This window comes from Pogoniulus pusillus, chromosome 44 (assembly GCF_015220805.1).
Source record: "Pogoniulus pusillus isolate bPogPus1 chromosome 44, bPogPus1.pri, whole genome shotgun sequence".
Lineage (NCBI taxonomy): Eukaryota > Metazoa > Chordata > Aves > Piciformes > Lybiidae > Pogoniulus > Pogoniulus pusillus.
This window is the reverse complement of record NC_087307.1, coordinates 989,699-1,050,646: the sequence shown is the minus strand read 5'-3', so window position 1 is coordinate 1,050,646 and position 60,948 is coordinate 989,699. Positions and strand designations below refer to the sequence as shown.

The window sequence follows — 60,948 nt, the reverse complement described above, 5'->3', positions numbered from 1 at the left end:
GTTATAACTATTGGGGGACTTCCCGCCTTTGGGGTCCCTGCTTTGGAGTTTGCCTGTGCCTGGACGTATGTGTCTGCCTGAGCTCACACACTCCCCTGTGCCTGGACTGCAGAGAGACCTTCAAGGATTTGCTTTCCTATTGACACCTTTGTGTGCCTAACGACCCTTAACAACCTCTTAACGATTCACCTGCAGCTGCTGGTAAAGAAGAGGAAGACAGACCGCACGAGTCAGCCTGAGTGAGTTATTTGGCTTGGCTTAATTTAGTAAGAAACTGCTATTAATTAATAGCTGAGGCCTTTTCCAACTTCTGACTTCCAAAACAGTCAGATTATTGACGGTGTCCTTGTAGTTTAATTCTCAAGCGACTGAATCTGCTTATTAAACTAAATTAATCTTTGTATATATAGTTGTGGGGGTGGGTTTTTGGGAAAATAAAAAATAACTATTTTTGATAAATTCCTGACTCGGCCATGAATTAATTCCTGCTCTCCACAACACCAGGTGTGGAGTCGAGCGACTTGACTCTTAAAGTGACAGACTTGCATTTTCGTATCTTGCTACCTATGAGTATTGACATCAACTAATTGCATCAGAATTTCTAGGAGGGTCTTATTTTCCCTTCTGTGCTGATTCTGACTGTGCTGTGGTACCACACTGCTTGACTTTTCTTTGCTTTCTCTCCTATTTCCTTCATGTCCTAGACCTTTAAGCTGCTAAGATAATGTAGTTAAGGCTAAGAGTTTATAATATGACAATTATGGGATTTTTTTTGATATGGGGATATCATGGGATGTTCTGGTTTTGGGTTTTTTCTGTATATCTGGATAGCATTGGGATTAAAAAAAAAAGAGGGGGAAAAAGGGGGTAGAAAGACAAGGAAGCAGGTATAAAGAAATTCTGCAGACAAGATCAATGGGTTTGTTAGCCTAGGCACTCAATATGTTTGTGCTTGTTTCTGTATTTGTTTGTGCTTGATCACTTATATTCACAAGCATTAAGATGGAGACCAGCTTGAGTATGATTAGCCTGTCCTTTTCTTAACAGTGAGCAGAAATCCAGCTCAGATGGCAGAGTTATGGCAAGATCTTGAAAGGAGTACTGAAATGATGGCTATGTGTATGGATTATAAGGTTTGGATCATGGTTAACCAATTTGGGTATTTTCATGAGTTTCAGTGATTGTGGTTTGATGGAATAGATTCAGTTTAGCTTCTTTTTGTAAAGGCCAAAGCCCACTCAAATTGGCATGAGATGGCAATGTGACTTTTGTCTCTTGCAAGGGCCCTGCAAGGGATAAAAAACACTGCCCTAAATTCTTAAAGCAAATGAAGAACTGCGGGAAAAGGCCTAATAGGATAACCTGAATGCAACATCTAGGGCATATCTTTGTACTGTATTTAGAGGTTTGTAGTTCTTAAAGCACAATGGACCGAGGTAACTCATAGCTAAGGAGTGTGATGAGAACATCAAGATCTCTGAGAATTGTGAAGTCAATCCAGAACAATGAGAGTCTGAGGGGAAATATTGGACAGCTGATACATCTGCGACACTAAACGCTCCTTTCACTGCCTTAAGAATGACTGTAAAGATGATGTAGAACTATGGTCCTCTGCAGCACAAGTATTTGCCTCATCTATTGCACCAGGAGTAGCAGCTGCACAGGCTGTAAAGCAGCTAGAGAAACTAGCCTGTTGGTCAACCATACAAGCTAATGTTACCACCGATATCCTGAATCAGTTATTATATGATCAGAGTAGTCTTAAGCACAATTTGCTTCAAAATAGAGCTGCTATTGAGTTTCTTTTGCTTGCTCAGGGGCATGGCTGTGAGGACTTGGAAGGAATGTGTTGCTTCAACTTGTCAGATCATAGCGAGTCAATTCACAGGAAGTTGGCATGGTTAAAGGAACATACTCCAGAAAGTGTAAGGGATGATAATCCATTTGGTGGATGGTTAAGATCTCTGTTTGGAAATTTATCACCTTGGTTGATAGGCTTAATGGAGGAGGCCCTGAGGATTTTTGGGTATGTTGGTTTTGGTGTCAGTGGTATTGGGAAGAGTTTTGCTTGTATTATGAAAGGAGTTCATGAAGTGACATCCAAGGTCTTGATTGCACAAAAAGGAAAAGGGGGAATTTGTTGGGCACTGGCTGGAAAATGGGGGGCACAAGCCCCTAGAAGCGTGTACCATCAAGCCTTGGATGTGAGCTCTGAGTATTGAAGCACAGCAAAACCACAGTGCTGTGTGTGAAGAATTTGTCCTTGAGCCATCTGATAAACAGCATCTGTGGGGCTGTGAGCAAAGCAGGAGGGAATTGGGAGGAATATGGAAATTCCAATGCTTAGGTGCACTAAAAATGCTTTTGCAGTAACTGCAGTTAGGGAAGATTCTGCATATTCAAATGGTTAGATGCACCTAAATGCTAAGGAAAAGCATCACTTGGATGCTGTGTGTGGTTCACACTTCTCACCCTAACTGAAAGTATCTGCTTTGTCACTTGGAGCCTGATGCTCTCAATAAGGAATGGGAGCTTGGATAGCTTAGCTCATATTGGGCTGTCTCCAGTTCCCATCCCCTCCTGCGCTGGGACCTATGACTGGCAGGATGGAAATGTCTCTGCCAGCAGGAACAGTGCCTGGGGACCAGGGGCTCTCGTGGCCCTGCAGCTTGACCCTGAGCCTGCTGTCCCCACATGTGTCCCTTTCCCACCACCAGGTCTTTGTGCTCTGCTGCTCCCAGGCAGCTCAGGCAGGCACCCAGCTCCACCGCCCACCCCCCAGGCAGACAGCAGCAGCTCTGGGCCAATCTTTCAAAGCCTTTTAATCAGAACCAGTGTGGAGGCATCAGAGAGGGGAAGGAAAAGCAGAAGCATTGTCCTGCTGCTTCTGCTGCTCCTGGCAGTAGCAAACGGTTCCTGGTGCCTGTGTCTCACCCAGGTGCACAGAGCTCTCCTCCTTCAGATCTCTCTTAGCCTCATGGTAGGGATGGGCTCTGCTGGCTGAGGGCTCAGGGAGCTGTGCTGTCGCCCCCATGTGTCCTCAGGGGGATGTGCAGCAGGCAGCTCTTCAGCATCATCATAGCCTGTGCTCTCCAGGGACAGGGCCCACACATCTGTTCCAGGCCCCTCAGCACTGCTCTGTGAGCACAGGTTTGCCCCTGCAAGCAGCAAGACAGCAACTGGACATTAGCCAAAGTGGTGTCCCTCTTTTGGGCATCAAACTTCTCCCTTTTTCCTTTCAGTTCTAAGGCTTTCAGCTCCCTCTCCCACATCCAGATCTCAATGAGGAACCTGGAGCCTCTTTCCCCATGGGCTCTCAGCCTGGCAATGATTACCCCTGGAACCAGGGGTGGCTCCCCAGGAACCAGCAGCAATCTCTTCCCCTCTCACCTCCAGCCACATCTCTGGGTCCTGCTCCTTCCTCTGGCTCCCTGGGAATTTCCCTGTCTCCCTGTCTAAACACAGGATCCTGTGCAGGGGCAGACATCTCCCTGGCATCATCGTAGCCATCCACTGGGTCACCTCCAGCCAGGACTGAGCCATCTGAAAGGAGAGAGCAGCTGGTGACAGCGAGGGGACACATCCTGCTGAGCAGTGGACAGGGGAACCACTGTGGAGGCATCAAAGTGGGGCAGGAAAAGCAGAGACACTGCCTGGCTGCTGCTGCTGCTGCTGCTGCTGCTAGGAATGGGAGCCAGTTCCTGGTGCCTGTGTCTCTCCCAGCTGCACAGAGCTCTCCTCCCTCACAGCTGCAGCCAGCCCCATGGCAGGGATGGGCTCTGCTGGCTGAGGGTTCAGGGGGGGCCTGTGCCCTGAGCTGTGCTCTCACCCCCATGTGTCCTCAGGGGCACGTGCAGCAGAAAGCTCTTCAGCATCCTCACAGCCTGTGCTATGCATGGACAGGGCCCAGGCACTTGCCCCAGCTGCAGGGCCCTCAGCACTGCTCTGTCAGCACAGGTTTGCCCCTGCAAGCAGCAAGGCAGCCACTGCACATTGCCCACAAGGATGCCCCTCATGTTCTGGGCATAAACTTTGTTCCAGGTTAAGCCCCTCTGGGGTGAGAGGTGGAGTTAGGAAACCTGAACCCAGGTGTTCCTGGCCCCTCCCGTGGGGAGGACTACCCAGGCCATCCTTGATCCCACTCCCACTTCCTTTCCAAAACCCTACTTGAGAGGCAGATGAGCTTCCTCTTCTCTCTCTGCTTCCTGCCTTCACCTTTGCAACATCTCCCTTGCTGCAGCTGCCTCTGCTAACCGGGAGGCCAGCTAAGCACGTGGCCAGCCCAGCTACCTCCTGAATCCAAGGGGCAATCCAGCTCCACCTGCAGAATCCACTGCCACCCAGCCTGGGCTTGTGCACACCTTTGTGCCTGCTGCCTTCCCCTCTCCTAGGTCACCCTTTTAGTCATTGCTGAAGTTTTCTCTTCAACTTCCAGATCAATTTTGAGGCTGTTTCTTTGGGTGCTTCATCCCTTTGACTCTTCTACCTCATTTTCCATATGGGGAGAGGGAGGCATCCTAAATTTTGTTCTCTTGGGCTTTTGGACTCCAGGAAGCTTAAACAATAACAAACTTCGTCCCTTCCTCTGTGCAGTTCTGAGACTTTCAGCTCCTTCTCCCACCCCAAATCCCAAGGAGAAATCCTGGGACATCTTACCCCTTGGACTCTCAGCCTGGTGGTGATTCACCTGGCACCAGGAATGGCACTCCAGGAACCAGCAGCAATCTCTTGCCCTCTCACCTCCAGGTTCATCTCTGGGTCCTGATCCTTCCTCTGGCTCCCTGGGCATTTCCCTGGCTCCCTGTCTAAACACAGGCTCCTGCCCAGGGTTAGCAATGTCCCTGGCATCATCATAGCCATCCAGTGGGTCACCTCCAGCCAGCACAGAGACATCTGGAAGGAGAGAGGTGCTGGTATCAGATGGAAGACAGATCCTGCTGAGCAGGGGACAGGAGGAAGTGCAGAGATTTGGGGCTCAGGCATTGGTGTTGGCAGCACCAGAAGGCAGCCCTGCCCATGTCCTGCCCAGCACCTGTGATGACACTCAGGGACACCACTGCTCTTCACCTGCCTGCAGGGAGCAGACACCAACCCCTCCCTGCCCCCCGTTACCTGCTGTTGACTCCAGGCCATCCTCCTCCTCCTCTCTGTCACCAGGCTTGGGCTGCAGCTTGGCCAAAGACCCCTCTGAATAGGAGCCTGTAGAGAGATACAGGAGGTGTCATGGGAGTGCTCTCTGCTGGCCTGGCTTGTGCTCAGTGCTGCTGGGGATGTGGAAGCCTTTGAGCCAGGGCTGAGTGAGGAGAAAGGCTCAGGGCTGATGCCCTGATGCCCCAAGACAAATCCAGTCTCAGAGAGGTCCCACAGCTACCCTGAGACAGCCTCTTGCCTCAGCCCTCAGGTGTCACCCAGGCTGCAGGGACAGGCAGAGAGAGGTTGTCCCTGGTTAGGACAGGCAGAAGTGGTGAGGAGGAACCTTCTTTTCCAGGCACAGCTTCTGCCTCCTCTTCCCACTGACCTCACAGTCCTTGCACTGCAGGCACCATGGGCCAGGGGCATAGAGGAGTCATCTGTAAGTGGAGGGGTGAGGGCAAAGAGCCCTGGAGATGTGTCCCCCAGGATGGACACAGACCCACCTGAGTCACTGAACCTCTCCTGCTTCTCCCATGCAGTGCTGTAGCCAATCTCCTCATACACAGCCTGAGGGAAGGGCTCCCAAGGGGCCTGGGCAGCTGGGGACAGAGCCAGGGTTAGCAGAGGAACAGGCAGACAGGCCCAGGCCCCCACTCTGCTCCTCCAGCTCTGTTGCCCTGGCACAGCCCAGGGCTGCCCTCACAGCAGAGCACTGCAGTAGAGTTTTGTCACCATTGGCACTTCCTCAGTGCTGGCAGTGTCCCCAAGGAGGTGACCTGAGGCAGCAACAGCCTTGCACATTCCCCCCAGGCACAGCCCTTGTGCCCCTCTGGCTCCTGGGTTAGATTCCTGGTGCTGGGGCAAGCTCCCACCTGTTCTCTGCCCCTGCTGCTGCCCCCTCTCTGCTCCAGGGATCGGCACAAGCACCTGGGCAGGCAGCAGCACACACTCTGGTCACTGTTCTGCCCTTGCCACTCAGTGCCACACCACAGCACCCTTGGCCTTTCAGGAGGCATCTTGCCCTGGCACCACGGGGGAAGCACCAACCTCTGCGCCCAGCCCTGGCACTTTGCACTTGTCCAGCCAGGAGGGCCAGGAGCAGGCAGAGAAGGGCTCCCAGGACGATGCAGATGATGACAGGCACTGAGACACTGCTGCTGCTGGTCCGACGGCCCCCAGGGGCACCTGCATGGGCAGCAGCAGAGCAAGGGCAGCAGCAGGCCAAGGACAATGTGTGGCCAGCACACCCCGGTGCTGAACCCACTACACTGTGTGCAGACAACTGCAGGGGTGAGCAAAGGGAAAGCTCTCACCCTAGAGGGGAAGAGAGAGCCCTGCCCAGCCCCACACCACTGCCCCAATGCCATCTTTGGAGATTTCACCCCCCAGAAAGGAGCCAATTCCCTCCAGCTGTGGGTCAGAGCCTGGCCCTGGGCAGATGCAGCCCTGGCAGGGAGGAGAGGTTACCTGCTCGGGGGGTTGGTGCTTCTGTGCTGGGTGCATCTGCAGGGGAGGAGAAGGAGAGCTGGGCTGAGAGGGTGCTTGTGCAGGGAGCAGGGAGCCTCCTCTCTGACACACTGTGTGCAGGTGGGAACAGCCCTGCCACATGCCAACAGAACTGCCTCTCCTGTGGGGCTGCTCAGGATGCCCAGCACACAGCCCAAGGCCCTGCTTAAAGTTGTGCTTATGAAGGCACAGGCAATGTAGGGACTGCTCCTGGGGGCAGCAGGGCTCTGCTCACAGAGGCTGGAGAACATCCAGCCAGACAGCAGCTGCTGCCCACTTGGCACCAGGCTGCCATGGCCTTGCTCTCTCTGGGGCCATGAAGGCACCCAATGGGGAAAATGCTTTCCCAGCTCCTTGCCCCTAGCCCAGAGAGGGCTCCCTGCCCCTCACTCACCTGAGCAGCTCACAGCAGCATCCTCCTTGTGCCGGCAGACACCGCTGTCCCCAGGCCGGGCCCAGCACTCCTGCAGAGATGGCTCTGTGCCCTGGCACTCCACCTGCTCCAGCCAGATGGGGCCTGTCCCCTCCCCAAAGGCAGCCTCCCCCGGGGCAGACAGCACAGGGCCACAGCCCAGCTGCCTGCATGCCACCTGGGCATCCTGCCTGTCCCAGGAGTCGTCGCACACCGTGCCCCAGGAGCCGTGCAGCCAGACCTCCACTCTGCCTGAGCACCTGTGCTGCCCTCCCACGGCACGAATCTTCTCCCTGGCTGGAGAAGGCAGAGCCCTGCCAGGGCAGCAGGAGAGCAGGCAGAGCCCTGCCGGCTGAGAGGGGTGTGCAGAGGAGCAGCTACCTGTGCAGTTCCTGGGGTTTGGGCATGGGGCTGAGAGATCTGCAGACACTTCTGGTCGTTTCCCTGCAGAAGGAAATGCTGCAGTGGAAGGGCTGCTGGACAGGGGTGGTGCATCAGAGAGTGAGGCTGAGGTCGGCTCCTGACTTCCCCTGCATCCTCAGTCATGACAGGAACTAAATGTGTCACTTAGTGGGGACACACAGCAGTGTGGGACCCCTGATTCCCAGAGCAGTGAAAGTGTGCTCATGAGTTTTCCTTAAATCCATGTCTGGTCTTTCCTGAGACCTTCCCTGGACACAAATTTGCCTCGCCCAAATTGGGGAGGGGGTGCAGGACCCCAGATGGAACCTGCTGGGGAAGGTGTGGGGCTCTTGGAGCTACAGACCCACCTTTACTGCCAGTAGGAGAAGGGTAGGGCACATCAAGGGTCCCTTTTGGCTCTGCCTTTGTGCTTGTCTGTACACAGTTGAGAGTAGGATGCAGGGGGATGGTGGTGCCCATCTAGCTCAGAATTACCATGGCAGATGATGTGGGTCTCATCTCTCAGGTCTTCACAAGAGTGCAGGTGCCAGGGAGCAGAGGGACACTGCCAGAAGGAGCTGTTTCTTTCCCCACACTGCACTCGATCCAGCCAGGCAGCAGCAGACACCCTAGCAGAGGGCAGGTTTGCATCCAGGTATCCTCTGTCCCCACAGCCCAGCTCCTTGCATGCCAGGGACACAGTTCTGGGAGTCATTGAGTTGGAGCAGACATTGCCCCAGGTGCCATTGTAGAACACCTGCAGGCGCCCGGAGCAGTTGCTGCTGTTCTCCAGCCTCAGGGCCACGAACTCTGGGAGGAAAGGGCTCAGATAGGATCAGGTTGGACTGGGGCTCTGGGAGCAGGGGCACTCCTGCACGTCCCAGGCCCTCAGCCAGACAAAGTCACTGCCGACATGACCCCCTTGAACTGACAGGCAGGGAAAGGGCCATGAAGAACAGGCAGCCCTGCACTCCTTGCTGGGCCTTGAGGACAGCTGATCTCATCAGGTTACCCAGTGGCACTGAGGGGACATCTGAGTGCAGTGGCATCCTCTGGCTTGGCTTGGGCAGGGGCACAGAGGCAGCAGGAGCAGCCTTGTCCATTGCTCTGCCCCTTCCCAGCCTGCCCAGGCACTGTGCTCCCAGCACAGCTCCCAGCACACACCTGAGCAGATGACTCCGGCGTCCTCTTTGTGCCCGCAGTCGTGCTGCCCCCAGGGCCCTGCCGGGCACTCCCAGAGAGCAGCTTCGGCCCCGGAGCAGTTGACCCCATCCAGCCAGATGTGCCCAGAGCCTGCCCCGAAGCCAGCGGAGCCAACCGCCTGCAGCGCCCCTCCGCAGCCCAGCTGCTGGCAAACGACGCTGGCATCGGCCAGGTCCCAGCTGTCATCGCAGACGCTGCCCCAGCTGCCCTGCGAGTAGATCTCCACTCTGCCCTCGCAGCGCCCGCGGCCCCCTGCCAGCCGCACCTGCCGGCTGCCTGCAGCAAGAAGAAGCCCCAGCTGCTGTCAGGGGCTGCTGCCCAGCCAGCACACAGCCTGGGGGCCCTGGCAGTGCCACTCACCGCTGCAAGAGACCCCCACATCCTCTGCAATGCCTGCTGCCAGCACGCTCTGGGGCAGGGAGGTGTTGCAGAGCTGCAGGCTGGCCTCGTGCCCTGCACACCGCACCCCTCGCAGCCCCACGGGGCCCTGCCCTCTCTCAGCCTTGGGCAGGGTGTAGGCTGCCTCTGCCTCTCCGCACCGCAGCTGCCGGCACACCACGCTGGCCTCCTGCAGGTGCCACTGCTCTGCCAGGACCCTGCCCCACGTCCCACGCCGCAAAATCTCCACTCGTCCATCGCAGCGGCTCCCTCCACCCACCAGCCGCAGGGAACCGGAGCCAGCTGGGCCTGGGGAGAGCAGTCCTGGAGCAGCCCTTGGGGGCACCCAGGAGCCCAGCAGCCTGTGCCACATCTCCACGCTCTGGCACCACTGCAGGCCCTTGCAGCTCTCCTGCTCTGCCTCAGGCAAGGGCAGACTGCAGCTCTGCCAGCATTTGGCCAGCGCTCACCTGAGCAAATGACAGCAGCGTCCTGCTCATGGGAGCACAGAGAGGCCCCCAGGCTGCTCACGGGGCACTGGCCCAGCTGGGCTTCAGTGCCAGCACAGTGGAAGGAGTCTCTCCAGACAGGGCCTGTGCCTCTCCCAAAGTGGCCTCCTCCAGGAACGGACTCAGCAAAGCCACAGTTGAGGTGACGACAGAGAACGTGGGCGTCCAGCAGGTCCCAGCGCCAGTCACAGAGGGTGCCCCACGTCCCATGCACTTGGACCTCCACCCTCCCCTCACAGCCTCTGCTGCCATTCACCAGCCTGTATTCTGTGAACTCTGGGACAGAGAAAGATGCAAAGAGTGCCTTGGTGCTCTTGCACCCTCCAGAGCTGCAGGCCAGGGCACAGGGGCAGCCTGCCATCCTCCTCCTGCTGCTGCCTGATCTTAGGGCTGCAGGCAACCACATCCCAGCTCCTGCCCTCACACCCAGCCCAGCACAGGTTCTGCTCCCTTTCCTCAGCACACTCTTGCTGTCCAACCCCAAAACCCTGAGTCCTTACGTGTGCAGGTGACTCCAACAGCATCTGCATGGCTGCAGGGCTGGGTCCTGGGGGATCCCCTGGGGCAGGAGACAAGAAGAGATTCATTCCCCACACACTGCAGCTCTCTGTCCCACATGGGACCAGCCCAATCTCCAAACTGAGCTGCCCCATGCACCGACAGGGCTGTGCCACACTGCAGCTCCCTGCAGACCACGTTGGCAGCTTTCAGATCAAAGTCTGAGGCACAGACAGGTTTCCACTCCTTGCCATCATGGATTTCCACACGTCCTGAGCAGGGACTGTCCCCTCCAACCAGTTGGACAAAGCCTGGGGAAACCAAAGCCCTTTGTGAATTCCCAGAGCTCTCAGGCACTGAGATGCTCACATCCCATCTCACGGCCAAGGAGACCACAAGCAGAGTCACACAGGCACCCCAGCAGCTCCCAGTGGGTCTTGATGGCAGTAGTAAACCTGGACCCCTCCTGACAATCTACAACCACACCTATGAGAGGTTCACAGGAATAGGATCCTCATCTGTGGACAAGGTGCACTGCCAGGCTGACACATTCCTATCACTAGGTGGTCATAGGGCAAGAAAGCAGGCAGAGGAGTCTCCAGTGCAAGGACAGGCAGCAAGGACAGGCAGCAAGTGCTGCTCAGTCCCTACTGGTGCAGGGCAGCCAGGGGCTGCACCAGAGAGCACAGCCTGAGCATCAGCTCAGCAGTGACTGTATAGGGTCATATCCCTGTGGGCTGGCTCCCAGGGAGTGCCCCAGGAAGAGGGATGATGTGGCCATGGACCACCCTACTCTTCTGCCTGAGTCCTGTGAGTGTCTCCTCTTAGTAGCCACTCTGCTTTGAGGACTCATTTGTATGAGGGGACAAGGCAAATGTCCCAGGAGGCCTTGTGCCCATCCCTGGGCTGTGGGTGTCCATAGGAGCTGCCCTTGGTGCCTCTGGCATAGACAGATCCAGTCCTTGGTACTGCGAGATAGCTGCTGTGTGAACAGGAGATAAAGCTGACTGCAGGACTAAGTGGGCATTCATCTCCCAGCCCCTGGCACTGACCAAGGCTGGGCTGAGCCACACTGGGGGTCAGGAAGTGCCACTTCCCACCAGGCATTCCTCAGGATGCAGGGAAAGCAGCAAGGACAGCCCCAGCTCAGCAGTGTCACCAGCCACACTGGGCCCTTCCCCACTGCCCCCTTGTTTCCCTGAGGGCACAGCCAGCTGCCTTCCCCCTTCCCAGTAACAGGGGAGAGGAACAGGCTCCTCCCATCCATGTACCTGAACAGGTCACTCCAACATCCTCATTATGACCACAGTTGTTCTCACCCCATCCATTGTGTGTGCAGTCAGACAGGGCAGACTCGGAGCCATCACACTGAACATCATCCATCCAAATGGGGCCAGATCCTGGCCCAAAGCTTCGACCGAAATGAACTTCCAGAGCAGATCCACATCCCAGCTGCCTACAAACCACTGCAGCATCCTTCATGTCCCAGTGGTCACCACACACAGTCCCCCACTGTCCCTCGTGTTTCACCTCCACTCTCCCAGCACAGCGCCTGCCGCCATCTGCCAGCCTCACCTCTGCAGCTCCTTCAAACACAGACATGGGAATGGTCAGGAGAGTTCAGAGCAGCAGACTGCAGGTCTGGAGGTTCATCCTGCATAGCATTTGTCAGTGTGCAGTGTAGGAGCCCTAAAGACTCTGCATTGCCCTTGAAGCATTGGATACTCCCTCTCCTCATCACAGGCTGCAAGGAACTGAGGTTGCCCAGCACAAGAACTTCTGCTTCTGCCTCTCCCTGATCTTTCCCTCATTCCAGTAACTAATTGTGTGTCTCTCAGTGGGGACACACAGCAGTGTGGAACTCCTGACTCCCAGAGCAGTGGGAGGCTGCTCATGGCTTTTATTCAACACTATATCTGGTCTCCGCTGAGGCCTTGACTGGAGACAATTTTGCCTCACCCAGGTGGGGGTTGGAGTGCAAGACCCCAGTGGGGACCTATTGGGGAAGGTGTGGAGTTCTGAGAGCTTCAGTCCCACCTTTGCTACCAGCAGAAGGATATGGCACATCAAAGATCCCTCTTAGCCTTGTCTTTGTGCTTGTCTGTACCCAGTTGAGAGTAGGATGCAGGGGGATGGTGGTGCCCATCTAGCTCAGAATTACCATGGCAGATAATGTGGGTCTCATCTCTCAGGTCTTCACAAGAGTGCAGGTGCCAGGGAGCAGAGGGACACTGCCAGAAGGAGCTGTTTCTCTCCCCACACTGCACTCGATCCAGCCAGGCAGCAGCAGACACCCTAGCAGAGGGCAGGTTTGCATCCAGGTATCCTCTGTCCCCACAGCCCAGCTCCTTGCATGCCAGGGACACAGTTCTGAGAGTCATTGAGTTGGAGCAGACATTGCCCCAGGTGCCATTGTAGAACACCTGCAGGCGCCCGGAGCAGTTGCTGCTGTTCTCCAGCCTCAGGGCCACGAAATCTGGGAGGAAAGGGCTCAGATGGGATCAGGTTGGTCTGGGGCTGTGGGAGCAGGGACACTCCTGCACCTCCCAGGCCCTCAGCCAGACAAAGTCACTGCCGACATGACCCCCTTGAACTGACAGGCAGAGAAAGGGCCCTGAAGAACAGGCAGCCCTGCACTCCCTGCTGGGCCTTGAGGACAGCTGATCTCATCAGGTTACCCAGTGGCACTGAGGGGACATCTGAGTGCAGTGGCATCCTCCGGCTTGGCTTGGGCAGGGGCACAGAGGCAGCAGGAACAGCCTTGTCCATTGCTCTGCCCCTTCCCAGCCTGCCCAGGCACTGTGCTCCCAGCACAGCTCCCAGCACACACCTGAGCAGATGACTCCGGCGTCCTCTTTGTGCCCGCAGTCGTGCTGCCCCCAGGGCCCTGCCGGGCACTCCCAGAGAGCAGCTTCGGCCCCGGAGCAGTTGACCCCATCCAGCCAGATGTGCCCAGAGCCTGCCCCGAAGCCAGCGGAGCCAACCGCCTGCAGCGCCCCTCCGCAGCCCAGCTGCTGGCAAACGACGCTGGCATCGGCCAGGTCCCAGCTGTCATCGCAGACGCTGCCCCAGCTGCCCTGCGAGTAGATCTCCACTCTGCCCTCGCAGCGCCCGCGGCCCTCTGCCAGCCGCACCTGCCGGCTGCCTGCAGCAGGAAGAAGCCCCAGCTGCTGTCAGGGGCTGCTGCCCAGCCAGCACACAGCCTGGGGGCCCTGGCAGTGCCACTCACCACTGCAAGAGACCCCCACATCCTCTGCAATGCCTGCTGACAGCATGCTCTGGGGCAGGGAGGTGTTGCAGAGCTGCAGGCTGGCCTCGTGCCCTGCACACCGCACCCCTCGCAGCCCCACGGGGCCCTGCCCTCTCTCAGCCTTTGGCAGGGTGTAGGCTGCCTCTGCTTCTCCACACCGCAGCTGCCGACACACCACGCTGGCCTCCTGCAGGTGCCACTGCTCTGCCAGGACCCTGCCCCACGTCCCACGCCGCAAGATCTCCACTCGTCCATCGCAGCGGCTCCCTCCACCCACCAGCCGCAGGGAACCGGAGCCAGCTGGGCCTGGGGAGAGCAGCCCTGCAGCAGCCCTTGGGGGCACCCAGGAGCCCAGCAGCCTGTGCCACATCTCCACACTCTGGCACCACTGCAGGCCCTTGCAGCTCTCCTGCTCTGCCTCAGGCAAGGGCAGACTGCAGCTCTGCCAGCATTTGGCCAGCGCTCACCTGAGCAAATGACAGCAGCGTCCTGCTCATGGGAGCACAGAGAGGCCCCCAGGCTGCTCACGGGGCACTGGCCCAGCTGGGCTTCAGTGCCAGCACAGTGGAAGGAGTCTCTCCAGACAGGGCCTGTGCCTCTCCCAAAATGGCCTCCTCCAGGAACGGACTCAGCAAAGCCACAATTGAGGTGACGACAGAGAACGTGGGCGTCCAGCAGGTCCCAGCGCCAGTCACAGAGGGTGCCCCACGTCCCCTCTACATCAACCTCCACCCTCCCCTCACAGCCTCTGCTGCCATTCACCAGCCTGAACCCTGTGAAATTATGGACAGAGAAAGATGCAAAGAGTGCCTTGGTGCTCTTGCACCCTCCAGAGCTGCAGGCCAAGGCACAGGGGCAGCCTGCCATCCTCCTCCTCCTCCTCCTGCCTGATCATAGGCCACATCTCCACTTCTGCCCTCATATCCAGCCCAGCACAGATCCTGTTGCCCCTCCCCAGCACACTCTTGCTGTCCAGCCCCAAAACCCTGAGTCCTTACGTGTGCAGGTGACTCCAACAGCATCTGCATGGCTGCAGGGCTGGGTCCTGGGGGATCCCCTGGGGCAGGATATAAGAAAAGATTCATTCCCCACACACTGCAGCTCTCTGTCCCACGTGGGACCATCCCAATCTCCAAACTGAACTGCCCCATGCACCGACAGGGCTGTGCCACACTGCAGCTCCCTGCAGACCACGTTGGCAGCTTTCAGATTGAAGGCTGAGTCACAGACAGCTTTCCACTCCTTCCCATCATGGATTTCCACACGTCCTGAGCAGGGACTATCCCCTCCAACCAGCTGGACAAAGCCTGAAGCAACCAAAGACCCCTGTGAGCTCCCAGAGCCCTTGGGGACTTAGATGCCCACATCTCATCTCACAGCCAAGGAGACCACAAGCAGAGAGCCACACAAACATCTTATCAGCTCCCGCTTGGTCTCAATGCCACAAACAAACCATGATGCCCCTGCTGCTCTCTAGCCCCTGCTGCTCTCCAGCCCCTGCTCTGATATGTGCACAGCAATGTGGTCCTCAGCCAGTGTCACAGGACAAGGCCAGACTCACAAACCTGCATCGGTAGAGAGCAAGAGAGCAGGCAGGGGAGTCTCCAGTGCAAGGACAGGCACCAAGGAGAGGCAGCAGGCACTGCTCAGACTCCACTGGTGCAGGGCAGCCAGAGGCTGGGCCAGGGAGCAGACCCTGGGCAGCAGCTCAGCACTTTCAGAACAGGGACATATCCCTGTGGACTGACTCCCAGGAAGTGACTCAGAAAGAGGGATGATGTCACCATGGACCACCCTGCTCTTCTGCTTGAGCCCAGTGACCCTCCCCTCTTAGCAGCCACTCTGCTTTCTATCAGGGGACAACCCAAAACTCCCAGGATAATTTGGGTCCTGAGTGCTGCCAGACAGCTGCTGTGTGAACAGGAGGAGATCCAAGAGAATGCAGGGCTGATGAGTATTCAACTCCCAGACACTGGCACTGACCAAGGCTGGGCTGAGCCACACTGGGGGTCAGGCAGTGCCAGTTCCCACCAGGCATTCCTCAGGATGCAGGGAAAGCAGCAAGGACAGCCCCAGCTCAGCAGTGCCACCAGCCACATTGAGCCCTTCTCCACTGCCCCCTTGTTCCCCTGAGGGCACAGCCAGCTGCCTTCTCCCATCCCAGTCACAAGGGGGTGGAACAGGCTCCTCCCTCCCATGTACCTGAACAGATCACTCCAGCATCTTCAAAATGGACACAGTTATGCTGACCCCATCCTCTGTGTGCGCAGTCAGACAGGGCAGGCTCAGAGCCATCACACTCAACATCATCCATCCAAATGGTGCCAGATCCTGGCCCAAAGTATGACTTTGGACGAACTTCCAGAGCAGATCCACATCCCAGCTGTCTACAAACCACTGCAGCATCCTTCATGTCCCAGTAGTCACCACACACAGTCCCCCACTGTCCCTCGTGTTTCACCTCCACTCTCCCAGCACAGCGCCTGCCGCCATCTGCCAGCCTCACCTCTGCAGCTCCTTCAAACACAGACATGGGAATGGTCAGGAGAGTTCTGAGCAGCAGACTGCAGGTCTGGAGGTTCCCCATGCCCAGAATTTGTCTAAGTCACCAGGGTAGGAGCCCTCCACAGCCTGGGTTGCCCTTGGGGCATTGGAGATTCCCTCTGCTCCTCATAGGCTGCAGAGAAGTGAGGGTGCCCAGCACAAGACCTGCTGCGCCATTTCCAACTCCACAGCCTGTGCCACCTCATCTTAAATCAGCATCCCTTGCCCAGGCTCAAACTCAAACTGTGTCTGGCCCTGCACAGTGAACCCTCTCCTCTCCTACCCAGCACACCCTGTGCAGCCCTGTGCCCCCAGACCCACAGCTCCCTCTCCCAGCCAGGCACAGGGCAAGGCACACACTTGGTTGATTGCAGCACCTTCTGCTTTTCTCCCCACTGGCACATGCAAAGAAACCTCATTCCCAGGCCTTCCCCAAAGGCCATGCTGGTGCCCACCTTCCTCAGGCCATGGCACAAGGGGAGCAGCACTTACCCCTGCACAGCTGCACCCAGAGCTTGAGCCACAGAAGCCAAGCGAGCAGGAGTCCTCCTGTGCCCATCCTGAGAGTCCTGCCCTGCTGGCACAGCTCCTGGCAACTCACACAAAGAAATATGCTGGGAGGGTGAACTCTCTCTGCGGGAGGCTGAACTATCTCTGGGGCAGATAAGCAGCTGCAGGAGGAGCCAATCGAAGCAGCAGCACTTTTCAGACGCTATCGGCAGCTCGCTCCCCTCCGACACAGCCCAGCCCTCCAATGAGCTTCTCCAGCGCCCTTCATGACCATATATGAGGGACAGATGTGTCCTGCTGTGGGTGTCAGGGAGGCTGTGGCAGGGGATTGTCCTGGGACAGTGTGGCTGTGCAGGGCAAATGGCTCTGTCACCCCTTGCACCCCACTGTGTGGACTGGGAGCACTCAGCAGCTCCTACACAGGCCTCATCCTAGAAGCCAAGGGGCAAGTGTCCAGCTGCTCCTGAGCTGTGGGAACCATGGAGGTGGGGCTGCTGTGCGGTCTGTGTCAGGATGGGAAGGCAACAGCCTCTGCCCTTGTTCCTGCCTCCACTGTGATGGTTGCAGCAGCTGGGAAGGATCCTTGTCCAGGGCAAGGTCTCCATGCCAGGAGTGCTGCTGGCACATCCCTTGCACAGAGCCCCACAGGGAGTCCCTGTCAGGAGCTGGGGCTGGGACATGTCCCTGCCCTGGCAGCAGCAGAGCTGCAGGCTGAGGCTCAGCCCTGTGCCTGACTCTCAGCATGTCACCAAGGGGCAGTTATTCCCCACAGGCACATCAGGAGCTGGAGCTGCAGGTGCACAAACCACAGCCCACGTCACCTCGCAGCGCTGCCTGCGCTCCCCCTGCGGTACCCAGGCAGGAAGTTGTGGTTTCCTCCTGGCACTCTGCCCAGGTACATCCCTGCTGTACCCCTGAGCCACCCCAACCCTGACTACTGCAGCCAGGGCTGTAGGGGATGCTCCTTTAGCCTCACAGACACAGGCAGCTCCTGACCACCAGGGTGAAACCATGGTGGCTCCTTTCTGCTCTGTACCCAGCCCCACAGCTACACACCACCACTAGGGACATGACCTCACAGCTCCTGCTGCCCCCCACTGCATGCTAAGCACTTGTCCTGACAGTGACCTCACACCCTCTGACTTCTGCTGCCATGTCCTCTGCACTCACTGTCTCACAGGGCCATGCACAGGCTGAGCTGCTGCCATTTGTGGTTCTCCCCAGGGGACACTTTGAGAGATCTCTGAATGTTCTGTTGGTGACAGCAGCCCCCACAGCAGCCCTGTGCCTGCTCCTGCCTGAACATTTACTCCAGCACTGGTGACATCACCAGCTGGGCATTTACAAGCCAGGGGCCTGCTCCTGGCCTATGCAACACTCAGACACAGCTGATGTCAGAACACCTAAACCTGCCCTGAGCCTGCTCCTGGCCCCTCAGCTATTCAGGCACCAGTGACCTCACAAATACCTGCAGTAGCTCTTGTTCTGCTCTTAACCCAGCAGCTATTCAGGCACCAGTGACCTCACAAATACCTGCAGTAGCTCTTGTTCTGCTCCTAGCCCAGCAACTACTCAGGCACCAGTGACCCCACAAGACACCACACACCCCATGGTCCTGATCTTGTCTGGTCAGATACTAGGCCAGCAGGCACTGTCTGCTGACTTGTCACAGGTGACCTTGCAAACACCTACACAGCAGAGCTGCTTCCTCCTGGCCTACCACGTTCCAGGCACCTGTGACCTCAAATGCACCAACACAAGATGTGTCTCTCCTGGTCTGCTCAGGCACCTCTGACATCACAGGGACATTCCCAATTGTTGTGGAAGGGCAATATAGGCCTAAGAGATGTCCTGGCTTGTCCAAACATGACCCCATGATCCACTTCCCTCTCTGCTGAAGTGGGCAGCAACACAGCAAAGAAGACAAAAGGCCTGGAGACACCCAGAGTGCTTTGGGGAGAAACAAGGTGCACAGACTTGTTGGTGCATGGCCTGTGTTTGCCCAAATAAGGATCAACCATTCTCCTGCTGTCACCTAACATGAAATTGGCAAAGTGCCATTCTGATTGGCTAACCTCTGTGGCCAGATGGAGCCATCACACTTGGGTGGTTGATTATAGATATGGGTGAGGTACAACAACCTGCTCTGCCTCAGAGTGCTTTGCTCTGCCTCGTCAAGCTCTGCCTTGCCATGCTCCAGATCTGCTTTGCTGCATAACTAGAGGACCTATGCAAACACAACTCTTATCCCAGCATTCCTTTCAAGTTCTTAAGAGTATCTGCCCTCTGAGCTGGTATCCATCAGAAGCCTGTGAACATGCATGAACAATCACAAACACACTGATTCCCTAGGCCCTATCAGCCTTCTCTAGTGTTGAATCTCTCTGTATGATGTGACCAGAGAATGTTCCAATTTTTCCTTCTCTCTCTTTTCTCAGAAGAATCCTTGGCATTAAACCCTCTGATGATCAGGAGCTGTTATCCATAAGAGAGCAGTTATAAAAATTTCAAAATATATGAGGTTTTCTTTTTGCACTCCCCCTTTCAGGGTGGTGTTGTGGAGGACCTAGAGGCCCAAATGCAGGCTTATCTATTCCTTGCCCTGCCTGGACATGTCTCTCTGTCTGCACCAGGGGTGAACGAGCACAGAGGGGCAGAAACAGAGCAGGGCCATGAAGTCTGTTGTCCAGGACACCTGATTGTGTAAGCCCTCACACACCCAGCTTGCGCCTGCCTAGTGCTAGACCCACATGATTCCTATATTTGGAGTCCAGGCCTGCAGCTTTTGCCTAGTATGGTAAGGTTTGGCTGACTGCCAACCTGATTGGTCATTCCAGTGGCCAATGAGACCATTAACTCTCGGCCCAAAGTTAATCAATAGGGGTAGACAGTCTCATGTGCAGCCTGCCCCACATTGCCTGATTGCCTGCCTGCATACTTCCTTGCAGCACTCACCTATGCCTGCCTTCATATGATTGCCTGGTGTGTGCCATTGCCACAGGCTGCCAGGAGCAGACCCTTGTCTGCATTCGATCGGCCTGAGGAGCCAGCGTTAGACCTGTGCTCAGGCTGCACTGAATCCTGCCTCTGCACCTGGAGATCCTGCCTACGAATTCCTTGGACAGAGCATCCAGAAGGATCCAGCAGCATAAGGTCAGAGACTGCCAGTCCAGCCTCGAAGTCCACAGGCAGAGACCCTGGAGAATTGGACATTCGTATAGGCTGTGGCGTGGCCCTGGAGGGTGGTTGTTGATTAATCAGAATTCTGAGTAAATACTTGAATGCCTCTGTAGAATCATAGAATCATAGAATCGTAGAATCAACCAGGTTGGAAGAGACCTATGTGGTGGAGGGTTGCACAGGCCTCAAAACGACTGTGTTTACTGGCCTGTTGCCAAGCCCTCATTGGACAGAATTGTGGCCCAAGGACCATCAATCGTGGAGTCAAAAGCCCATGGCACCAGCCACCTTCCCAGCCACCGTTCCCAGCTGTGGGAGAATTTCTCCTGCAGCAGGGCATGAACTGTAAACATGAGACCTTGTTATGGGAAAAGGTCCTTGAGCTGGAAGGCACTGTGAGAAATCCCCGCACATCTGCTGGGGGCTGACCCTGCCAGCCCCCTGGGGTGGAACCACAGGTTGTTTTGATAAGGAATAACCTATCTGTGCCTTACACATCACTTTGAGCCAATCTGTATTGTCCACTTGTGCCAGCCCCACTCTGGCTGGGTACACCTCCTCTGAGTACTATATAAGACACTGCATTACCCCAATAAATTCACACACACACACACACTGATCGCACTGCACCGATGCACAGAAGCTATGGAGTCGACTCGTCAGTGCCCCGATCCACCAGCCTCCGGACGCCAGCACCCAGCTTGGCCCATACCCGTGGAAGCTCAGACAGCGCGCCCCAACAACCCCTGAATTGTTCCAATCCACGATATTTGGGACCTTCAAAACTGACTCCGACCAGTGAGTAACTGAGAAACTCGATCTAAGCCAGAATAATCTCTCAATAGCCTACCAGTGGCACTTTCATGCCACAGACTCTCTTCCTAAATCCTTTCAAACCTTTCCTAATTTCCCAATTTGTTGTGCATAGACATTCTGTAATATAATCTCACAACCGCATACAGAGAACTTGTGTGGGGTAGTTGTAAATAAGTTTGGGGAAGGGGAATTCCTGGTGTATATAATATTAAATTGTTTAAACCCTTTAAAAATTCAGCCTCATGTTTCATCCCCCCAAAACCCAGACAAAGTCCTCCGCAACAACCTCCGAGATCATCCAGTCCAACCTAGCACCCAGCCCTATCCAGTCAACCAGACCATGGCACTAAGTGCCTCAGCCAGGCTTTGCTTGAACACCTCCAGGGACGGTGCCTCCACCACCTCCATGGGCAGCCCATTCCAATGCCAATCACTCTCTCTGTGAAGAACTTCCTCCTAACATCCAGCCTAGACCTCCCTTGGCACAGCTTGAGACTGTGTCCCCTTGTTCTATTGGTGGTTGCCTGGGAGAAGAGGCCACCTCCCACCTGGCTACAATGTCCCTCCAGGTAGTTGTAGACAGCAATGAGGTCACCCCTGAGCCTCCTGCCATAAAGCAGAAAACAGCTTTCAGCTCACCCTTGCTGGGCAAATAGTAAATAGACCCCAAGTGGCATTAAGCCGTGGGGAAAGCTATCTCTGTTCACAGTTTGAATGTTTGCTGGTTGTTATAATAGTTAATGTTTGATGTATTCCCATAATGTCTTCATAACCATGCAGAACAAATATTAATATTAAAGTTCAGTGGTTGGGAGTGGGGAGAGATGAAATATTGATAGCTATAGACATCTATCAATAGATATATTGTTATAAATATCCTCTCTCATTCATTAATTTCTCCTCTCCGCCACCATCAGCGTAGGCGGCAGAATGCCCCTCTGTGACACTCTTCCACATGCAAGGAGGAATAGGGCAGGGAAAGGCAGGTGAACCCAAGCTCCACCATTGAGATAGGCACGGAGCATGCCTCAGTTTCCCTACATACACCGTGGAGGCAATGCTATTGCCACACAGGCTGTTGGCAAAAAGCCTCTGGAGGCCAACACCCAGAGGGATTCATGAGCAGGGAGCAGGAGCTGTGGGACGCCTGCTTTGCTGATCATTCTCATCCTGAGGTAGGTGTCTACAGTAGCTCCTGTGACTCACAGTGCCAAGAAGGGCCAAAGGGTTCCAGACAACACCTCAGGGGCCACGGAGTTTGCCTTGGGATGGGATGTGGGGCAGATGCCACCTCCAAGGCTGCAGCTCTTCACGTCCCTGTGGCCAGCCTGGCCCCAGCTCCTTGGGTGGCTTTTCTCCTCAGTGCTGATCTGTGTTTTCCAAGCCACAGCAGATGTCTGGCTGCTGCTCCCCTCCCATTCTCAGAAAGGGACATGGAAAATGTAAATGTTGCCTTTGCTGTGGCTCCAGCTTCCCTTGGCCTCTCGGCAGCACCAGGGCCCTTAGCAGGAAGCCACGGCTGCGAGGTACACTGCAAGTGGGGGTGCTGCTGGACGAGAAGCTCAACATGAGCCAGCAGTGTGCACTTGCAGCCTGGAGGGCCAACCAGATCCTGGGCTGCATTAGGAGAAGTGTGGCCAGCAGGTCGAGGGGAGTGATTCTGTCCTGGAGTCCTGTACCCCTAAATTCCTCTCCTGCCGTGACTTCGGGGGGAAAGGGGAAAAGCCTCCTGGTTTCCCCCCCCCTCGCCTGCCCTGCAGCCATGAAGGGGGGGAGGACTGCCCCATGAAGGGGGCGACTGCCCCGTGAGTTCCCGCTCTGGAGCCAGGCTGGGATTGGCCGTGCACTTTCGCGCCTAAGGTGTGGTAACTCTGCCCTTTGTCTAGCGAAGGTTATAACTATTGGGGGTCTTCCCGCCTTTGAGGTTCCTGCTTTGGATTTTGCCCGTGCCTGGACGTATGTGTCTGCCTGAGCTCACACACTCCCCTGTGCCTGGACTGCAGAGAGACCAAGCATTCGCCTTACTGTTAGGCACACCTTTGTGTGCCTAACGACCCTTAACGACCCTTAACGACTCCTGCAGCCGCTGGAAAGGAAGAGAAGGACAGACCGCACGAGCCAGCTTGAGTGAGTTATTTGGCTTAGCTTAATTTAGTAAGAAACCGCTATTAATTAATAGCTGAGGCCTTTTCCAACTTCTGACTTCCAATATAGTCAGATTATTGATGGTATCCTTGTAGATTTAATTCTCATGCAACTGAACCTGTTTATCAAACAAAATTAATCTTTGTATATATAGTTGTGGGGGCGGGTTTTTGGGAAAATAAAAAATATCTATTTTTGATAAATTCTCGACTCGGCCACGTATCAGTTCCTGCCCTCTGCAACATTATGGCACAGTGTATGCAAGGTAGTTCAATCATAGAATTTCTACATGAAAAGGGATGCCTAATCACAGGTCTTGATTTAATTTGGGCTCAGCAAAATTGTAAAAATCCCGAGAAAATCCTGGAGAAATTAGCTGAGTGCTCAGACCCTGTGATTCCTGAGTCTCCAACGGAGCATTTCTCTGTTGTTCTGGGGTCAGTCGTGACCCAGACTCTGGCCGAATTTGAAAACTATGAAAAAATAATTCAGGCCTTGGAAAAGGATTTATTAGCAGAAAAAGCTAAGAGCCAAAATACCTGGGAGAACATGCTGGCGCAGACAAAGAGCCTGACCGTGGCACTGACTGCCCGGATGAAAGAAAGGCTTGTAACGCCTGCAGACACTACCTCTTCGGTCTCCGTGTCTGAATTTGAATGGAGTGATTCGCGGGAATCGGGGAGAAAGGCAGAGAATGCCCCGAGGGGCTCTTCGGGGGAGAGGAGTTCCCCGAAACCAGGCACAAAAGACTCTGCAAGAGACTCAGAGAATTCCTCTGCACATGCCTCGGTGCGGCAGAAAGCCTCAAAGCCACGCAGAAAGCGCAGGGCCCGACCGGACTCCCCCGTGGCTAGCGGCGAAGAGAGCTCCGGTGAGGAGGGCGCCATGGTGCACAAGCACGTGCTGCCTGTAATAAGGACTGAGTCCGTGAAGGGCAGAAAAGGCACTGCAGGGACCACCGTGATCAAAAAGCAGTTCACAGACGCACAGCTCAGTGACTTACAAGTCAAATATGCGAGAGATCCTGGGGACTCAATAGCTGACTATGTGTATTGAGTGTCCCGAGCTGGTGGGGACCGGCTCCTTCTAGACTCGCAGGAAGCGGCTGGAGACTGGGGGGACGATGTGCTCCTGACACATGAACCCGAGGGGACACACAACTCACCGCCCAGATAGCTTACTGGGCAAGCAGCGTCCACCCAGCCTACCGGGGGGAGCCAACGGAACTGAGGGTCACCAGCTCCTCTGAGCTCATCACTGCTCTCCGCAGACTTGCCTGTGTCCAGGCTATCTATGATAAGGGACATTACGATTGCCCATTTTATGTCCCTGTGGACCCGGAGAGACTGCACCCTATTATGAAGGGTTTGCCAGCAACTCTGCAAATCCAAATAATGAGGAATGTTGAGAAAATTGAACGTGTGATTGCAAAAAATGCAGAAAACGATGCTAAAGGGCGTGTAATGACTTGGGCTGAACTGTTAACTGACTTGAATGCCCATGGGCTGCAGTTTGGGTTTGGGTCTCCTGAAGGAAAAGGGGCTGGGGAGAGACAGTCTCGTGCTTCTCCCCCAGAAAATCCCAGGACTCCGCGCAGGCAGGTCCGGCCAGTGCAGGACTGCCCCCCCAGGGGGACGGGTCTTGCAGGTATCTCCCCGAGGGGAAGGGGCAGAGACCAACAGAGTGACTGGAGACCCAGAGAAAAGAACAGCTGGTATAGACAAGCCCTGACTTTAGGGGTACCAAAGACGGTCTTAAAGCAGCTGGCAGATTGGCAGCTGAAGGATTTAGTGCAGTGTCTCCAGAGATCAGCTACGAAATCCAGAGGTAGCCGCCAGAAGCCCAGGGCCAGCGGCAGCGGCACGCCCAGCGGTGGCTCCGGGAGTGGCACACCCAGAAGTGGCAGCCCCCCCGCGACTGTTTCAGCTGCTTCTCCGGGCAGGAAGGTTAACTCTTCCTTGCCTTCCCAGCAGGAGTCAAAAAACTAAATGAGGCAGTGACTGCGTCAGGCCTCTGTCACCGCTTTGTAAACATCTGTCAATGGTCTGACAACGACGAACCCTTTATCCTAATCCCGACTGGACCCAGTAGAAGGGCCATAAAATTCCTAACTGACACAGGTGCTCAATTTAGTGTTTTAAACTTAGAATTGGCAAAGAGCCTGGGGATGCAGCCATCCCGTAAAAGAATAAGAATACAAGGTGTTACAGGGGCACCTGATAGCTGCTACCTAGCTAAAACAAGGGTGTGGCTCCCAGGGGACAAACGCAGCACCTTGGTGGAAGTTGCCTTAAGCCTCTACCCGGGGAATATATTGGGTTTTGATGTGCTGGCTGGCAAGAGGTGGCATCTTCCAAACGGCTCTCTTTGGAGCTTCGGTGCCTACGGGGTGGAGTCAAGGAAGGTGAGAACAGCCCATGTAAACACCTTGCAGTTGGCTCCAGCGTTACCTCAAGCTGGCATCACCTATGCATCTCAATACCCTTTACCTGCAACAGCCAGGCAAGGCATCTCTGAGGTGATTGCTGACTTGGAGAGGAGACATAATCTGTAGGACTCACTCTCCATACAATTCCCCTGTCTGGCCCGTTAAAAAACCGGATGGATGCTGGAGACTAACAATAGATTATAGGAAGCTGAATGCTAATATTCCTCCCCTTGCAGCAGCAGTGCCTAGCCTAACCTCAGTGGTCACAGCCATTCAGGCTGCATCCCACTCGTGGATGGCTGCCCTGGACATCCGGGATATGTTTTTCATGATTCCCCTGAGAGAGGAGGATAAGCCTCAGTTTGCTTTTACCTGGCAGGGGATTCAGTACACCTTTAATCGTTTACCCCAGGGGTACAAGCACTCTCCTACCATTGCCCACAATGCACTGGCAGTGCTTCTGGACACTATCAAGGTCCCAGAAGGCATTGTCATTTATCAATATATAGATGACATATTAGTGGGTGGGGACAACAAAGACCAGGTGGGCTCCGTAGCAAAAGCCATCTGGGAACTGCTGACCCAGAATGGGTTAGACATCCCCTCTGCCAAGTGCCAAGGCCCAGGACAGGAAATCAAATTCCTTGGTGCCTGGTGGATAGCAGGAGCAGTGGCAGTGCCTGCTGACACCCTGGAGGAAATTGAAAAGGGCCAAACTCCCGGGAACAAAAAGGAACTGCAGAAGTTATGGGGAACCCTTGGATATTGGAGGAAGCATATTCCCGGCTTCTCGGTGATTGCCAGGCCACTGTATGATCTGCTGAAAAAGCACAGGGCCTGGGATTGGACAGCAAAACACAGTGAGAGCCTTAAAACCCTTAAGGACGAGTTAAAGGCCTACCAGAAACTGGGCCCATTACACCCACAGGACCCCTTAAGGGCAGAATGGGGCTTCTCTGAACATGCTTCCTATTGTGGAATCTATCAGAAGGGACCTAAAGGCCCCACTAGAGCCCTGTTGTTTTCCTCTACAGCATTCAAGGACACAGAGAAGAGGTATTCTGAATGGGAAAAGGGGCTCCTTTCCCTTACAAGGGCTGTTAAGGAGGCAGAGAAGCTTCGCACCACACAGGATATTGTGGTGCAAGGACCTTTCCTCCTGCTTAAACCAATTCTCAAGGGATCCACTCCACCAGAGGGGGTAGCCCAAAAATCCACTGTAAGGAAGTGGTATGCCTACTTAGAGGGAATTGCCCAGCTCATGCCTCTAAGAGAGGGCCTGGCCAAGGTGTCCAAACTCCAGCAACCAGTAAATCCAGACACAACTTTACTGGGACAGCCCTATAAGCCATCTCCAATAGATGTAGCTCCAGAGATAACCACAGTCTCTGAGGGAGTGTGGTTCACAGATGCCTCTTCCCAGAGGGTGGGCTCACAGTGGCACTACAAAGCAGCAGCTTTAGAAATCAGTACAGGCAGGACTGTTACTGAGGAGGGTGAAGGCAGTGCTCAAGTGGGTGAACTGCGGTCCCTCATGTTAGCTGTAGAAAATGGTGCCAAAGCCATCTACACAGACTCCTATGCCACCTTTAAGGGAGCTACGGAGTGGATTTGCGAATGGGAGGCAAATCAATGGGAGATTGGCAGCACCAAGGTTTGGAGAGCTGGAGATTGGCAGAGACCGCTGGAGATAGGCCGGTCGAGACCTATCAAGGTGGGGTGGGTCAAAGGGCACTCTAAGAAGGAAACCCCTGCTGCAAAATGGAAGCAGCAGGCTGACTACCTGGCACGTATCCATGTAGTGGGCAGAGGGGAAAAGGATTGGGAGAGATTAGCTGAATGGTTGCACCTTAAAAGGGGACATTCAGGCAAAGCTGATCTCTACTATGAGTGCAGGTCTCGGGGATGGCCAGTCTCACTCTCAACATGTGAGACCATTGTTTCAGCCTGTCCACAATGCCAGATAAGGCTGAAGGCCAACCACCCAAACCTTGCACCAGCCCAGCATATCCGCCAGGACAAAAGTCTCTGGAACACCTGGCAGGTGGATTATGTGGGACCCCTCAAGCCATCACATGGAATAAAATACATACTGGTTGGTGTAGAAGTGGTCTCTGGTCTAACCATGGCCACTGCCACCAGTGCAGCCTCGGGAGCTCAAACCGTTGAGACTCTCAAACACTGGTTCGGCATCTTGCCAATGCCTGAGTGCATCCAGAGCGACAATGGATTGCACTTCACTGCAACCTCAGTGCAAGACTGGGCACGTAGTGAAGGGGTGAAATGGGTGTTTCATACCCCGTATTACCCCCAGGCAAATGGCATTGTCGAGAGGGCAAATGGCCTGATAAAAAGACATGCAAATGTGTCTAAGGGTGGCTGGGACTCGGGTTTGGCCCAAGCAGTCTTTACAGTCAATAAGCATTGGGGAAGCTATGGAAGCCCCAAGATTAAGGCCTTCTGCCCAGCTGAGCCTGTAGTGGACAGAGACCTTGTGCCAGGGGGAATTAAGGATAAATCCTTGTCCCAGATGCAAGTGGGCCAACCTGTGCTTGTCAGGCTACCCTCTATAGGGGTGGTGCCAATGACACTGGGTAAACCCAGAGGCTTATATGCCTGGGAAGCCCTAGATACAAATGGAAAAGGCCACCGGATCAGTGCACGGTGGATCGTCCCCAATTATTAATTGTCAAGCCTGGCCTTTATAGGCCGAGGCAGGTTTTGTCTCCTTACAGGTTAAGGTCGAGGCAGAGGACCAGTTCCTGACCACCTAACCAGCACCTGGGAAAGGGAGAACCAGCTACACGAGAGATGGAGTCATATCACCGGGGTGGCCAGTGGATGATGGCATCAGGACCCACGGACTGTGACCTCCAGCCATGGACTCAGAGCACCTAAGGCTCTGCCATGAACTTGGTTGCTCTACCAGGAACAGAGCAATCTTCAAATTGACTGTGTAGCTTTGTTAATACTGTTTGGGCTATTGTTAAGCCTTGTTAAGTATTGTTAAATATTGTTGGGGCAATTAATGTGTTATATATATTGTTAATGTTGGAAAAGGCTAAGCTATATATATATATTAATAGGTTACTAAATTGAAGGGGGATCACCTATCACTCAAGTTCTAGACAAAGATGCTCATTACCACCGGAGTGGGATGTCCTGGAGTCCTGTACCCCTAAATTCCTCTCCTGCCCGGACTTCGAGGGGAAAGGGGAAAAGCCGCCTGGTTTCCCTCCCCCCTCGCCTGCCCTGCAGCCGTGAAAGGGGGGAGGACTGCCCCGTGAGTTCCCGCTCTGGAGCCAGGCTGGGATTGGCCGTGCGCTTTCGCGCCTAAGGTGTGGTAACTCTGCCCTTTGTCTAGCGAAGGTTATAACTATTGGGGGTCTTCCCGCCTTTGGGGTCCCTGCTTTGGAGTTTGCCTGTGCCTGGACGTATGTGTCTGCCTGAGCTCACACACTCCCCTGTGCCTGGACTGCAGAGAGACCTTCAAGGATTTGCTTTCCTATTGACACCTTTGTGTGCCTAACGACCCTTAACAACCTCTTAACGATTCACCTGCAGCTGCTGGTAAAGAAGAGGAAGACAGACCGCAGGAGTCAGCCTGAGTGAGTTATTTGGCTTGGCTTAATTTAGTAAGAAACCGCTATTAATTAATAGCTGAGGCCTTTTCCAACTTCTGACTTCCAAAACAGTCAGATTATTGACGGTGTCCTTGTAGTTTAATTCTCAAGCGACTGAATCTGCTTATTAAACTAAATTAATCTTTGTATATATAGTTGTGGGGGTGGGTTTTTGGGAAAATAAAAAATAACTATTTTTGATAAATTCCTGACTCGGCCATGAATTAATTCCTGCTCTCCACAACACCAGGTGTGGAGTCGAGCGACTTGACTCTTAAAGTGACAGACTTGCATTTTCGTATCTTGCTACCTATGAGTATTGACATCAACTAATTGTATCAGAATTTCTAGGAGGGTCTTATTTTCCCTTCTGTGCTGATTCTGACTCTGCTGTGGTACCACACTGCTTGACTTTTCTTTGCCTTCTCTCCTATTTCCTTCATGTCCTAGACCTTTAAGCTGCTAAGATAATGTAGTTAAGGCTAAGAGTTTATAATATGACGATTATGGGATTTTTTTGATATGGGGATATCATGGGATGTTCTGGTTTTGGGTTTTTTCTGTATATCTGGATAGCATTGGGATTAAAAAAAAAAGAGGGGGAAAAAGGGGGTAGAAAGACAAGGAAGCAGGTATAAAGAAATTCTGCAGACAAGATCAATGGGTTTGTTAGCCTAGGCACTCAATATGTTTGTGCTTGTTTCTGTATTTGTTTGTGCTTGATCACTTGCATTTGTCTCTGTATTTGTTTGTGCTTGATCACTTATATTCACAAGCATTAAGATGGAGACCAGCTTGAGTATGATTAGCCTGTCCTTTTCTTAACAGTGAGCAGAAATCCAGCTCAGATGGCAGAGTTATGGCAAGATCTTGAAAGGAGTACTGAAATGATGGCTATGTGTATGGATTATAAGGTTTGGATCATGGTTAACCAATTTGGGTATTTTCATGAGTTTCAGTGATTGTGGTTTGATGGAATAGATTCAGTTTAGCTTCTTTTTGTAAAGGCCAAAGCCCACTCAAATTGGCATGAGATGGCAATGTGACTTTTGTCTCTTGCAAGGGCCCTGCAAGGGATAAAAAACACTGCCCTAAATTCTTAAAGCAAATGAAGAACTGCGGGAAAAGGCCTAATAGGATAACCTGAATGCAACATCTAGGGCATATCTTTGTACTGTATTTAGAGGTTTGTAGTTCTTAAAGCACAATGGACCGAGGTAACTCATAGCTAAGGAGTGTGATGAGAACATCAAGATCTCTGAGAATTGTGAAGTGAATCCAGAACAATGTGAGTCTGAGGGGAAATATTGGACAGCTGATACATCTGCGACACTAAACGCTCCTTTCACTGCCTTAAGAATGACTGTAAAGATGATGTAGAACTATGGTCCTCTGCAGCACAAGTATTTGCCTCATCTATTGCACCAGGAATAGCAGCTGCACAGGCTGTAAAGCAGCTAGAGAAACTAGCCTGTTGGTCAACCATACAAGCTAATGTTACCACCGATATCCTGAATCAGTTATTATATGATCAGAGTAGTCTTAAGCACAATTTGCTTCAAAATAGAGCTGCTATTGAGTTTCTTTTGCTTGCTCAGGGGCATGACTGTGAGGACTTGGAAGGAATGTGTTGCTTCAACTTGTCAGATCATAGCGAGTCAATTCACAAGAAGTTGGCATGGTTAAAGGAACATACTCCAGAAAGTGTAAGGGATGATAATCCATTTGGTGGATGGTTAAGATCTCTGTTTGGAAATTTATCACCTTGGTTGATAGGCTTAATGGAGGAGGCCCTGAGGATTTTTGGGTATGTTGGTTTTGGTGTCAGTGGTATTGGGAAGAGTTTTGCTTGTGTTATGAAAGGAGTTCATGAAGTGACATCCAAGGTCTGGATTGCACAAAAAGGAAAAGGGGGAATTTGTTGGGCACTGGCTGGAAAATGGGGGGCACAAGCCCCTAGAAGTGTGTACCATCAAGCCTTGGATGTGAGCTCTGAGTATTGAAGCACAGCAAAACCACAGTGCTGTGTGTGAAGAATTTGTCCTTCAGCCTTCTGATAAACAGCATCTGTGGGGCTGTGAGCAAAGCAGGAGGGAATTGGGAGGAATATGCAAATTGCAATGCTTAGGTGCACTAAAAATGCTTTTGCAGTAACTGTAGTTAGGGAAGATTCTGCATATTCAAATGGTTAGATGCACCTAAATGCTAAGGAAAAGCATCACTTGGATGCTGTGTGTGGTTCACACTTCTCACCCTAACTGAAAGTATCTGCTTTGTCACTTGGAGCCTGATGCTCTCAATAAGGAATGGGAGCTTGGATAGCTTAGCTCATATTGGGCTGTCTCCAGTTCCCATCCCCTCCTGTGCTGGGACCTGTGACTGGCAGGATGGAAATGTCTCTGCCAGCAGGAACAGTGCCTGGGGACCAGGGGCTCTCGTGGCCCTGCAGCTTGACCCTGAGCCTGCTGTCCCCACATGTGTCCCTTTCCCACCACCAGGTCTTTGTGCTCTGCTGCTCCCAGGCAGCTCAGGCAGGCACCCAGCTCCACCGCCCACCCCGCAGGCAGACAGCAGCAGCTCTGGGCCAATCTTTCAAAGCCTTTTAATCAGAACCAGTGTGGAGGCATCAGAGAGGGGAAGGAAAAGCAGAAGCATTGTCCTGCTGCTTCTGCTGCTCCTGGCAGTAGCAAACGGTTCCTGGTGCCTGTGTCTCACCCAGGTGCACAGAGCTCTCCTCCTTCAGGTCTCTCTTAGCCTCATGGTAGGGATGGGCTCTGCTGGCTGAGGGCTCAGGGAGCTGTGCTGTCGCCCCCATGTGTCCTCAGGGGGATGTGCAGCAGGCAGCTCTTCAGCATCATCATAGCCTGTGCTCTCCAGGGACAGGGCCCACGCATCTGCTCCAGGCCCCTCAGCACTGCTCTGTGAGCACAGGTTTGCCCCTGCAAGCAGCAAGACAGCAACTGGACATTAGCCAAAGTGGTGTCCCTCTTGTGGGCATCAAATTTCTCCCTTTCTCCTTTCAGTTCTAAGGCTTTCAGCTCCCTCTCCCACATCCAGATCTCAATGAGGAACCTGGAGCCTCTTTCCCCATGGGCTCTCAGCCTGGCAATGATTCCCCCTGGAACCAGGGGTGGCTCCCCAGGAACCAGCAGCAATCTCTTCCCCTCTCACCTCCAGATGCATCTCTGGGTCCTGCTCCTTCCTCTGGCTCCCTGGGAATTTCCCTGTCTCCCTGTCTAAACACAGGATCCTGTGCAGGGGCAGACATCTCCCTGGCATCATCGTAGCCATCAACTGGGTCACCTCCAGCCAGGACTGAGACATCTGAAAGGAGAGAGCAGCTGGTGACAGCGAGGGGACACATCCTGCTGAGCAGTGGACAGGGGAACCACTGTGGAGGCATCAAAGTGGGGGAGGAAAAGCAGAGACACTGCCTGGATGCTGCTGCTGTTGCTGCTAGGAATGGGAGCCAGTTCCTGGTGTCTGTGTCTCTCCCAGCTGCACAGAGCTCTCCTCCCTCACAGCTGCAGCCAGCCCCATGGCAGGGATGGGCTCTGCTGGCTGAGGGTTCAGGGGGGGCCTGTGCCCTGAGCTGTGCTCTCACCCCCATGTGTCCTCAGGGGCACATGCAGCAGAAAGCTCTTCAGCATCCTCACAGCCTGTGCTATGCATGGACAGGGCCCAGGCACTTGCCCCAGCTGCAGGGCCCTCAGCACTGCTCTGTCAGCACATGTTTGCCCCTGCAAGCAGCAAGGCAGACACTGCACATTGCCCACAAGGATGCCCCTCATGTTCTGGGCATCAACTTTGTTCCAGGTTAAGCCCCTCTGGGGTGAGAGGTGGAGTTAGGAAACCTGAACCCAGGTGTTCCTGGCCCCTCCCGTGGGGAGGACTACCCAGGCCATCCTTGATCCCACTCCCACTTCCTTTCCAAAACCCTACTTGAGAGGCAGATGAGCTTCCTCTTCTCTCTCTGCTTCCTGCCTTCACCTTTGCAACATCTCCCTTGCTGCAGCTGCCTCTGCTAACCACGAGGCCAGCTAAGCACGTGGCCAGCCCAGCTGCCTCCTGAATCCAAGGGGCAATCCAGCTCCAGCTGGAGAATCCACTGCCACCCAGCCTGGGCTTGTGCACACCTTTGTGCCTGCTGCCTTCCTCTCTCCTAGGTCACCCTTTTAGTCATTGCTGAAGTTTTCTCTTCAACTTCCAGATCAATTTTGAGGCTGTTTCTTTGGGTGCTTCATCCCTTTGACTCTTCTACCTCATTTTTCCATATGGGGAGAGGGAGGCATCCTAAATTTTGTTCTGTTGGGCTTTTGGACTCAGGAAGCTTAAACAATAACAAATTTCCTCCCTTCCTCTTAGCAGGTCTGAGGCTTTCAGCTCCCACTATCAAACCCATATCCTGAGGAGGAATCCTGGGACATCTTTCCCCTTGGGCTGCCAGCCTGGTGGTGATTCACCTGGCACCAGGAATGGCACTCCAGGAACCAGCAGCAATCTCTTGCCCTCTCACCTCCAGCCACATCTCTGGGTCCTGATCCTTCCTCTGGCTCCCTGGGCATTTCCCTGGCTCCCTGTCTAAACACAGGCTCCTGCCCAGGGTTAGCAATGTCCCTGGCATCATCATAGCCATCCACTGGGTCACCTCCAGCCAGCACAGAGACATCTGGAAAGAGAGAGGTGCTGCTATCAGATGGAAGACAGATCCTGCTGAGCAGGGGACAGGAGGAAGTGCAGAGATTTGGGGCTCAGGCATTGGTGTTGGCAGCACCAGAAGGCAGCCCTGCCCACGTCCTGCTCAGCTCCTGTGATGACACTCAGGGACACCACTGCTCTTCACCTGCCTGCAGGGAGCAGACACCAACCCCTCCCTGCCCCCCGTTACCTGCTGTTGACTCCAGGCTATCCTCCTCCTCCTCTCTGTCACCAGGCTTGGGCTGCAGCTTGGCCAAAGACCCCTCTGAATAGGAGCCTGTAGAGAGATGCAGGAGGTGTCATGGGAGTGCTCTCTGCTGACCTGGCTTGTGCTCAGTGCTGCTGGGGATGTGGGAGCCACTGAGCCAGGGCTGAGTGAGGAGAAAGGCTCAGGGCTCACCCTGATGCCTGAGGACAAATCCAATCTCAGAGTGGCCTCACAGCTACCCTGAGACAGCCTCTTGCCTCAGCCCTCAGGTGTCACCCAGGCTGCAGGGACAGGCAGAGAGAGGTTGTCCCTGGTTAGGACAGGCAGAAGTGGTGAGGAGGAACCTTCTTTTCCAGGCACAGCTTCTGCCTCCTCTTCCCACTGACCTCACAGTCCTTGCACTGCAGGCACCGTGGGCCAGGGGCATAGAGGAGTCATCTGTAAGTGGAGGGGTGAGGGGAAAGAGCCCTGGAGATGTGTCCCCCAGGATGGACACAGACCCACCTGAGTCACTGAACCTCTCCTGCTTCTCCCATGCTGTGCTGTAGCCAATCTCCTCATACACAGCCTCAAGGAAGGGCTCCCAAGGGGCCTGGGCAGCTGGGGACAGAGCCAGGGTTAGCAGAGGAACAGGCAGGCAGGCTCAGGACCCCATTCTGCTCCTCCAGCTCAGTTGCCCAGGGACAGCCCAGGGCTGCTCTCACAGCAGAGCACTGCTGTAGAGTTCTGCCACCACTGGCACTTCCTCGGTGCTGGCAGTGTCCCCAAGGAGGTGACCTGAGGCAGCAACAGCCTTGCACATTCCCCCCAGGCACAGCCCTTGTGCCCCTCTGGCCCCTGGGTTAGGTCCCTGGTGCTGGGGCAAGCTCCCACCTGTTCTCTGCCCCTGCAGCTGCCCCCTCTCTGCTTCAGGGATCTGCAGAAGCACCTGGGCAGGCAGCAGCACACTCTCTGGTCACTGGTTCTGCCCTTGCCACTCAGTGCCACACCAGAGCACACTTGGCCATTCAGGAGGAATCTTGCCCTGGCACCACGGGGGAAGGACCAACCTCTGTCCCCAGCCCTGGTACTTTGCACTTGTCCAGCCAGGAGGGCCAGGAGCAGGCAGAGAAGGGCTCCCAGGATGATGGAGATGATGACAGGCACTGAGACACTGCTGCTGCTGGTCCGACGGCCCCCAGGGGCACCTGCATGGGCAGCAGCAGAGCAAGGGCAGCAGCAGGCCAAGGACAATGTGTGGCCAGCACACCTCAGTGCTTAACCCACTACACTGTGTGCAGACAACTGCAGGGGTGAGCGAAGGGAAAGCTCTCACCCTAGAGGGGAAGAGACAGCCCTGCCCAGCCCCACACCACTGCCCCAATGCCATCTTTGGAGATTTCACCCCCCAGAAAGGAGCCAATTCCCTCCTGCTGTGGGTCAGAGCCTGGCCCTGGGCAGATGCAGCCCTGGCAGGGAGGAGAGGTTACCTGCTTGGGGAGTTGGTGCTTCTGTGCTGGGTGCATCTGCAGGGGAGGAGGAGGAGAGCTGGGCTGAGAGAGTGCTTGTGCAGGGAGCAGGGAGCCTCCTCTCTGACACTCTGTGTGCAGGTGGGAACAGCCCTGCCACTTGCCAACAGAACTGCCCCCCTGTGGGGCTGCTCAGGGTGCCCAGCACACAGCACAGAGCCCTGCTCCAGGTTGTGCTCAGATGGCACAGGCAATGTAGGGACTGCTCCTGGGGGCTGCAGGGCTCTGCTCACAGAGGCTGGAGAACATCCAGCCAGGCAGCAGCTGCTGCCCACTTGGCACCAGGCTGCCATGGCCTTGCTCTCTCTGGGGCCATGAAGGCACCCAATGGGGAAAATGCTTTCCCAGTTCCTTGCCCCTAGCCCAGAGAGGGCTCCCTGCCCCTCACTCACCTGAGCAGCTCACAGCAGCATCCTCCTTGTGCCGGCAGACACCGCTGTCCCCAGGCCGGGCCCAGCACTCCTGCAGAGATGGCTCTGTGCCCTGGCACTCCACCTGCTCCAGCCAGATGGGGCCTGTCCCCTCCCCAAAGGCAGCCTCCCCCGGGGCAGACAGCACAGGGCCACAGCCCAGCTGCCTGCATGCCACCTGGGCATCCTGCCTGTCCCAGGAGTCGTCGCACACCGTGCCCCAGGAGCCGTGCAGCCAGACCTCCACTCTGCCTGAGCACCTGTGCTGCCCTCCCACGGCACGAATCTTCTCCCTGGCTGGAGAAGGCAGAGCCCTGCCAGGGCAGCAGGAGAGCAGGCAGAGCCCTGCCAGCTGAGAGGGGTGTGCAGAGGAGCAGCTACCTGTGCAGTTCCTGGAGCCTGGGCATGGTGCTGGCAGGTGTGGGGTCACCTCTGGCCGTGTTGCTGCAGAAGGAAATGCTGCAGTGAAAGGGCTGCTGGACAGGGATGGTGCAACAGAGAGTGGGACTGAGTTCGACTCCTGACTCCCCCTGTGCCCTCTGTCATGGCAGTAACTAAATGTGTGTCGCTTAATGGGGCACACAGCAGTGTGGGACCCCTGATTCCCCGAGCACTGAGAGTGTGCTCATGAGTTTTCCTCAAATCCATGTCTAGTCTTTCCTGAGACCTTGCCTGGAGACAACTTTGCCTCTCTCAGGTCGAGGTGGCTGTGTGGGACCCCAGCTAAGACCTATGGGGAAGGTGTAGGGCTCTGAGAGCTGCAGTCCAACCTTTGCTTATAAGCAGGAGAAGGATATGGGACATCAAGGGGCTCTCTTGGCCCTGCCTTTGTGCCTGTATGAACCCAGATGGGAATAGGATGTGGGGGGATGGTGGTGCCCATCTAGCTCAGAATTACCATGGCAGATGATGTGGGTCTCATCTCTCAGGTCTTCACAAGAGTGCAGGTGCCAGGGAGCAGAGGGACACTGCCAGAAGGAGCTGTTTCTCTCCCCACACTGCACTCGATCCAGCCAGGCAGCATCAGACACCCTAGCATAGGGCAGGTTTGTATCCAAGTCCCCTGTATCCCCACAGCCCAGCTCCTTGCATGCCAGTGAGACAGTTCTGGGAGTCATTGAGTTGGAGCAGACATTGCCCCAGGTGCCGTTGTAGAACACCTGCAGGCGCCCGGAGCAGTTGCTGCTCTTCTCCAGCCTCAGGGCCACGAACTCTGGGAGGAAAGGGCTCAGATGAGATCAGGCTGGTCTGGGGCTGTGGGAGCAGGGACACTCCTGCACCTCCCAGGCCCTCAGCCAGACAAAGTCACTGACGACATCACCCCCTTGAAGTGACAGGCAGGGAAAGGGCCATGAAGAACAGGCAACCCTGCACTCCCTGCTGAGCCCTGAGGACAGCTGATCTCATCAGGTTACCCAGTGGCACTGAGGGGACACCTGAGTGCAGTGGCATCCTCAGGCATGGCTTGGGCAGGGGCACAGAGGCATCAGGAAGAGCCTTGTCCATTGCTCTGCCCCTTCCCAGCCTGCCCAGGCACTGTGCTCCCAGCACAGCTCCCAGCACACACCTGAGCAGATGACTCCGGCGTCCTCTTTGTGCCCGCAGTCGTGCTGCCCCCAGGGCCCTGCTGGGCACTCCCAGAGAGCAGCTTCGGCCCCGGAGCAGTTGACCCCATCCAGCCAGATGTGCCCAGAGCCTGCCCCGAAGCCAGCGGAGCCAACCGCCTGCAGCGCCCCTCCGCAGCCCAGCTGCTGGCAAACGACGCTGGCATCGGCCAGGTCCCAGCTGTCATCGCAGACGCTGCCCCAGCTGCCCTGGGAGTAGATCTCCACTCTGCCCTCGCAGCGCCCGCGGCCCCCTGCCAGCCGCACCTGCCGGCTCCCTGCAGCAGGAAGAAGCCCCAGCTGCTGTCAGGGGCTGCTGCCCAGCCAGCACACAGCCTGGGGGCCCTGGCACTGCCACTCACCACTGCAAGAGACCCCCACATCCTCTGCAATGCCTGCTGCCAGCACGCTCTGGGGCAGGGAGGTGTTGCAGAGCTGCAGGCTGGCCTCACGCCCTGCACACCGCACCCCTCGCAGCCCCACGGGGCCCTGCCCTCTCTCAGCCTTGGGCAGGGTGTAGGCTGCCTCTGCCTCTCCGCACCGCAGCTGCCGGCACACCACGCTGGCCTCCTGCAGGTGCCACTGCTCTGCCAGGACCCTGCCCCACGTCCCACGCCGCAAGATTTCCACTCGTCCATCGCAGCGGCTCCCTCCACCCACCAGCCGCAGGGAACCGGAGCCAGCTGGGCCTGGGGAGAGCAGCCCTGCAGCAGCCCTTGGGGGCACCCAGGAGCCAGCAGCCTGTGCCACATCTCCACGCTCTGGCACCACTGCAGGCCCTTGGAGCTCTCCTGCTCTGCCTCAGGCAAGGACAGACTGCAGCTCTGCCAGCATTTGGCCAGCGCTCACCTGAGCAAATGACAGCAGCATCCTGCTCATGGGAGCATAGAGAGGCCCCCAGGCTGCTCACGGGGCACTGGCCCAGCTGGGCTTCAGTGCCAGCACAGTGGAAGGAGTCTCTCCAGACAGGGCCTGTGCCTCTCCCAAAATGGCCTCCTCCAGGAACGGACTCAGCAAAGCCACAGTTGAGGTGACGACAGAGAACGTGGGCATCCAGCAGGTCCCAGCGCCAGTCACAGAGGGTGCCCCACGTCCCCTGCACTTGGACCTCCACTCTCCCCTCACAGCCTCTGCTGCCATTCGCCAGCCTGAACCCTGTGAACTCTAGGACAGAGAAAGATGCAAAGAGTGCCTTGGTTCTCTTGCACTCTCCAGAGCTGCAGGCCAGGCCAGAGGGGCTGCAGGCAACCTCATCCCCACTCCTGCCCTCACACCCAGCCCAGCACAGGCCCTGCTGACCCTCCCCACCTCACTCTTGCTGTCCAGTGCCAAAACCCTGAGTCCTTACTTGTGCAGGTGACTCCAACAGCATCTGCATGGCTGCAGGGCTGGGTCCTGGGGGATCCCCTGGGGCAGGATATAAGAAAAGATTCATTCCCCACACACTGCAGCTCTCTGTCCCACATGGCACCAGCCCAATCTCCAAACTGAGCTGCCCCATGCACAGACAGGGCTGTGCCACACTGCAGCTCCCTGCAGACCACGTTGGCAGCTCTCAGATCAAAGTCTGAGGCGCAGACAGGTTTCCACTCCTTCCCATCATCGATCTCCACACGTCCTGAGCAGGGACTGTCCCCTCCGACCAGCTGGACAAAGCCTGGAGGAACCAAAGCCCCCTGTGAATTCCCAGAGCTCTCAGGCACTGAGATGCTCACATCCCATCTCACAGCCAAGGAGACCACAAGCAGAAGCACACAGGCACCCCAGCAGCTCCCAGTGGGTCTTTAAGGCAATAGTAAACCTGGACCCCTCCTACCCATGGATAACCACACCTATTAGAAGTGCCGAGGAATAGAATCCTCATCCATGACCAAGGTGCACTGCCAGGCGGACACATTCCTATCACTGGGTGGTCAGAGGGCAAGAAGGCAGGCAGAGGAGTCTCCAGTACAAGGACAGGCAGCAAGGACAGGCAGCAAGTGCTGCTCAGTCCCTAATGGTGCAGGGCAGCCAGGGGCTGCACCAGAGAGCACAGCCTGAGCATCAGCTCAGCAGTGACTGAATAGGGTCATATCCCTGTGGGCTGGCTCCCAGGGAGTGCCCCAGGAAGAGGGATGATGTGGCCATGGACCACCCTACTCTTCTGCCTGAGTCCTGTGAGTGTCTCCTCTTAGTAGCCACTCTGCTTTGGGGACTCATTTCTATCAGGGGACAAGGCAAATGTCCCAGGAGATCTTGAGCCCATCCCTGGGCTGTGGGTGCCCATCGGAGCTGCCCTTGGTGCCTCTGGCATAGACAGATCCAGTCCTTGGTACTGCCAGATAGTTGCTGTGTGAACAGGAGATAAAACTGACTGCAGGACTAAGTGGGCATTCATCTCCCAGCCCCTGGTGCTGACCAAGGCTGGGCTAAGCCACACTGGGGGTCAGGCAGTGCCACTTCCCACCAGGCATTCCTCAGGATGCAGGGAAAGCTGCAAGGACAGCCCCAGCTCAGCAGTGTCACCAGCCACACTGGGCCCTTCCCCACTGCCCCCTTGTTTCCCTGAGGGCACAGCCAACTGCCTTCCCCCATCCAAGCAGCAGGGGAGAGGAACAGGCTTCTCCCATCCATGTACCTGAACAGGTCACTCCAGCATCCTGAAGATGGTGACAGCACTGGTGACCCCATCCATTGTGTTTGCAGTGAGACAGGGCAGGCTCAGAGCCATCACACTCAAGATGATTCATCCAAATAAGGCCAGATCCTGGCCCAAAGTGTGCATTTGAATGAGCTTTCAGAGCAGATCCACATCCCAGCTGCCTACAAACCACTGCAGCATCTTTCATGTCCCAGTAGACACCACACACAGTCCCCCACTGTCCCTCGTGTTTCACCTCCAGTCTCCCAGCACAGCGCCTGCCGCCATCTGCCAGCCTCACCTCTGCAGCTCCTTCAAACACAGACATGGGAACGGTGAGGAGAGTTCTGAGCAGCAGACTGCAGGTCTGGAGGTTCCCCATGCTCAGAATTTGTCTAAGTCACCAGGGTAGGAGCCCTCCACAATCTAGATTGTTCTTGGAGCATTGGAGGTTCCCTCTCTTCCTCACAGGCTCAAGGAACAGAGGGTGCCCAGCACGAGCCCTGCAGTGCCATTGCTTACTCCACAGGCTGTGCCACCTTATCTCAATCCAACATCTCTTTCCAAGGATCGAACTCAAACTCTGCCTGGCCCTGCACAGTGAACCCCCTCTTCCCCTAAGCAGTGCACCCTTTACAGCCCTTTGCCCCAGACCCAGAGCTCCCTCTCCCAGCCAGGCACAGGGCAAGGCACACACTTGGTTGATTGCAGCACCTTCTGCTTTTCTCCCCACTGGCACATGCAAAGAAACCTCATTCCCAGGCCTTCCCCAATGGCCATGCTGGTGCCCACCTTCCTCAGGCCATGGCACAAGGGGAGCAGCACTTACCCCTGCACAGCTGCACCCAGAGCTTGAGCCACAGAAGCCAAGCGAGCAGGAGTCCTTCTGTGCCCATCCTGAGAGTCCTGCCCTGCTGGCACAGCTCCTGGCAACTCACACAAAGAAATATGCTGGGAGGGTGAACTCTCTCTGCGGGAGGCTGAACTATCTCTGGGGCAGATAAGCAGCTGCAGGAGGAGCCAATCGAAGCAGCAGCACTTTTCAGACGCTATCGGCAGCTCGCTCCCCTCCGACACAGCCCAGCCCTCCAATGAGCTTCTCCAGCGCCCTTCATGACCATATATGAGGGACAGATGTGTCCTGCTGTGGGTGTCAGGGAGGCTGTGGCAGGGGATTGTCCTGGGACAGTGTGGCTGTGCAGGGCAAATGGCTCTGTCACCCCTTGCACCCCACTGTGTGGACTGGGAGCACTCAGCAGCTCCTACACAGGCCTTATCCTAGAAGCCAAGGGGCAAGTGTCCAGCTGCTCCTGAGCTGTGGGAGCCATGGAGGTAGGGCTGCTGTGGGGTCTGTGTCAGGATGGGAAGGCAACAGCCTCTGCCTTTGCTCCTGCCTCTACTGTGCTGGTTTCAGTAGCTGGGAAAGGTCCTTGTCCAGGGCAAGGTCTCCATGGCAGGAGTGCTGCTGGCACATCCCTTGCACAGAGCCCCACAGGAAGTCCCTGTCAGGAGCTGGGGCTGGGACATGTCCCTGCCCTGGCAGCAGCAGACCTGCAGGCTGAGGCTCAGCCCTGTGCCTGACTCTCAGCATGTCACCAAGGGGCAGTTATTCCCCACAGGCACATCAGGAGCTGGAGCTGCAGGTGCACAAACCACAGCCCACGTCACCTCGCAGCGCTGCCTGCGCTCCCCCTGCGGTACCCAGGCAGGAAGTTGTGGTTTCCTCCTGGCACACTGCCCAGGAACATCCCTGCTGTACCTCTGAGCCACCCCAACCCTGACTACTGAAGCCAGGGCTGTAGGGGATGCTCCTTTAGCCTCACAGACACAGGGCCAGGCAGCTCCTGACCACCCTGGTGACACCATGGTGGCTCCTGGCTGCTCTGTACCCAGCCCCACAGCTACACACCACCACTAGGGACATGACCTCACAGCTCCTGCTGCCCCCCACTGCATGCTCAGCACTTGTCCTGACAGTGACCTCACACCCTTGGACTTCTGCTGCCATGTCCTCTGCACTCACTGTCTCACAGGGCCATGCACAGGCTGAGCTGCTGCCATTGGTGGTTCTCCCCAGGGGACACTTTGGGTGAGCTCTGAATGTTCTGTTGGTGACAGCAGCCCCCTCTCACGGAAGGTAGTTTGGGAGGATTAGGGGAAAATACGCAAAGGCTCACTTGTATAGTTCAAGTGATTTATTGCTCAAACACGGAGATCCCCTCCCGAACTAAATTCCCCACATGAATTCTTTTGATCTGAGGTTGTAGAATAACATTTCAGAAAATAGCAAATAAAAGACAGTCTGTGATTTCCTTAGAGTTCTTTTGAGTCTTTAAAGTTACTCAGTCTTTAGGTGAGGAGTTCTTTTTTTCATTTACTCACGATTCAGCGGTTCAGATTAGCAGGATTCGAAGTTTGGGCGGTGTCCCTTTGTTCGTCAGGATCGGGCCCAAGCAGCTTCAGGCCTCTGCGGGCCCCTCGTCGGGCAGGGCTGATCAGGAGCGAGAGGTCACTGGGGCAGGAGCGAGGCAGGCAGGCAGGCTAGCGAGCGAGCGAGCGAGTGAGCAGGTACTCCGATCCAGGCTGCCACACCATTTTATAATGTTCAGAGAGGTGTAACCCACCAGTCCAGGCTACTTTACATTATTCTTACAGATTGGCACAAATTATAATCAATCCATACAATTGGAGAATCTTTACCAAAACAATTTCTAAGACCACCCCAAGCTTGGCCCACACCAGGTGTCGAGCGGGCATGAGAACTGCCATTCTCCCCAACCAAAACAGTGGCCAGCATGCCTGGGAAGCAAGGCCGAATAGTTCCAAAACAGTAGCCAGCGTTTACCTTTCATGTGTACTAGGGAGAGACTTTCTCGTGGGACTGAAGGACTGTTTTGGTTTTACAATGCTCTTGGCATTAATGTGAGACACTGTAACATTCATGACAGGGAGGCCTGCTAAGGGCTTCTGCTACTCTCCATGACACCCCCACAGCAGCCCTGTGCCTGCTTCTGCCTGAACAGCTACTCCAGCACTGGTGACATCACCAGCTGGACATTCACAAGCCAGGGGCCTGCTCCTGGACTATCCAACACTCAAGCACAGCTGATGTCAGAGCACCTAAACCTGCCCTGAGCTTGCTCCTGGCCCCTCAGCTATTCAGGCACCAGTGACCTCACAAACACCTGCAGTAGCTTTTGTTCTGCTCCTAACCCAGCAACTACTCAGGCACCAGTGACCCCACAAGACACCACACACCCCATGGCCCTGCCCTTGTCTGGTCAGATACTAGGCCAGCAGTGACTCCAGAAGCACCACACAACCATGGGCCTGATCCTGCACTGTCTGCTGACTTGTCACAAGTGGCCTTGCAAACACCTACACAGCAGAGCTGCTTGCTCCTGGCCTACCAGGTTCCAGGCACCTGTGACCTCAAATGCTCCAACACAAGATGTGTCTCTCCTGGTCTCCTCAGGCACCTCTGACATCACAGGCACAGTCCCAATTGTTGTGGAAGGGCAATATAGGCCTAAGAGATGTCCTGGCTTGTCCAGACATGACCCCATGATCCACTTCCCTCTCTGCTGAAGTGGGCAGCAACACAGCAAAGAAGACAAAAGGCCTGGAGACACCCAGAGTGCTTTGGGGAGAAACAAGGTGCACAGACTTGTTGGTGCATGGCCTGTGTTTGCCCAAATAAGGATCAACCATTCTCCTGGGGTCACCTAACATGACATTGGCAAAGTGGTCTCTGTGGCCAGATGGAGCCATCACACTTGGGTGGTTGATAATAGATATGGGTGAGGTACAACAACCTGCTCTGCCTCAGAGTGCTTTGCTCTGCCTCCTCAAGCTCTGCCTTGCCATGCTCCAGATCTGCTTTGCTGCATAACTACAAGTTTGGATGCTTCAAGCTTGTCCACCTGGAAGTTTTGCCATGCCTCAGTTTACCAGGGAGGGGCATTAAGTGCCTTGACACTGTAGGCAATAATTAGCCACCAGCAAGACACCTGTCTGCCTGCACACCTGCAACCCTCTGTAAGGAACTGGGAACTCTGGAAAGACTCAAGAGCAGGTCAGAGACCTTCTCACCTCCAGCATCCTGCTAGAGCCCTGGGGAAAACTTCAACATCCTTCAAGAGCTACCAGACTGTATGCAGGGCATAAATCCTGCCAGATTGGTTTGGCCACTGCTCTCCTCCTCCTCCCCTGTTCCAGGGCCCAGGAGTTGAGCTGATGAGCAGACAAAACAACAGAAGGCTTAGCTCCAGCAAAGCCCTTGGGGTTAAGAGTTTAGCACCACTGAGCCAGGTGCCTTGAGTCCATTTAGGCCAGATACTTGCAGCCACATGAGGCACAATACTTTGAATTCATTGGCCAAAACTTCTGCTCCTTGTGCCTATTTGTCAGTTTGATTTGCAAACAATGGATTTAATGGGGGAATGATTTGAAAAGCCTTTCCAGGGCCTTTCTACTGCTGTTGTCCAGCCATGCCCCAGCCTCTCTTCAGACTGGAATCTTAGGCTCATTTTCCTTTGTGAACACCCAGGCTGAGTCCCCATTAGCAGATCATTTAGCTGTGTCCCTGCCTGCAAAAAGGCTTTGTTTCAGTGGGGCCTGCATCGGGCTTCAGTGCCATGGGCATCAGAAGAGATGGGGGGTGTGATGGTTTGGCGCATGGTTTGGACAGATTCACTCTGTGCTGGATCAAGAACTGGCTGGATGGCAGAGCCCAGAGAGTGGTGGTGAATGGTGCCACATCCAGTTGGCAGCTGGCACTCGTGGTGTTCCCCAAGGATCAGTGCTGGGCCCAGTCCTGTTCAATATCTATACTGATGATCTGGAGGAGGGGATTGAGTCCAGCATCAGTGAGTTTGCAGATGACACCAAGCTAGGAGCAGGTGTTGATCTGTTGGAAGGTAAGAGAGCCCTGCAGAGGGACCTGGACAGGCTGAATGGGTGGGCAGAGGCCAGTGGGATGAGATTGAACAAGGCCATGTGCAGGGTCCTGCACTTTGGCCACAACAACCCCAAGCAGCGCTATAGGCTGGGGACTGAGTGGCTGGAAAGCAGCCAGGAGGAAAGGGACCTGGGGGTACTGATAGATAGCAGGCTGAAACTGAGCCAGCAGTGTGCCCAGGTGGCCAAGAGAGCCAATGGCATCCTGGCCTGCATCAGGAACACTGTGGCCAGCAGGACAAGGGAGGTTATTCTTCCCCTGTACTCAGCACTGCTCAGGCCACACCTTGAGTGCTGTGTCCACTTCTGGGCCCCTCAATTCAAGAAAGATGTTGAGGTGCTGGAGCATGTCCAGAGAAGGGCAACAAAGGTGGTGAGGGGCCTGGAACACAAATCCTATGAGGAGAGGCTGAGGGAGCTGGGCCTGTTTAGCCTGGAGAAGAGGAGGCTCAGGGGTGACCTTATTACTGTCTACAACTACCTGAAGGGACATTGTAGCCAGGTGGGGGGGTGGCCTCTTCTCCCAGGCAACCAGCAATAGAACAAGGGGACACAGTCTCAAGTTGTGCCAGGGTAGATCTAGGCTGGATGTTAGGAGGAAGTTCTTTGGAGAAAGAGTGATTGGCTGCCCAGGGAGGTGGTGGAGGCATCATCCCTAGAGGTCTTCAAGAGAAGACTGGATGAGGCACTTAGGGCCATGGTCTGGTTGACTGGATAGGGCTGGGTGCTAGGTTGGACTGGATGATCTTGGAGGTCTCTTCCAACCTGGTTGATTCTATGATTCTATGGTTTGGGTGTTCCCCAACCCCCCACACTTTAGAAATCACCCAGACTAGTCTCAGTCGGCTTTGGGAATATGAATGAAGCTATTTATTTACAGCAGGCACGAGATAGAAGCAGATATTTACAGTGCATACAGTTATAGACAGAAATAGACAAGATAAAAGTAATACAGAAACACAACTGCCCTCCCAGAAACCTGAGTCCCCAGGAGAGGCTCTCAACCACCCTGCATCTTCCCCCTGCCCCTCTCAACCTTACCCCAGTCCTAAGGGAGAACAGAGGTTCAGCCAAGAGGTTAAGAAGCAAAGGTGAGTGGAAGGTGCAGCTCAGTCAAAGCCCAGGACAGAGTGCGACAAAATGGCCAGAGTGTTATCTAACGTTTTTGTTTCTTCTTCAGCAAGACTCTGAGGGCAGTAGACATCAGCACTGTTTTCCTTTCACAGCCTATGATCTAGTTCTTCTCACCAAAACATTCTAGCTAGCTTCAAACTAGCACAGGATGAAGGCCTGACACAAGCCAATCCAATCCAATCCAATCAGTTTATTACATCCCAAACATCTGCTTCTAGACCTTTCAGCAGAAGGCTACAAATTGTATTAAACTGCAACTGGTTCCATGTACTTGGGTTAGAAATCACATAGTGATTGGTGTAGACATTCATCATATTCTGTCAGCAGCTCCTGCACTGTGTCTGAGCAATCCAAGTCAGCAGAGAGAGGTGAAACCCACAGCCTACAGGCTTACATTTGTTTGTATTTGTTACACCAATCTCCGAGGCCATTCCAAGCTTCTATCAGTGCCTCTGAGCTCCTGCACTCTCACCTGCTCATGGCTTCTGTTCCAGTATTTCAATTTCCAGTAGCTTCACCATTCCAACATTTCTGTACAATCACTACATTTAATTTTACTATTCCAAACATTTCACAGTATCACAGTGTCACAGTGTCACAGTGTCACCAAGGTTGGAAGAGACCTCACAGATCATCAAGTCCAACCCTTTACCACAGAGCACAAGGCCAGACCATGGCACCAAGTACCACATCCAGTCCTGCCTTGAACAGCTCCAGGGACGGCGACTCCACCACCTCCCCGGGCAGCCCATTCCAGTGTCCAATGACTCTCTCAGAGAAAAACTTTCTCCTCACCTTGAGCCTAAATCTCCCCTGGCACAGCCTGAGGCTGTGTCCTCTCATTCTGGTGCTGGCCACCTGAGAGAAGAGAGCAACCTCCTGGCCACAACCTCCCCTCAGGTAGTTGTAGACAGCAATAAGGTCACCCCTGAGCCTCCTCTTCTCCAGGCTAACCAATCCCAGCTCCCTCAGCCTCTCCTCGTAGGGCTGTGCTCAAGGCCTCTCCCCAGCCTCGTTGCCCTTCTCTGGACATGCTCAAGCATCTCAATGTCCCTCCTAAACTGGGGGGCCCAGAACTGGACACAGCACTCAAGGTGTGGTCTAACCAGTGCAGAGTCCAGGGGCAGAATGACCTCCCTGCTCCTGCTGACCACACCATTCCTGATGCAGGCCAGGATGCCACTGGCTCTCTTGGCCACCTGGGCACACTGCTGGCTCATGTTCAGGTGGGTATCAATCAGCACCCCCAGATCCCTCTCTGTTTGGCTGCTCTCCAGCCACTCTGACCCCAGCCTGTATCTCTGCATGGGGTTGCTGTGGCCAAAGTGCAGCACCCTGCACTTGCAGCTATTGAACACCATCCCATTGGCCTCTGCCCATCTGTCCAGGCGGTCAAGGTCCCGCTGCAGAGCCCTTCTGCCCTCCAACCCAGCCACATCTGCCCCCAGCTTAGTGTCATCTGCACACTTGCTGATGACTGACTCCATGTCCTCATCCAGATCATCTATGAAGATGTTAAAGAGGATGGGGCTCAGCACTGATCCCTGAGGGACACCACTAGTGACAGCTGCCAGCTGGATGTGGCACCATTCACCACCACTCTCTGGGTCCGGCCCTCCAGCCAGTTCCTAACCCAGCACAGAGTGTTGCCATCCAAGCCATGGGCTGACAGCTTAGCCAGCAGTGTGCTGTGGGGGACAGTGTCAAAGGCCTTGCTGAAGTCCAGATAGACCACATCCACAGGCCTCCCCACAGCCACCAAGCGGGTCACCTGATCATAGAAGGAGATCAGGTTAGAAAGGCAGGATCTGCCCTTCCTAAACCCATGCTGGCTGGACCTGAGCCCTTTGCCATCCCTCAGGTGCGCTCTTATCACCCCCAAGATAACCTGCTCCATCAGTTTCCCTGGCACTGAGGTCAGGCTGACAGGTCTGTAGTTCCCAGGTTCCTCCATCCGACCCTTCTTGCGGATGGGGACCACGTTGGCAGTTTCCAGTCTCCTGGGACCTCTCTGGTGAGCCAGGACTGATGGAAAATGATGGAGAGTGGCTTGGCCAGCTCAGCTGCCAGCTCTCTCAGCACCCTGGGATGGATCCCCTCTGGTCCCATGGACTTGTGGGTGTCCAGGTGGCTCAGCAGGTCCTGAACTAATTCTTCATGAATTTCCATGGCAACACACTGCTCCCCGACCCCATCCCCCAGTTCAAGAGGCCACTTGCCTCCTCCTCCCTCCTTGCTGTTGAAAACTGAGGCGAAGAAGGCATTCAGGACCTCAGCCTTTTCTTTGTCATCAGTTATAGTGTTCCCCTCCTGGTCCAGTAAGCAGTGGAGGCTCTTCTTGCCCTTCCTTTTAGCATTGATAAATTTATAAAAGTGCTTTTTGTTATCCTTCACAGAGGTGGCAGCCTAAGTTCTAGCTGGGCCTTAGCCTCTCTCATTTTTCTCCTGCATAATCTGGCTACCTCCTTAAACACATCAGGAGAAGCCTTCCCCTCCTTCCAGAGGTGATACACCCTCTTTTTCTCCCCCACTTCCTTCAGCAGCTGTCTGTTCATCCAGGCTGGTCGCCTTCCCTGCCGGCTCATCTTTCGGCACATGGGAACTGCCAGCTCCTGTGCCTTCAAGAGCTCCTGTTTAAAGTAGGTCCAACCATCCTGGACCCCTTTGTTCTCAAGGACTGCTGCCCAGGGGACTTTGCAAATAAGTTTCTTAAGCAAATTGAAGTTTGCCCTCCAAAAGTCCAAGGTGTAGGTTTTGTTGCAGTGCCCTAGTAGAGACTTTGTTGATCACATCCTGAGGAATGTGACAGCGACCATCCTGCCACCGCACTCCCAGAAACTGAATTTCTCTGGCAGGTCCTTTGACCTTGTCTCTCTTCATGGCAAAACCTGCTTGCAACAGAATGTCAATGATTTTGTCACCTTTCTCGAAGACTTCCTCAGCAGTTTGGCCCCACACAATGATGTCGTCGATGTACTGGATGTGCTCTGGAGCTTTACCTTTCTCCAGTGCATTGTGGATGACTGAATGACAGATGGCTGAGCTGTGTTTCCACCCCTGAGGCAAACGGTTGAACTGGTACTGGATTCCTCTCCAGGTGAATGCAAACTGAGGCCTGCACTCCTTTGCTATGGGAATAGAGAAGAAAGCATTAGCAATGTCTATGGTTCCATACCATTTAGCCTCCTTCGATTCCAGCTCGTACTGGAGTTCCAGCATGTCCGGCACAGCTGCACTCATGGGTGGAGTCACCTCGTTGAGGGCACGAAAGTCAACTGTGAGTCTCCAGTCACTGTTAGGTTTGCACACAGGCCAGATGGGACTGTTGAAAGGTGAATGAGCTTTCTCGATGACAGCCTGACTCTCCAGTTGACGAATCAGCTGATGAATGGGCAACAAAGAGTCACGGTTAGTTCTGTACTGCCTGTGATGAACAGTTTGAGTTGCAATTGGCACTTCCAGGTCCTCTATGTCATGATGTCCCACAACTGCAGATTCATCAGAAAGTTCAGGTCTAATGGACAATTTCAATTTACCATCCTCAGTCTCTACAGATGCTATTCCAAAAGCCCATTTGTGACCCTTATGATGTTTGAAACAACCTTGTCTCAAAATGTCAATTCCCAGAAGGCAAGGTGCATCAGGACCAGTTACAATAGTATGTGTCTTCCACTCTTTACCAGTTAAACTGATCTCAGCCTGTATCTTAGTTAACTCTTGAGATCCACCAGTGATTCCAAAGATAGAAATGGACTCTGTCCCTTTGCAATTAGATGGCAACAAAGTACACTGAGCTCCTGTGTCAACTAAAGCCCTGTATTTCCGAACTCTTGAACTGCCAGGCCACCTAATGAATACATTCCAATAGATCTGGTTCTCTCCACTATCCCTTTCCTCCTCCTGCCTGAAGGCAGATCACCCCTAATGCTGAACATGGCATGTAGGGTGTACACAGTGATTGGTGTTGTTGTGAGAGGAATTGCAACTGTTGGAACAATTGCAGTTACTCTCGGGAGCTGAAGAAGTGACAGCTACTTTCCTGGCATTATTGCCTCTGTTTCTGCCACTCTGCAGTTCCCTGACTCTCTTTGAAAGAGCTGAAGTAGGTTTACCATCCCATTTGTCCATGTTCTCACCGTATGTGTCACGCAGAAGTATCCACAGTGACGCATGTGATTGCTGCTGTCTGGGTGGAATTTGTCTCCTCCTGGGCTGGAATTGCCTGGTCTGCTGGCTGGGGGTTCGAATTGGCTGAGCTGATGTCATTAGGATTTGGACTGACTGGGCTAGCATTACCAGCATTAGTGGGATTATTTGCCTGTCATCCTGGGATGCCTGCCAACCCTGATCTGTTTTGATTGTTGCTAGGAACATTCTGATTTTGGGTACCTGCCTGTGCTCCTGGGACTCCTGCCAAACTCTGCCTGTTGTTTTTGCTATCATTGTTATTGTTTATGTTAGTAGTGGGAGCATTGGCTGTGTTCCCAGCACTTGGAGAAGGAGGGGCAGAGGCTGGCAAGGGGGAAGCACATAACTGTGTTCCCTTGTTTTGCTGTGAAAGAGACTGCTTCTGAGACACAGATTTTTTCCTAGTTCTTACAGAAGCTGGTTTTGAATTTTTCACAAATAATGCCAAAAATTAATATGAAAATTAACATCATGAGGCAAATACTAAAAATTGTGAGTAGCAAAACAGTTTTACATGAGCATGTGCCCAGGCAAACAGTTGGAATTCCTGTCTTAGGCTGAATAACTCTCATTAGAGCCATATTTAAAGCAGAATTTCCATTGATTGTCACATTATTGACAAAAGCTCCTGTAATATCCTTGGTAATATTCTCAGTGACATTAAAACCAGCATAACCAAGAATCAAATCACCCCAGCTCCAGAACATATCTGAAACCTTAGCTTTAGCCTTATTATAAGCCAGATCAATAAAATAAGCAACAATTTGAGCTTTTATCCAACTAAATGCCAAGAAAACAAAACCAGACCAGAGCAATGCCCCAACCAAATACAATAGCTGCTTGATTAGCTTCATCTTAATTCCCAGAGCTAATTTCCAATCACTCAACTCTATCTAGCCCCACTTTGGGTGCCAATAAAAATGTGATGGTTTGGGGGTTACCCCGCCCCCACACACTTGTAGGTACCCAGCTAACTCAGACGGACCCTGGGAATATAGATGAAGCAATTTATTTACAGCTAGCAGAATTTACAAGCAGCTATTTACAATATATACAGTTATATACAATTATATACAGAAATATACAAAGGATAAACAATACAAAAGCACAACTCCCCTCTCAGAAACCTGAGTCCCCAGGAGGGGCATTCAAACCACCCCCCAACACCTCCCCTTGCCCTCTCAACCTTACCCCAGTTCTCAGGAAGAAGAGAGGTGCGGCCAAGAGGTTAGGGAGCAAGGTTAGTAGGAGCAAGGTTAATGAGATGTGACCAGGTCTGAAGGCAAAGGCAGAAGTGAAAGACAAAATGGAGAAAGTTTACTTCTTCTTCCCAGAGTTCTCAGCATGACTGTGAGAGAAGGAGACACCATGTTTTCATTCCACTGCCTGTTACCAAGTTCTTTTACCAAAACATTCCAGCTTGCTTCTAACTAGCACACATAGTTATCAATCCATAGTCTACACCAGCCTGTCATCCTGAGGAAGGCCCTCAGGTCCTTACCATGGTTGGCAGTGGAACGGAGCAGATTGCCTCCTTCCTTCCTGGACCCAAGACTCATCCAGCAGAAAGTCCATATCCTAGGTGGGTGACCTATTCCTGGCCCATTTGTGCTTTCTGTGGAGAAACTCTGTATCTATTTAGTCCCAACATACATATGTTCAGTTCAACACACTCACTGTCCACTCCACACATTGTTGTTCTGTTCTGGCAGCGGTTAGAATATCATCCACACATTCCATATAGCCACATACCCACCTTCCTTCTCCTGCTGGTGTCTGCCACAGCTCCAGGTCTTTGGCCAACTGATTGCCAAAGACAGTAGGACTCTTTCTAAATCCTTGTGGTAAAACAGTCCAAGTCATCTGAGTCTTCTCTCCAGTCTCTGGGTTTTCCCATTCAAAGGCAAATAGCTGTTGGCTGTCTGGGCTCAGGGTTAGGCAAAAGAAGGCATCCTTTAGGTCCAGAATGGTAAAGCACTCTAACTCTGGGGTCAATTGAGTTAACAGGGTATAGGGGTTAGCCACCACAGTCTAGAGATTGACAATGATCTTACTTATTGCTCTTAAATCCTAAGCCAACCTATATCCACCCCCAGGCTTCTTTACTGGTAAAACAGGTGTGGTGTAGGCAGAGTCACATTCCTTCAGTAGTCCATAATTGACACACTTCTGGATCATAGGTGAAATCCCTTCCAAGTCCTTTTTCCTTAAAGGATATTGCTTGATTCTAATTGGTTGTGCACCTTCTGTAAGGTGTATTATAGCTGGAGGGGCATTCTTAGCTTCACCTGGTTGGTCTGTGTCCCATACCTTGGGGATGATCTGGATGAGGGCATGGAGTCAGTCATCAGCAAGTTTGCAGATGACACCAAGCTGGGGGCAGATGTGGCTGGGTAGGAGGGCAGAAGGGCTCTGCAGCGGGACCTTGACCGCCTGGACAGATGGGCAGAGTCCAAGGGGATGGCTTCAATAGCTCCAAGTGCTGGGTGCTGCACTTTGGCCACAGCAACCCCATGCAGAGATACAGGCTGGGGTCGGAGTGGCTGGAGAGCAGCCAGACAGAGAGGGATCTGGGGGTGCTGATTGATACCCGCCTGAACATGAGCCAATGGCATCCTGGCCTGCATCAGGAATGGTGTGGTCAGCAGGAGCAGGGAGGTCATTCTGCCCCTGTACTCTGCACTGGTTAGACCACACCTTGAGTACTGTGTCCAGTTCTGGGCCCCCCAGTTTAGGAGGGACATTGAGGTGCTTGAGCGTGTCCTGAGAAGGGCGATGAGGCTGGGGAGAGGCCTTGAGCACAGCCCTACGAGGAGAGGCTGAGGGAGCTGGGGTTGGTTAGCCTGGAGAAGAGGAGGCTCAGGGGTGACCTTATTCCTGTCTACAACTACCTGAGGGGAGGTTGTGGCCAGGAGGAGGTTGCTCTCTTCTCTCAGGTGGCCAGCACCAGAACAAGTGGACACAGCCTCAAGCTATGCCAGGGGAAATTTAGGCTGGAGATGAAGAGAAAGTTCTTCCCTGAGAGAGTCATTGGACACTGGAATGGGCTGCCCGGGGAGGTGGTGGAGTCGCCGTCCCTGGAGCTGTTCAAGGCAGGACTGGGCGTGGCACTTGGTGCCATGGTCTGGCCTTGAGCTCTGTGGTAAAGGGTTGGACTCGATGATCTATGAGGTCTCTTCCAACCTTGGTGATACTGTGACACTGTGATACTCTGATAATTGATCTTCTATTTCCTGGCTCTTACTCATTTTCTGAATAGATGGCTCTAGAAGGGCCAAACTCAAAACCTTGATTAATTCATCATTCTCCACTTTAAATTCAATATTCCCTTTATCAAAAATTATTTCTGCCCCCAAGGCTTCCAAAAGATCCCTTCCCAGTAGTGACTTAGGTGCTTTGGGCATATACAAAAAAAATATGTATGCCCCAAGATTTGCCCAGTTTATACTTCAGAGGCTGCAGAAAGTAAGCCCCTGCCACAGAAACACTGCTTTTGTCAAGAGGTACCAAGGCTTGATTCAACACTGAAAAAGTTGCTCCTGTATTTTACAGGGTTAACCCTCCAGGGGGAGTGACTTTGAACCTGACCCTAGGTGGTCTTGACCCCTCCCCAGGGGTGGGTCTGAAGACTAGCAGGTGATGGATAGCCTACACCCCCTTCCTGTCTACAGATCTATAAAAATCAGGGGGGACTTCCTGTTCTCTCTCTCTGCGCTCCTCTGCCTCCCTGCTTGCCAGCATCACCATCCTCTTCCTGGTTCTGTTTTACCACGTGGCCACCACCCACAAGGCAGACAAACCCACTGCCATCAAAAATCTGGTTGTATTTACACATTTTGTTTCTTGTCTTCCCTTCCCTATACCTTTGCATCTTCCCCACCTCAGATACCTTTAATTTATTGTTAAACTTTTCTTCTTTTAACTTCTAAGTCAGAGTGAGATTATTTATTTGGGTGTGCTTTACCTTTTCTCTCTCCACATCTAATGCTTTGGGAAAGAAGGGGGAAGAGGGAAGGGCACTCTATAAATTGTTATTGGTTGTCATGGAGGGCCTGAAGGCCCAAACACAAGGCTTATCTATGCATACTTGCCTGGACATGTCTTTCTGCCAGGACCCCTGATTGTAAACAGGTTGTGAAACACACACACACAACTCGTGTACCCCTGGGGCCCGCCCATGTGATCCCCATATTTGGGAGAGTCCAGGCAAACAGCTCCTACCTATTAAGGTAAAGTTTGGCTTGCTGCCAACCTGATTGGTCACTTTGGATGGCCAAAGGGCCATGAATCTCAGCCCACAGTCTATAAAGAGGGATGCAAAGAAGCACCACATGTTCAGACTCAGCTCTGGTCAGATCTGTTCAGATTCAGCTCTCTGATCCACATTGCAGCTCCTGCTGCCCTGACTTACTTGCAGAGCCCAGACACAGAGTCTGGCCCTCACTTGCATGCTCACTGAGGCACAGACCTCGTGCATTGATTTCAATTCACAGTTAACCTGTCTGCATACCTTAGATGCAGAAGCTCCTTGAAGCCTGCACATGATACATATATATAAGGAGCCGATAGCCTCCTAAGCCTAGAGCCAGCTGTGCATATCGGCCAGCTACCTTGCTTTATCTACGGAGCTCAGACTCCCAGCTTATTGCCTGGTAAGAAGGACAAGGACAGCAGAACTTTGGACTGTCTGCACCCACAAACACAGCCTGCTAGCTGTGCAGAGGACTGTGCCAGAAACTGCATGGACAACATCCTTCTCCTGTTCCTGGAATCCTGCCAGCTGATCATCCCTGGACACGCAGCATCCAGCAGAACCAGCAGCGTCGAGGCAGAGATCACCTCACACCAGGAGAAAAGGTTAGAGAAAGAAACCTGTTTACCCCAGAGGCTGGGAAGATTTATCATTTCCCTCTCAAGCCAGGAAGATTCCAGCCCCACAGAGTCCACAGGCAGAGCCCCTGGAAGTCCGGACACTGGGCATAGGCTGTGACACGATCCCAGGAGGGTGATTAATAATTGAGAGCAACACTTACAAGTAAAGCTTAATTCCTCTGTAATATAAGTTTCCTCTGTAATATAACTTTCCTCTGTAATACAAGTTATCTCTGCCGTAGAGCAGACAGAGAACTTCAGCCCCTACTGGGCAAACAGCGTAGTTCCCAAGCGGCACTAAGCCAAAGGGAAATATCTCTCTCTGCAAATAGTTTATAATTGAATGTTTTCCCAGTTATTAACCAGATCCCTGTATATATTATAGACTAAATTGTGTTCATAATCTTGCACAAAAGAACTAAACAGTGGTTGGGGGTGGCAAGAGTTTGTAAATATTAATTTTAATAAATTATATTTTTATATAAAATTAATACCACCTCAAATATTAATTTCTCACCTCAGCCAAAGAGGCATAGGTATAGAGATCCCCCTCCACAGCATTGGTTCCATCAAATATACATTTGAGTCTCTGGGAACTTAAATCAGAACCAAGACAATTAATTTGTCTCAGTGTGGGGCTAGGTAGAAAATAATTATTTCAGACAAGATTAGGAAGTTCAAAATGGATGTTCTGAGAGTTTTAATAACTCAAGCATTTGGATGGTTATGTTGGTCCTGGATTTATAAGCTCATAACCTGTCATGTTTTCTGGATAATGATTAATAAGGTATGGGAATGTTGAAAGCTGTTACCTGGGCAAGTGTGTGGCTATTTATTGGGTTCTGTTGGAAATTTAACTGATTTTGGGAATGCCTCTGAAACATGGAACAACTCTGAGATGTGTGCTGGGATGTAGAGGGTCCAGAGATTTTGGGGAATAAATGGTACTTCCTAGCAATATTTTCATTGTGTTTAAATTTGATTCAGGGAGGCTTCATTGTGGTTTTAGCCTAGACCATGTGCAAGATGCATTGGCCACAGCCATTAGGACCTTTGGGAAAGAGATAAGCAGGGGAGGGGTGGCCTGCCCGGTACCTGCTGCTGTGGGGGATGTCGTTGCAGAGGCTCTCCGCAGGCTCTGACTCGCCAATCATGAGCAGCCCAGCAGGCCATGATCACAGTATCACAGTATCACTGTATCACAGTATCACAGTATCACAGTATCAGCAAGGTTGGGAGAGACCTCATAGGTCATCAAGTAGAACCTGTCACCACAGAGCTCAAGGCTAGACCATGGCACCAAGTGCCACATCCAATCCTGCCTTGAACAGCTCCAGGGATGGCAACTCCACCACCCCCCCGGGCAGCCCGTTCCAGTGTCCAATGACTCTCTCAGTGAAGAACTTTCTCCTCACCTCCAGCCTAAATTTCCCCTGGTGCAGCCTGAGGCTGTGTCCTCTTGTTCTGGTGCTGGCCACCTGAGAGAAGAGAGCAACCTCCCCCTGGCCACAACCACCCTTCAGGTAGTTGCAGACAGCAATAAGGTCACCCCTGAGCCTCCTCTTCTCCAGGCTAAACAATCCTGATGGGTCCCTGATTGAGGGCGGCTCCACCCCAGGCTCCACCCTGAACTCCACCCCAGGTCCCACCCCAAGCTCCGCCCCAGGCTCAACCCCCACAGACGGTGATCTCTGGCACTCTCGCTCTTGCCCCCATGACTACCCACAGAGCCAAGTTACTAAAGATGAGCCCTTTCCCAGACATGGATCCAGTGGAAGGAAGCTCAGCGGTAACCAGCACCCCCCAGCAACATGCACCAGATGGGAATGGATCTTACAGCGAGGTGGTGATGATCACATCTATGCCCAGAAAGGAAGTCAGGCAAACGCAACAGGAGTATGCCAGAGCCAATGGACAGTCCCTTTTAGCCTGGCTCTTGAGCTGCTGGGATGGAGGAGCAGAAACCAGCAGGGATTTAGATCAGAGGGAAGCTAAGCAGTTGGGGTCCTTGTTGAGTGACGGGGGTGTGAATAAAGAGCTGGGGAGGCTGGATGGCACCCACACACTTTGGGCCAGACTTCTCACAGCTGTGAGACACAGATACCCTTCCAAGGATGACATCATCTTCCATCCTCTTAAGTGGGCTAATATGGAAGTGGGGATCATGTACCTGAGGCAAATGGCTGTACAAGAAATAATCTGTGGAAATGGCAAACTGCTTCTGGACCCTAATGATGTCCACATGAAGTCAGCCCTCTTAAATCAACTTGACCCAGTGTGCCCCTTCCACATAGGTACACGCACTGGGAGGGCTGCTCTTGGGCAGAGACCTGAACAATCTTCCAACTGTCCAGGAATTTGTTAATGATGGAAACAGTTTGAAGACAGTGTCTCCAGAAAGAGCTTGATCTCAGCTGTGGAAACCCTTACCCAGGAGATGAATGAGCTGAAGGCCTCTGTCTCTGACCTGCAGAAGGCAGAGGATGATTACTCTTCACCTTCTGAATGGGTACAGGTCTCAGCTGTTAGGAACACACACTGCTGTACTCCCCTTCCTCCTCCCCATAGGAGACCAGTCCAAGCCAGACAGGGGACACCTAGGGGCTCACTGTGGAGAACACTGTGAACACAGGGAGAACATGGACAAATGGCATGGCCAGCCCACCTCAGCCCTATGGACCAGAGTGAGGGAACTGCAGGGTGAAAACACAGGCAATAACTCCTCCAGAAGAGGGGTTGCTTCAGTGTCCCGCAGGCAACCCTCTCACCCAAGGAGTGGTACTGCCAGTAATTCAGGTCCATGTGCCTCATGTGGTCACACTGCTCAGCATTAGAGGTGCTCTGTCTCCAGCCAGGTGGAGAAAAGGGACAACAGAATGTATTGGGATGTGTTTGTGAAATGGTCTGGCACTTCTGAGTACTGAGCTTTGGTAGACACTGGTGCCCAATGCACTCTGATGGAGTCACCACTCCTTTTAGCTCCAAGGCTTCCAGTCCTGACTTGGATGTTTAAAGGGAAAGGTTCAACTCCACACCATGCCACAGATGCCACTTGGAGTAAGTGGATGGCTCTGATAATTCAGAGGGCTAGAATGGGGACTTTCGAGCACCCAGGCACTGTGGAGGTCATCACCAACTGGCCAGAGGGCACTGACTTTGTAGCACCAGCAAAAGAGAAGGCAGTGACCCGTGCCGAGGAAGCCTCCCCCCCATACGGTGACCTCCCTGAGGAGGAAAAGGCATATGCTCTGTTCACAGATGGATCCTGCCCTCTTGTAGGCAGCAAGCAGAGATGGAAGCTGCTGTCTGGAACCCTACACGCAGAGTTGTAGAGGCAAAAGATGGAGAAGGTGAATCCAGCCAATATGCTGAGGTAAAAGCCATCCAGCTGGCCCTGGACATTGCAGAGTGAGAACAGTGGCCAATGCTATACATCTACACCGACTCATGGATGGTAGCAAATGCCTTATGGGGGTGGCTGAAGGAGTGGAAGAGAAATGACTGGCAGAGAAAAGGGAAGCCTATTTGGGCTGCTGACCTCTGGCAAGACATCTCTGCATGCCTGGACAAAGTACCAGTTAAAATCAGACACATCAGTGCTCACATCCCCAAGAGCAGAGCCACTGAAGGACAACAGCACAAGCACCAAACTGACTTGGCTACCCACATCTCCCACATAGACCTGGACTGGAAACACAAAGGTGAACTGTTCCTAGCTCGGTGGCTCATGACTCTTCTGGCCAACAAGGAAAAGATGCCACATACCAATGGGCCCATGACAGGTCCGTGGACATACCCATGGATGCTATAGCTCAGGTTGACCATGGCTGTGACATCTGTGCTGCCATAAAGCAAGCTAAGGGCATGAAGCCTTTGTGGTATGGGGGATGGTGGTCAAAGTACAGGTATGGGGAGGCCTGGCAGATGGATTACATCACTCTGCCTCGGTTTCGCAGTGGCAAGCAGTATGTGTTAACCATGGTAGAGGGAAGCACTGGGTGGCTGGAAACCTACCCAGTACCTCATGCTCCTGCCTGCAACACCATTCTGGGCCTGCAGAGTCACATCCTGTGCAGACCTGGCACCCCAGAGGGAATCTATTCAGACAATGGGACCCATTTCAAGGACAACCTCATAAGCAACTGGGCAAAAGAGCATGGGATAAAATGGGTTTACCACATCCCCTACTACCCACCAGCTGCAGGGAAGATTGAACATCACAATGGCCTGCTGAAAACCACCCTGAAAGCTCTGGGGGGTGGAGCTTTTAAAAACTGGGAGAGACACCTTGCAGAAGCCACTTGGCTGGTGAACAGCAGGGGATCAGTCAACAGAGCTGGTCCTGCTCAGTCTGCCCTGCTGCAGACTAATCTCAGAGTTGGTTCTATGTATCTTGTACCATAGTTGTATAATGATTGTATAATAATTGTGTAATAATTGTACAATAGTTGTAAGTGGTTACAAGTTTCTTTTCTAGTTACACCCAGTGGTGGAGGGCCACATAGGCCCAAATAGCCTTGTTTGCAAGTCTATGCTTGCCTGGACATGTTTTCCCTCCGAAAGGTGTTTTTCTGTCCAAACCAGGGGAAAACAAATTAAGCAAACAAAGGAGCACAACAAGCCTGGTGCCTTCAAGTCTGGCTTGCCCTGCTTGTAAGGTTGATGTAAACAACTTGCATAAGCTCACGTGCTTAGCGTGTGGGCCCACCTGTGCTCTCTCCATATTTGGGGGTACCGGACCTGTGGACTCTACCTTATTTGGCATGTTTTGGCCTGCTGCCAGATGCTTATTGGACAGTATTGTGGCCAAAGAACCATCAATCTCGGCCCACATCTCATAAATAGGGCAATTCAGTGCTCCTGCCACCCTCCCCCACCCACTTCTGCTAGCCTCTTCGTCGCCTGGGGCCACTACTGCTGTATGACTCCATTCCACAGTATTTTCACAGTATCACAATATCACCAAGGTTGGAAGAGACCTCACAGATCATCAAGTCCAACCCTTTAGCACAGAGCTCAAGGCTAGACCATGGCACTAAGTGCCACGTCCAACCTTGCCTTGAACAGCTCCAGGGACGGCGACTCCACCACCTCCCCGGGCAGCCCATTCCAGTGTCCAATGACTCTCTCAGGGAAGAACTTTCTCCTCACCTCCAGCCTAAATTTCCCCTGGTGCAGCCTGAGGCTGTGTCCTCTGGTTCTGGTGCTGGCCACCTGAGAGAAGAGAGCAACCTCCCCCTGGCCACAACCACCCTTCAGGTAGTTGTAGACCGCAATAAGGTCACCCCTGAGCCTCCTCTTCTCCAGGCTAAACAACCCCAGCTCCCTCAGCCTCTCCTCGTAGGGCTTGTGCTCGAGGCCTCTCACCAGCCTCGTCGCCCTTCTCTGGACATGCTCGAGCATCTCACTGTCCTTCCTAAACTGGGGGGCCCAGAACTGAACACAGGACTCGAGGTATGGTCTAACCAGTGCAGAGTACAGGGGCAGAATGACCTCCCTGCTCCTGATGACCACACCATTCCTGATGCAGGCCAGGATGCCATTGGCTCTCTTGGCCACCTGGGCACACTGCTGGCTCATGTTCAGGCGGGTATCAATCAGTACCCCCAGATCCCTCTCTGTTTGGCTGCTCTCCAGCCACTCCAACCCCAGCCTGTATCTCTGCATGGGGTTATTGTGACCAAAGTGCAGCACCCTGCACTTGGAGCTATTGAATGCCATCCCCTTGGACTCTGCCCATCTGTCCAGGTGGTCAAGGTCCCGCTGCAGAGCCCTTCTGCCCTCCAACTCAGTCACATCTGCCCCCAGCTTAGTGTCATCTGCAAACTTGCTGATGACTGACTCGATGCCCTCATCCAGATCATCTGTGAAGATGTTAAAGAGGATGGGGCCCAGCACAGATCCCTGAGGGACACCACTAGTGACTGGCCGCCAGCTGGATGTGGCACCATTCACCACCACTCTCTGGGTCCGGCCCTCCAGCCAGTTCCTAACCCAGCACAGAGTGTTGCCATCCAAGCCATGGGCTGACAGCTTAGCCAGCAGTGTGCTGTGGGGGACAGTGTCAAAGGCCTTGCTGAAATCCAGATAGACCACATCCACAGGCCTCCCCACATCCACCAAGCAGTCACCTGATCACAGAAGGAGATCAGGTTAGAAAGGCAGGATCTGCCCTTCCTGAACCCATGCTGGCTGGACCTGAGCCCTTTG

The 60,948-nt window shown here is 53.8% G+C and overlaps 1 protein-coding gene across 1 annotated transcript; it reads right to left on the bottom strand.

The window, feature by feature from the left end:
• Window positions 1-2,958: 2,958 nt before the first annotated feature.
• Window positions 2,959-38,785, bottom strand: LOC135192826 (scavenger receptor cysteine-rich type 1 protein M130-like). Its single transcript, XM_064176202.1, has 28 exons — window positions 38,782-38,785; window positions 38,490-38,622; window positions 38,314-38,372; window positions 37,815-38,129; window positions 37,328-37,648; window positions 36,929-37,243; window positions 36,260-36,574; window positions 15,494-15,808; window positions 14,430-14,598; window positions 14,290-14,348; window positions 13,759-14,064; window positions 13,271-13,591; window positions 12,872-13,186; window positions 12,203-12,517; window positions 11,313-11,627; window positions 10,044-10,352; window positions 9,505-9,819; window positions 9,017-9,337; window positions 8,618-8,932; window positions 7,949-8,263; window positions 7,034-7,348; window positions 6,601-6,636; window positions 6,181-6,318; window positions 5,637-5,732; window positions 5,113-5,199; window positions 4,741-4,893; window positions 3,391-3,543; window positions 2,959-3,158 (listed from the first exon to the last, which is right to left on the bottom strand). The coding sequence occupies exons 1-28, from the start codon at window positions 38,783-38,785 to the stop codon at window positions 2,959-2,961; spliced, it is 6,330 nt and encodes a 2,109-aa protein (XP_064032272.1).
• Between the last annotated feature and the right edge of the window lie 22,163 nt (window positions 38,786-60,948).

Coding starts and splice junctions, on each gene's coding strand:
- LOC135192826 (XM_064176202.1), bottom strand. Junction 8,264..8,617: donor CGCCGGAGTCATCTGCTCAG/GTGTGTGCTGGG, acceptor CTTTCCTCCCAG/AGTTCGTGGCCCTGAGGCTG. Junction 7,349..7,948: donor GACCCACATCATCTGCCATG/GTAATTCTGAGC, acceptor TGCCTTCTCCAG/CCAGGGAGAAGATTCGTGCC.